Below are 60,948 nucleotides of genomic sequence, written 5' to 3' on the forward strand. Positions count from 1 at the left end.
ACATTTTGTTTTAAAAGATACAAGTGTATTACTTATTTTTACTTCATTTGGTAAACTGTTCCATATTTGAGAACCTGAATATGTAAATGTTTTCTTTAAAAAGTTTGTTTTTGGTTTCGGAAGATTTAATAGTTTTTCATCAGCCGAACGTAAATTATAATTCTGATTACCAATAAAATGAAAGTTTTCTTGTAAATAGTTAGGAACCATATCATTTAATGATTTAAATACAAGTATTGCCTTTTGATATTGAATGCGTTTTTCCACATTTAACCAGTTTAAACTATTAAACAACAAACTGGATGATGTCATTATGTCAGCTTCTACTATAACCCTAGCAGATTTCTTTAATAACTTATTAAGTTTATTTATTCCACTTTCATAGCAACTTCCCCAAATATTGCAACAATAATCAAACAATGGCAGAATATAAGCATTAAAATAAATAATACGTATATGCATAGGTAAATATTTTCTTATCTTTTTTAATAAATTGATTCTATTTGATATTGTACATGACATTTTATCTATTTGCTCATTCCAATTTAGGTTTTTGTCGATATATAAACCGAGAAGTTTTTCACAATCTACATTCTCTATTTGTTCATCTGAAATTTTGATATCTAAACTGTTCCCAGTTGAATAAAGCCTCTGTTTTGAACCAATAATCATTGATTTACACTTTTTGGCATTTAGTTTCATACAATTTTGCGAACACCAGTTTTCAATTACATGAATATCATTTTGAAGGTTAGCAGTTAACTGAAGTACATTATTACCTTTACTATGTAATGTAGAATCATCTGCATATAAATCTATTAATGAATTTTTTATGTTCAGTGGTAAATCATTGATATATAAAATAAATAACAGAGGGCCAAGGATAGAGCCTTGTGGTACACCAGTTTTTATGCATTTAGTATTAGACATGACGTTATTGACCTTAACTTGTTGACTTCGTTCAAACAAGTATGACTTAAACCAGTCTAGTGTACAGTTTGAAACATTATAATATTCAAGCTTTTTTAATAAAATAATATGATTAACCAGATCAAAAGCTTTCTTTAAATCTAAAAATATAACTCCGTTTATTTCTCCATTATCTATATTTGCTAACCATTCATCTACTAATTTAGTAAGTGCAGTTGTGCACGAATGTTTAGGTCTGAAACCTGACTGTGTAGTATTAAGAAGGTCATTACTATTTAAATATATATACAAACTATCAGCTATATGTCGTTCTATGATTTTGGAGAGACAAGGCAATACTGCTGTTGGTCTATAATTATCAGGATTACAAGCATCGCCACTTTTAAAAATTGGGCAAACTCTTGCAGTTTTAAAAATACTTGGAAATTTACCACATTTGATAGAAGTCCCATCTCCAGTTCTCTTTCTTATGTGTATCCATTCTTCGTTTAACCGCCTAAATCGCCAGCCGATATCTGTTTCCGGTATTTGGTATCCTGGTATATTTTATTTAACTCGAGGTGTTCAAAATTTCGAGCGATTTGAACACTGATTGAACATGCAATGTTAATAAAATGAACGGATCATGAAATAAGATAAACATCGACATATTTTTATTACGATATTATCATAACAGGCCTCATTGATATGCATAATTATGTCACTTATAAGTAAAACTAGTATATATAAATAAATAATAAAATAAATTCATAAACTATACATATATGCCAGCTTGGAAGTTTAATATTTCACAATTACTAAAATATTAGCCAAAAATTCACAAGATCATCATCCTGCGTATACATTCATATTTTTTAAAGAATTTCTTTTTGAATTTGCCAATTGGAAGGATAGAAAATCGGACAAACGACTATCTTCTTTTTTAGATCAGAATTTGAACACCGGTGTTCACTGCGTCTGAACACACATGTTAATATTTTTAACACAAACGTTAAAACTTTGAACACGTCTCTAAGCATGAACATATGACGTTAAAATATTGAACATTCGGTGTACAAATTTTGAACGCGTCCGGACGCGTCAGGCGTCAGGTATATTTACAGTGTGTATGTATGTATAAGAATAAAATCTTAGAATTTTTAACTAGATATAAGAAGATGTGGTATGAGTGCCAATGAGACAACTCTCCATCCAAGTCACAATTTGTAAAAGTAAACCATTATAGGTCAAAGTACGGCCTTCAACACGGAGCCTTGGCTCACATCGAACAGCAAGCTATATAAAGGGCCCCAAAAATGTCTAGTGTAAAACCATTCAAACAGGAAAACAGACGGTCTAATGTATATAAAAACGAGAAACGAGAAACACTTATGAACCACATCAACAAACGAGAACCACTGGACACCAGGTTCCTGACTTAGGACAGGTGCAAACAAATGCAGCGGGTGTAAACGTTTTAATAGGCGCCAACCTTCACCCTAACCTGAAACAATAGTGTAACATCAAAACATAGAAAGACACTGTATGTTATAAAGAAATAAAAGCTGAAAATCTCATTGCATCATAAATTTGATAAAACATTATACAATCTAACAAAATCAATCACATAGCTTAAAAAATCAAAAATGTTTAAATTAAATTTGCTTTTGAAATAATAGTCAGTTCTTTAAATTGTATATATGTAAACAAAATAGTTTTTAACTTGGCGTCCGCTTACCTTAAGCCAGCAAAATAGCACGATGTATTTTCTATTTTTCCAGCGCCGGCAACAAATTCACTATAATTATATTGCCGGTGCCGATAAAATAGCCATTTCTTTAGAAATATGCTATGTTTCCGGCTTGAATTAAGATATTTTAATGCTGGGGCGTATGACATTTGCGCCGATTTTATAAATTTTCAATCTTTCATTTGCGCCGATTTGGTTGTTTCATCTGCGCCGATTCAATAATTTCAAGTTTCATTTGCTCCTTTTTGCGTTTTAGTGCTGTGCTTTTTTAATCAGAGCCGGCAAAATAGCATATTTTCTATTTTGCCGGCACCGGCAAAATAGCCGCTGCCTAATAAAAAAAAATATATCGATGTGACTGCATGGTATAAGTATTACCATCCTTGACGACTGATGAAAACCGCTAGCATGGAATTCTATATCATACCACCATACATCGTGCACTGTGTTCATACTCTAGATGTAGCTAACGAGGTAGAATATGCATGACTTGACTAACTCAAGCTATATTTGTATAAAGCATATGTAGTCAAGTAGTATTGGTCGTTGCAAAAGGGGAAGGGGTGCCACTATGTCACAGACGCATGGATTCAAGCCTTGTCTAGAAAAGGAACAAAATTGCGTTAATCTAAAAATATTGCTGGGCTGGATATCATACGAATTTTCTGTTAATTATGGTGTTAGCTCTGTATAACCCTAGAATACCCGATCTATACGATAGATTATGTCTATATAATAGTCAACGATTGCTTCTAAGTCATCTGTTGGTATAAGAATGAGCAACGGTACAGTACTTAAAAAAAGTATACACTTGTGCAAAAGTGCACAACACCAAAAATAATTTAATAAAAGAACGTCAAAAATACAAAATGCAATTAAAAAAAATGCCCGTCATCCAAAGCGAACTCCCGATATAAAATGGCAAATGATATTTTACATTACACAACTAATCGGCACTGACCCTGATAGATATTTGTGTCATGATTTATTTTTTCATGACGCAATTGATAGCGTCTATTTACCACCACAATTACCGTCCACACACAGTTCATTGTTGTTTCCACCTTCAATACAATAGTTCCTTTCCCATGCGCTCTTCTTTGCATAGACTGTCTGAGGCTTAGGCTATATTACAGAGGATTTTTGAGAGGAATAAAAAGAAATAGATACGCATAAAACACTGTCAGAAGTAAAGTTTTGAATGGTTGTCTCTTTGGGATATGTCTTAACAGCATGTGTGTTCCGTTTTTTTTTACAGAATGTCAATGTTCCTTTGGAAACAACTATTCTTACAAACTTTTCTTTTTTTCCTTTTTGAGACAGACTACATGCAGCGAATTCTGTTAATTTACATTAGGATAATCGTCAAATGACGCATGCAGAGATTAGCTCGTGGCTCCCCTTTTATGTATTCGTTATTATTAGACCTTGTAAAATATTGTTTTATAATTTAGAAATGTGAATAAAAAAAGCTATTCTTTTAGAGGCATTTATTTGATAAAAACTATATGGCATTGTTGAAAAAAACCACTCATATGGTGTGGCTGTATTCTAGAATTTTTGTTTAAATAATTGAAATTATAATCATTTCTTAAAAACTAAAAAGGTTGATAGCCAACCATTTTATTTAAGTTAGCCGGGTTATTAAAACAGAAAATTGTCTCAAAATTTATGTATGTACGTCTAAACAAGTGACAACTCTACGACAGATCCATCCATTGGATCACCAGTGAAGGTGATATACGGCTGAAAACACATATTATATGCATAATTACCGTCTAAATATCAGCACAACAATGTTAAATCTGCAAATTTGCGGAAGCAAATTTTTATTCTTCCCTCGCCGGGATTCGAGCTCATGCATGCTATTGTGATATCGTGACAACACCGCCTGCACTGTGTCTAGCGCTCTAGACCACTCGGCCACCTAGACTGAACTAAAAATTCAGCTTTCGGTTGTCTAGTGTTACCTTTCCTCGTCAGTAGAATCTATCTAGTTGTAACACAGTACATGATATATTAGGCATGAAGATGGAATTGATTGCAGACTAGCTAAATTATCTGTCGTAAAGGATCGTAAGATGCAGTCACAGAAATAATTATTTGATAAGTACGTCTAAACAAGTGACAACTCTACGATAGATCAATGCATTGGATCACCAGTGAAGGTGATACACGACTGAAAACACATATTATATATATTCATAATTACTCTAAATATCAGCACAACAATGTTAAATCTTCGGAAGCAAATTATTTTTCTTCCCTGGCCGGGATTCGAGCTCATGCTATTGGGATATCGTGACAACACCGCCTGCACTGTGTCCAGCGCTCTGGACCACTAGGCCACCTAGATGAACTAAAAATGCAGCTATATGTATATAAAAAAATAATCTGAAGAGACATTAATTGTCGAAATCCGGATATGGTGTACAAAAACCTTCGCACCTTTTGTTTGCGGTATACCATCTTTTCCGCAAGTTTATATTTTTCTGTTTAGTATTAAATTTATATTTAAGATCCATTTATTACATCGGTGATCCGTTTATTTGGCAATCGCCAATGACAGTCAGCAGGGTTTAAGAACATTTGTTGTTCGACCTGTTAGTCAAATGCGTTTTGTTAAACAGAAAACAATAAACTTGCGGAAAAGATGGTATACCGCAAAAATGAGGTGCAAAAATTTGTACACCATATCCGGATTTCGATAATTAATGTCTCTTCAGTGATGTTAGGAATCGAAACGGTATTTGGAAGGCCATATAATTTACCTCAATTTAGGATAGACTCTTGAATTTTGAAAGAGTCAAAATAGGATGAACGGGTCATATAAACCCGAAGGCAAATATAATACAAGCCCAAACGAAAAAATGTATATAAGTCTAAATTGAAAATAACGTTCAAACCTATAATTGCGTTGGATAAAAACCGCAATTTTTATACGTGTGCATGCAAAACAAATTTCTTGTTAGAGGGGTCTAAATACAGCACAAACAACATTTTTCAAAAGACCGAAAAAGTGAAAAAGTATATATATGGAAATTTAACGTATTTAATGTTCAAAGAAAAGTCCAAACCGTAACTAGCAACACACTGAAAGCCTATAGCACATTTAAATCTAGTTTAATAGGGTCCTTATTTAAATCTAGTAAATCTTCAGTGAGTGATGGCTCGTCTAGTGGATCCCGCTTTGAAGTGTTAGCAGATATGCACACAGGTCCAGACTAGGACACATCGAGAAGCATCTCCTTTATTAACTTTTTGTATTGGAACATTAATGGTGGTTTACATGATAAACTTAATGAGCCAAATTTTTTATCTTACATTAAAACATATGATATTGCTATTTTGTCTGAGTGTTGGATCGATAAGTCATTTAATGATATTGTAGATGGTTATATTTGTAAGCCAGTCCCATTACTAAAAAGTAAATATAAACAAGGCGGTGGACTATATTTGTTAATAAAAAACTGTTTTGCAAAGTATGTTGAAGTTGTTGATATTCAGAACGATACAATTATATGGCTCAAGTTGTCAAAGGATATATCAACTTGTGGGTTTGATTATTTTATTGGATGTGTATATTTGCCTCCTGCCTATTCAAATTATTATAAAATGTATAATTGTGATTTATTCTATGATTTGTTAAATTCTGTTGAAAAATATTCATCAGAAACGTCAAGAGTATTTTTACTAGGTGATATGAACGCAAGAACTGCTATAGTTAATGATTTTATAATAAATGACAATGTATGTGGCCCAATTTTTGATAGTTTCAACCATATTTTTGGGTATTTAAGTGACACAAATCTACCAGTAAGAAGAAATCCAGATCAAAGTACTAATGAGTTCGGGTTAAAATTGTTAAATCTGTGTAGAAGCACTGGTCTACGTATTTTGAACGGTCGGCATATAGATGGCTTAGCTAATGACTATACATTTTGTGGTTCCCGGGGAATGAGTGTTGTGGACTACTTATTGGCTCAATATGACTTTTTACACATTATAGACCAGTTTATTTTTTGTAACTTCACTTCTTTTAGTGACCACGCGCCTTTACATGTTCGCTTGCGGTGCATATTGCACGATTCACAAGAGCCCGAGCGTAATAGTGATACGTCAAACAACTCATATAATAGTTACCGATGGAAGGAAGAGCTAAAAGATCAGTGTTATGAGTCTTTAACTTTAAACAGTGGTTCACTTAGCCAGATAGTATTTTCTGATATTGAAAAATCCCAAGATGGTATTGACAATTATGTTGAATCGTTTACTTCCAATTTGATGGGCATTATTTCACCATTCTTTTGTAACTCACATAATTCAAATAATACTTGTGATCGTACCCGTAGTAAGACGACCCGATATAAAGATGACAAACCATAGTTTAACTACGAGTGCAAAAGACTTCGATCTATCTATATTAGTTCTTTGTATACATTTAATAGAGACAAAAATGTTGAAAATCATCAAACATTAATTATGTCTAAAAGACAATACAAGCGTTTAGAAAATAAACTAAAACGAAAATATAAGCGTCAAGAGGGTGATATGATAGCTACATTGCGTAAAAGCGACCCAAAGAAATATTATAAACTGTTTCAAAAGAAGAGAGCCAAAACTTCTGATGTGTCACTTTCAGAAATCTTCGAACATTTTAGAATTTTGGTCACAAATGATGGTATTAATGTGACAGTCGATACTCCAGAGACCGTTTCCGACACAACATATGATGAACTTGATCAAACTATTACACAAGATGAAATTTTGAAGTGTATTTCTAACCTTAAACGTGGTAAAAGTCATGGTATTGATGGTACATTTAACGAGTTATTCATTGAATTTAAGGATATTCTGCTACCATTCCTAGAGGAAATATTCAATAAGATATTAGCATCAGGACATTTTCCGAAATCTTGGGCACTCGCAGTGTTAATTCCTGTTTTTAAAAAAGGCGACTCGTCCCATCCAGCGAACTATCGTGTAATCAGTTTAGTCAGTAATTTAGCGAAACTGTTTACATCTATTATAAATTCAAGACTAATAAAATGGTCTGAGAATAATGATATTATTACAGATGCGCAATTTGGATTTCGCCCGGGTAGCAGCACTGTTGATGCAATTTATTCTTTGTTGATACTCGTTCAGAAAGCACTTTTCAAGAAAAAACGTTTGTATTGCTGTTTCGTTGACTACAAACAGGCATTTGACTCCGTAACCAGACTTAACTTATGGTTGAAACTATCAAGAGTTGGTATAACAGGCAAATTACTGTCTGTTTTAAAATCAATGTATTCTACAGTAAAAGTATGTGTGAAAGTTGATGGTTTTTATTCTGAGCAGTTTACAAGTTCAGTTGGTCTTATGCAAGGGGAAGTTCTTTCTCCTATACTATTTTCGTTATATGTAAATGACTTTGAAATGGAATTTCTACGTAATAGTAATATACCATATGAAGTGCAAGACTTGTCATTGTTTTTACTTATGCATGCTGATGATATGATTTTATTTTCTGATTCAGTTATTGGCTTGCAAGATATGTTAGACACATTATTATTATATACTTGTAAATGGGGTTTGACTGTAAATATTGCCAAAACAAAAATTATGGTATTTAGAAACGGAGGTTTTGTAAAAGACGAAGAAATTTGGTATTATGATGGCAATACTATTGACATAGTGGATAAATTTTGTTACCTTGGTGTACTGTTAAATTTTAACGGTAAATTTGTTAAAGCTCAAAAACATTTAGCTGAGCAAAGTAGAAAAGCTGTTTTTGGTTTAAAGTCGAAGGTTTCGTCATTGTATTTGAATGTTTTTACATATTTGAATTTATTTGATACTTACATTAGCAGTATTTTATGTTATGGTTGTGAAATATGGGGCTTCCATAAAGCTCCAAATATTGAAAAAATACAACTTGATTTTTGCAAAAACATATTAGGTGTCAAACAATGTACAACAAATGTTATGGTTTATTTTGAATTGGGTAGATATCCTTTGATATATTTTAGAATGTACAAAATAGTGAAGTACTGGTTAAAATTGTTATCCACAAGCAACTGTATTCTTAAAAACTGCTACAGGGAACAACTGTATAATTTCTGTAATATTAGAAGCAGTTGGATTTATCAACTACAACAATTATTATTTAACTTAGGTTTAAATGAGATCTGGTATAACCAAGACAATTTGATTATTGATACAAATTTATTATTATTTGTAAAAACAAGGATATATGATCAAGCAAAACAGACTTTGAATGATCAACTGAACGTTTCATCTAAGTGTTATTTATATAAATATATTGTCAATAATGTATGTTTACAGAATTATCTAACCAAACATATGAATTTTAGAGTGTATTTAACTCGCCTTAGATTGTCATCTCATAATTTGTTTGTTGAAGTAGGCCGTTATCATGGAGTAAATAGGTTAGATAGAAAGTGTACTCTTTGTACTTTGAATATCACTGAAGATGAGGTGGGGGTAAAATATATATGGTTTAGGGAGACTTAATTACCTACAAAATGTCTAATAATGAACAGTAAATTTCAAACTTCATTTATACAGTCCTACTAGTAAATTTCAAACTTTATATATCCAGTCCTACAGATCTTATCAGGAAACAGAAAATTTTCAAATAAATCTGTCACTCCAATGATTATCATATGCTAAGATATTTCCCAGATCTAATTAATAATGAAAATCATACTTGCAAATCTGAAGGGTTATTTCCCTTTGAACAGAACTATGGTTTAATATAGTACGCTAACATTACATATATAATAATTAATAATGTAATTAACTTCAAAATGTCTAATAATATAGCTTATAATCATCACCACTTAGGAAATAGAAAATTTTCAAATAAATCTGTCACTCCAATTTTTATTGTGAGATAAGACATTTACCATAGGCTTAGTTATGTTAATCATAATATGATAACAAGAGAAAAATATTTAAAAATACCACTTTTGGATATTAAAAATAGTGATAACTCAAAAAGGAGAAATACTAAAATCGTGAAAATTGAACTTGACCTTCATTTAGTCACAAGAAACAACATATCTAAATTTGAAAAAAAATCATCACAGCGTTTTCATGTTATTGAAGAGACACTGTTTGGCAGCCGCCCGTCCGTCCGCCCGCCATACATCTCCAAATCAATAACAAATATTTCCTTCGAAAATCCGGTTAATAAAATGCTACGCAGGATGCAGCTTGATACAACCACAGAGGATGAACTCTGAACAGTTGGGGCAAGTATGGACACAACATTCAAGCTTGATGCAGCTCTGAATTTGGATTATGATTAAATATTTGACACGGCATAGGTTTGTGACACAGAATGAATGTGGTCTAAGAACTTAAAAATTTGAAATTGGACATTTACCTTTTATGGTCTAATATCCAAAATCTAAAAAAAAGTGGTTAGATTCAGCATATCAAAGAACCCCAAGAATTCAATTGTCGATGAAATCAGATAAAGTTTTATTTTCAACCCTTTGGACCTCAATGTGAACCAATTTGAAAACCGGGGCCAAAAATAAAAATACACGGTTATATTCAGCAAATAACTCCATATATTTATTTTATGTTAAAATATTGGGCCCAACTTCCTAAACAGTTTGGGCCATAACCTTGGAACCTTGTGGTACAATTTCATAGAAATCTATACACAAGTTACTGTCCTGAAACAAGACAGATGCTTGTTTTTGGTCCCTAATTCTAGGACAATTACCCCTATGTCAGATGTCTTGGACGACGATGAAGCTGACAACATTGCCATACCATTATACAGCTGCAAAAATTTTACAGTCGTATAAAAATAGAACAAAAACCTGTGACCTCGTTTAGTTCATTAAATCATTTTCTGTTTTGTTCCCTTAACTTTTGCAATTGGTGTTAATTGTTTTACTATAAAAATCCTACCCACCAGTTGAGCTGGACAGAATTTATTGGTTGTTTAATGTGCATTTGCAGTAGAAAATTCAGAAACCACAAAAACGTCCAATTTTGGGGGAAAAAGAGTGCCTAGATAAGTTTACTATAAGTTAGTGAAAATGAAGAAAATCAAGTCCAACTTTTATTTGATTTCTTTTTATTAAGATTTCAGTCCATTTCATTTGGCTCTCAGTTTGTCATCTTTAAACTGCAAAATTTACAAATTTTGGGTGAAATTAAGCACTATTTCTCAGGACCTGTAACCATAATAACTGTATGTTGTCAAAGCAATGCATTTACATTTCAATCCATTTATCCCAGCATTAGCTTTTCATCCAAACTGACAGGTTGTTCCACATGCATGTGTAGTACAATTCAACTCTTTTTGCAACAACAAAAAACCTTTTCCAGGATTTGCAAGGACATTCAAGTATTTTCAAGCAATGTTCAATGCAGGATTTAAGGGTAGAGGGTCCAGTTTTAAAATGAAGGGCACATTAGCACAAGTTCTTGTCAGAAAGGAAAAACTTTATCTATCATGTTTACAGTTAAAAAATTATAATTTTACACAGCTGGCATATGATTATGTGTCCCTGGAGTGTTGAGATGGAGTGGTTTTTCATTGGTGTCATATAAGCTATTTTATTAGTCAACTATATTGGCCATTTTTCTGCTTCATAGATTGTTTCAATGTCATCAAGATTTCCTTATACATGTATCTTTCATTGTGTTTCTGCTTTACCTCTGTTTACTCCACATCCTTTTCTAATGGACCATACATTTACTATGTGGATTACTATTAATAATTCTCTCTTAGGGCTTGAGGAGACATAGAAAAAGATAAATGCATCCACTGCAAAGGGTCCATCGTTTCTGGGTATCCAAACACATTTTCAACATAATTTAGACTAAATACCATTGCATAGAGAGGATGACCTCTATGATCTTTAAATTCAATGGCTATACAGAGCTCCAGATAAGAATTCACAAATTGGGGTTTTTACCCACCATTTTTTTTTATGTAATTGGGTGATAAAGTTTTTAAAGAATTCCAATTCACCCCTCAAGCAAATATCAAATTGGGTTTTTCACCAACAAGCTCCTTAATGTGTTGGGTTTTTTCATCAACACAATATTGAATGTTTAGGCATGTTATAATCACATTATATCAACCCCATGCAGATGTTTTTCCATCTTAAATGTGTTTCTTTCTTTGTATATATGCTAGCTGTTTTATTTGGTTTATTCACTGACGAGCAATTGTACGTTTAATTTGTGTCCGATTTTAAACGTTCTGCCAGTTTTGTATTTTCTCACAACTTATATAAACTGCAGCTGGTGTCACTAGTTGGACAGTTACTAATTACCTTTCTAGATCCCATATGATCACCCTACAGTTTAGTTGGGGTAGGCGTGGCTAAGTGTTTAGATTTTTATGTAATATATGTGAAATTTAGGTGCTGTAAGAAAGTTTTGCCAGTCCTTTCACCTATTTGCCAGATCTACTTTTTAATAAAAATAATAAGTAGTTCCCAGATTTAAGATATACCCCAAAACCTTGACCAGGTTTACAGGTTTAATGACGGAGACCACATTCAAATGACAATGTTAAACTGCACTTGCCAATAAGACAACTATCATAAGCATACAGAACAATAAGACCAAAACAAAGAAAGTGTCAAGATGCATTGACATAAAAAACAGATATGTGTATTCACTCATCAACTAAAATGAAAAAAATAATATATAAACTAAAATTATACTTGAATGTTTTTGTTTAATTTAATTTACATAAATCTGGGTTTAGTTGTCCCAGCTGATTAGAACTTTTGGTTTCTGATGCTTTCCAACTACATATATCATGTCATAATTGATTTGGCCTTTCACTTTTTCCAACTGATTTCGTTCTTGACAAAACCCCGTGTTTATCGTTCTAGCAATGTTCTCGTTAAGGTACGCAAACGGGTCTTGTTATCATCATAATAACTTTCCCTAAAGTATCAAAAAGAAGCTGAAAACATGCTTCTATTCAATATTTTTATCGGATATTTACTTTCGTTTTAATTCATTGTATGTTATGATAAATCCCGAGCAATTTGAAAAAAATATGACAACAAGACAAACGCTAATTGGATAAACGCCGAGAAGATTGAAATGTTTTCATAAACATGAGTACCTTTTGAGCAACGGAAAATTCCAACAGGGACCCATTTCGGCTACTTGATGCAGGGCTCTATTTTTAGAACGAAAGGACATTTCCAATTATAAATATTATAAAAATAGATTTACGCGACGACTGTAATCAGATAAGGGTAAATAACGCAAACGATAGCGAATAAAAGCGTTAAGAACTCATGGTTTTGGCATATAATTGGGTTTTCCTTTGAATGAATTGGGTTTTTGAACCCTGCAATGGGCAATTGCATTGGGTTTTTAATTATTTGTATTGCGTGATCAGTACTGATCACGCAAATACGCAGCTTATCTGGAGCTCTGGGCTATAAAAAAATATATTAGAATTTTGCTTAAATGGTCCAATTTTAATGGTAATCATTTACTAAGCAGGCCTCATGACATCTACATAAATAGTCTTAATTGTTTGGTGTTATATAACATATAATGTTAAAAAGACACTATAACTGCTACATTTTGTAACATACTTCATCCGCATATGCATATGAAAGTCAGATATGGAAATAATTCTAAATAATAATGCTTTAATGTATTTTGCCTGTAGTTTGCAAATCAGTATTTGTACAGTGTACACACAATATGAATGAAAATATCTACAACATATGCACACAATGTAAATAATGTACACAATCAAATCATATTTTATTCTAACCCATATTTTTGATATTATTAACTGTAAGTGTGCACTTTTATGAATTATTGTTAAAACACATGAAAAAATAATTTTAAAGCCGCAAAACTTATGTTAGCCAATCACAAAAATACTTATAGAAATCTACAACTATCCATTTACTTTTTCTTAAAATTAAGTGATTGAACAAAAGTCATTTATTTGTTCATTATTTTTTTTTTGGTTCTAGAGAAACATGTTTTGTACTTAATTTAATTTTATCATTATATAAGAATATGATGTGGTATGACAGATTGCCCAGATTGAGACAACTATCCACCAGAGACCAAATGAAGTAGATGTAAACAACAGTAGGTCACTGTACAGCCTTTACTCTTTTTATGAAAAAGAGCTAAATGATTCAGAAATACAAAATTGTTCCCATTAAAATTACTTTCAGAAAAAAAAAATTTTTTTTGTTGCACTGAAACTGATTATCTGTCTAGTTCTGAATCCAAGCTGATAACAACAATATATTTCAATTGCATCTTGTTTGTAATTTCATATTTATGGTATGATTTTGAAACAACTGGTGAAAAACCTTGTTTCTGTGACATATTTCTCTTATCAAAGCCCTTTTTCACGACCAATTTCTAAACATACTGCTTTCTCTTGTTATCTAAACCAATAGAATACGGTAATCTTATTGACATGTTTGAAATACATGAAAAATTAAAAAGTTTCAACTTAAATATATCAATGATGACTTAACCTTACAATATCACATGACTTATGCTTTAAATACTCCTACAATTGCTGGTCGTATTGTTCTTTCTTTCAACTTGTACCCTATTTTATTGACAACAGCAACATTTGAGTTCGATTCTTTGTTCTCTGTGGGTACTTGAAACATGGCTTCATGTACATAAGGATCAAATTTGTCTCCTACTTTTGGTTCAATTTTCACCAAGCCATGCTTGTTAAACGCTTTCTGTAACTGTGATTCTGTCATTGTTAAACCATCGAATAAGTTTTTCAAATGAACATTTTTAGGTACTTCTTCTTTTGGAACATTGTCAACTGCCATGTTTAAAACATCAGCCACCTCAAGTAAATCCTTACAAAACCCTTGTATTCCAAATGCTTTAGCATCCTCTATTTGTTTGATCATCCTCTGTCTCACATTCTCTGTTTCTGCTAACGACCGTACATATTTGTCCTACAAAAGTAAGATATATAATAAACGTACAATTTTTTTCCATAGCAATTTCAAAGTAAAATTTAACTCGATTTGCCTGAGATCAAATTATTAAAAAAATCATTAATTGCAGAATTAGAGGTTTAAACTTTTCATTCTAGTGTTTCCCACAAACTGTTTTCCAGTCTGCTATACAATTATATAAAAGACAAATAAAACCACATCAAATAAACAATAAAGGAAATAAACATTTGTAATTTACAAATCTTTTAGACAAACTCTTCATATAAAGAAATAATGACAGTCTTGTTTTGAAATTTTATTATTCCTGACAGAAATTTCAATTGATTGTTGTTTGCTTTATGTCAAGTAGAATTCTTTAAACAACATCTATTTTTCATAACTTGTGATCATCCATAACATCTATAATGCAATAGAACAGTTGACTTTGTCCAATGAACCTTTTTTGTTAATCTTGAATTGCTGATAATTTTGTTCAGTTTATCTCGGTCTACTAGATTGTTTGCCAATCACACAAAAATAGGTCGAAATTATCATTCAAGTGCAATAACTTTTATAAGAAGTGGACTGAGAATTTCAGCTTTGATGACCTATTTCGTGTATGCCAAATGATTAGAACAGCTCACTTGACCAATGACCTTAAAAAAAGAAAGCAAATGCTAACAAGAGTGCACACGCTGAAATGTCTCGCCTTCTTTATTAATCATTGATATTATGTTGATAGTCCTTAATATAAAGCTTTACTACAACTAACACATAAACTTAACATGATCCAAGAAAATGAGGTCAAGGTGATATAAACCAAACATGAAATACATGTACACGTTACAATCATTCAATACACTAAATATAGTTGACCTTTTGCTTATAGTTTCTAAGATACAGACTTAACCAAGAAAACTAAACATTGACCAATGAACCATGAAAATGAGGTCAAGGTCAGATGAACCATGCCAGGCAGACATGTATAGCTTGCAATCCTTCCATACAACAATGAACCGTGAAAATGAGGTCAAGGTCAAATAAAACCTGCCAGACTGACATGTACATCATAAAATATTTCCATACACCAAATATAGTTGACTTATTGCATATAGTATTAGAAAAAAAAACCAAAACTCAAAAACTTAACTTTGACCACTGAACCATGAAAATGAGGTCAAGGTCAGAAGACACCTGCCAGCTAGACATGTACACCTTACAATCATTCCATACACCAAATATAGAGACCTATTGCATACAGTATAAGAAAAACAGACCAAAACTAAAAAACTTAACTATAACCACTGAACCATGAAAATGAGGTCAAGGTCAGATGACACCTGCCAGTTGGACATGTACACCTTACAGTCCTTCCATACACCAAATATGCAAGACCTATTGCTTTTAGTATCTGAGATATGGACTTGACCACCAAAACTTAACCTTGTTCACTGATTCCTGAATTGAGGTCGAGGTCAAGTGAAAACTGTCTGATGGGCATGAGGACCTTGCAAGGTATGCACATACCAAATATAGTTATCCTATTATTCATAATAAGAGAGAAATTAACATTACAAAAAATCTTAACTTTTTTTCAAGTAGTCACTCAACCATGAAAATGAGGTCAAGGACAATGGACATATGACAGACGGAAACTTCATAACATAAGGCATCTATATACAAAGTATGAAGCATCCAGGTCTTCCACCTTCTAAAATATAAAGCTTTTAAGAAGTTAGCTAATGCTGCTGGATCACTATCCCTATGTCGAGCTTTCTGCGACAAAAGTTGCAGGCTCGACAAAAATGTATATCTATCCTATAGCTATTATTCCTCTGGATAAGTGGATAATAAACTTACTTTAAATGACTTTAAATCATCTTCTAGTTTTGATTTTTCTTCTTTCCATTTTAACTCTATTTGTGCAATCTCTGATTTAGTCGCATCATTAGATTCAGTATTTTCTGATGTCTTTGGTGTATCATTTGTTTGACTGTTTGTATCTGTTGCAGTTGTTGACCAAAATCTTGACCTGTGTGCACTGTAAATTGAGTATTATACACACTTTATAAACATATTTAGAACAGGGAACAAAACACATAAATATTTCAGATGTTTAATATCATATCAATGAAAAACAAAATCTGTACCTGTAAAAACCTATATAATTGTCTATACAGCTGGTAATTTCAGATCTATATATAAGCCATTTATAGTCCATAGAAAGTGTTGAATGATTTAAATAGTAAAGACCTTGTTGTAAGTGGTTAAAATATTTCTCTTCAGACAATCATGACAATCCTATTGACTTATTTAACTTGAGTATCTAATCAGTTTTAGTGTTCTATAAGGAGTTGACGGATGATTTATAATTAGTCCGTGTTGATTTATTTGTAGATCTTACATTGTATTTTGCAGATCATTTTTACTGTGTTCAATAATGCAATTCTTCAACAGATTGTATTTTGTTTAGGTCCAATTCTTTCAAATATGAATGCAACTAATAGCCCATGTAGAGGTCATATAATATTTATTATTCATGTAATCAAAACTATGTCCGTGTGAGCTTTTGCTTCTGCAGTTTGGCAGCTAGTAAAATTTGTTATTAGGCACTGGCTACGATTACCTGCAAAAAGTAACAATACAAAATAATTATTATTACTTCCAAGACTAATTGCAGAAAAGTATTTACGGACAGGGACCCGGTTTCATACGGAAATTGCAGGTAACAATCATATCATTTTTTATTGTTACCCGCAAATTATATTCAGGATGGCACTAATTTAAAAAAATGTTTCTTTTGCAATCAATCTGTGAAATAAGTTTAAACAATTATAATTTCCAGATGTATTGACAACATGACGTTCACTTTGCCGTAAGGGGTCAATTAAAACAAGTCACCATTCTTAATAGATATAAGAAGATGTGGTACGAGTGCCAATGAGACAACTCTCCATCCAAGTCAAAATTTATAAAAATAAAACCAATATCGGTCAAAGTACCGGTCTTCAACACAGAGCCTTGGCTCACACCAAACAGCAAGCTACAAAGGACCCCAAAAATAACCAGTGTAAAACCATTCAAACAGGAAAACCAACGGTCTAATCTATATAAAAAACGAGAAACACTTATGAACCACATCAACAAAACACAACTACTGAACATCAGATTCCTGACTTAGGACAGGTGCAAACAATTGCAGCGGGTTAACCGTTAAGTATAGATACGAATGAACAAGATGTCCAATTCGTGGTCAGTGAAAAGTTTATATCCTTTTAAGATTCTAATGCAACAGTTCCAAGATGCTAATTATGTGTAGTTATCGCTAAAGAAGGTTATAGTAAAATGGAACTGTTAGGGTATAGAAGTGCATATATGATATATGGCTCTATATAGTTTGCGATGGGTGTCTGGAGTGATATCACCTGAAATGTGTTGGCCTCAAAATGCTACCTAAAAGTTATATACAGGATGTGCAGAAAGTGCAACCATGGGTAAAGAGCTAAAAGAATTCTAAATATGTAGCTTTCATTTTATCATTGCTATGTTCAATTACTAAATTTTATTCAGACATATAAATTTGTTCAAATATGTAAAACAACGTATACAGGGCAATTGTAACAGTAAATTTGGTCCCGTAGTAAAATTTGTCCGCCAGACTTTTTTTCCTAGTTAATCAAGTCCTAATCAAGTCCAATGTCCTGGGACTTAAGTCCCAGGACAAATTTTCCTAGGAAAATAAGTCCATAGCTAGTAATATATGTCTGGCACTTATTTTCCTAGGAAAAATTGTCCTAAGACTTGTAATTCTAGTAATGTTTATTATATTTTAAAAATTATTGAAAATAAAAAAAAACCAACATATTTTCTTAGTAAAGATTGGAAAGTTTCATTAATTCTTCCTAATAAAATAAAGGACATGACCGGACGTTATAACCTAGGCATGTTACGGACCAAGGCTTCCAAAACGGTCATATATGCCAGACATTTGTATAATGTCCGGCTGGGCAAAGCATGAAACGGTCATCTACTTTTTAGTTTTCAAGGCTTTCTTGCTTAAAAGACGGTCATTTTAACATAATTCACGATCTTTTTGACCCAACCTTTTGCCTTTAACAGCCACACATTTCCGGTCATAAAAGTGACATGATCATTAAGTACTATCAAAACAACCCCTACTTTAATACCTTCTCATTTTAATCAAGGCTAATTAGTTGTTGAACAGCTGAAATTTACCTGTTCAGGTGACAGGTAAACTGTTTTGAACCGGATATTGATCGGTCTATTCAAAGTTATTTTCTTATATTTCAGCGTTTTGCTTCTAATTAATTTAGCCAAAAAGATTTAAATTATCAGAAATAGGTTAGCAAATATGATTTGATGAAAAAATTTAAAAGGTGAAAATGAAAAATCCTCATAACCACGTTGTTTGAACCAGAGACATGTCTCTGTTTTAACTAGTACACGTGTGCGCAAGTGTGAAATTTAATTATGCATCCTTATTTCTTCAAAAAATGCTTAAATTGTCATTGAAACCTTTATCTCACTTTTATTTCGAATATTTTCTTGAAGAAATAACGTAGAAAGAGCTACTTACACACATTCATGCTTTGCAAACGTACACGGAATTTACGTATCCGTCTCTGGTCCATGTTTTACCATTGTCAAGATAACATCTGCTTTTAGATTTAAAAACGAAAGTAAAGTTTTTGACAACGTTATTTTGCACAAATAAAGAGTCTAAGGCAGATACAAATGTATAAGTACGCTGATGTTGCACACTTCAAATGATGCACTGCCAATTTAACAGTTTACGTCAGAACTTCAAATTTGAATCAAAGAAAGTTTAATATTGTTTTTTTGTCAATCATTGGGATGGCCAACTCGGCAACTGATTACCATTATTGTCTTTTGTTAATTTTATCTTAAGGGATTAAAATCGGGATAATATATAAAATGTCCGGCTGGCTAAAAATAATTTTGGAAGCCCTGTTAAGGACATGATGTCCTAGGAAAATTAGTCTGGGGACATTCATTTTATTAAAATATTAATACACAACTCTAAAACAATATTTAAACATAACGTTTAAATTAAACTTTCAAAATAAAGGGAATGGACGTTTTTACCTAGGAATATTAATGACATGGACATGATTTCCTAGGAAAATTAGTCTGGGGACATGAATTTTATTAAAAATATAAATACACAACTCTTAAACAATATTAAAACTTAATATTTAAATTTCCAATATTGTTTAAATGTAAATGATTTGATTCATCAATATTTTTCCTATAAAAAAAAAAAGGACATGGACGTTTTTACCTAGGAATATTAATGACATGGACTTGAATTCCTAGGAAAATTAGTCTGGGGACATAAATTACTAACATCGGACTAAAAATACTAGTAAATTCTGTAAACATGGACTTTTAATACTAGTAATATGTGTCCGCCGGGACATATTTTACCAGGACAAATTTATCTCTTACATTTGTATTATAATTAAATAACAAAACAAAAAATTCACTGTACAAATGTCTGGTACAGAACAAAATTTGCAAGTAACAACAAACTGATTTATATTTAAGCAAGTAACTGAGCCGTGAAAGATTCAAGACTCTTGGCCTGGCATTAATATCGTAATATTAGTGGGCAGCTAGGGCATTCCAGTCTTGATATTGATTGAATAGCTGTGATAACATCTACTGGCGTACTGCTTCTAAATGGTTTGTTTTGACGAAGGCAATTATTAATAAGAAAGCTCAAGTTGATCATTGGATGGCTTATGTCACACATTAATATCTTCCTTTTATTCATGAACAACACAAACGGAGATCCTTAATAAAGAAATTATGTAAACGTCAAAAGGGCATTACATCATTTAACTTGTGCATTTTTTTTAATGTCCTATCTTCAAAATGATAGTTCAAATATACGTAAATATTAATATGTCTCTTAAAAAGCTATTTTACCTTCTTAAAACCTGTCTAGTCGCATGAATTTGAGTAATATTCGAAAGTCTTTGAGCTGACCGTATCCACATGTTCGCCATTGTCGCCATCCTCAAAGTAATACAAAAATGATTTCCGGATAGGTAGGTTACAATTTCCGGATTTTATCTCCCTATGAGACAGCGAATAATTTAGTGAGTTTGTTAATGTGATGAAATATTGAACTCAATTTACAAAACCAGAGACTATGGCAATAGTATTGATATAGTAAATTATTTTCATTTAGAAAAACTAAAAAATGAAAACGACAACTTTTAAACTTTTAACGACGATCTTGCGAATCCCAACTATAAATCATCACCATTCATGATATTGCATCAAAATTAAAAAGTAACAACCAGGTAGATATCATCCTACTAGATTTTTCAAAAGCGTTTGATGAAGTGCCACACCATCGCCTTCTACATAAACTTGATTATTACGGAGTAAACCCTAAGACAAACAAGTGGATAAGATCATTCCTACAAAACAGAATGCAAAGCGTTATCCTAGAAAGAGCTGTCTCTGAACAAGTACCAGTACTCTCTGGTGTACCTCAAGGCACAGTTCTTTGACCTCTACTGTTCCTGGCCAACATAAACGACATGCCAGAAACAGCAACATCATCAGAGACCAAACTTTTGCAGACGACAGCCTCCTCTATAGAACCATAAGCAACCAAGCAGAAAGTGGCCTACTGCAGAAAGATCTAACATCATTAGAGGACTGGGAAAATAACTTAATAAGTGGCAAATGAGCTTCAATGCGAAAAAATGCATTGTAATCCGAATACAACCTATAAGAACCGTCCTGTAATACCAACAAATTACAAATTACATGGACACACACTATAGACACCATTGAAGCTAGCAAATACCTGGGAGTAACAATCAGCGATAATCTAACCCGGGACAGACATATTGACAATATAGTGGATAAAGGGAACAAAACACTAGGCTTCATAAGACGTAACCTAAAAGCTTGCACTAAATCGGTTAAAGCAGCAGCATACTGACAACGCCATGGCCAAAAACAAAAAGACAAACAGATAAACAATAGTACAGATGACACAACAAACGTTCATCTAAAAAAATATCACGGTCCCGTTCCCGGAAATATGGGTTGGTTTTAACCTGTGCTAAATTCATTATTACAGAAAGACAAAATGGCGACAGATATTGGCAGCATTCCTTTCACCGAAAATGGTTTTACGTTAGATGAAGAGGTATAATTTGTCATAAACATTAGTTTAAAAGCAAAGTTCAATCGGCATCTGGTCAAATCGGCACCCGATGTAGTCATTTCGGCACATATGTTAAATATGTTGAATATATATCTTTTTAAAAAACATATTAGTACTATTGTTAATAAAGCACAGAGAATTTTATCTCTTATTCATCATTCCTTTGACTACATGGATCAGGATATGTTTCTTACTCTTTATAAGTCAATTGTTCGTCCACTGTTGGAATATGCTACATGTGTTTGGTCTCCGCACCTTAAAAAAGATATTCGTAAATTGGAATCTGTCCAAAGAAGGGCCACTAAACTCGTAAAGAAATTTATATAAATCATTTAAGTTATGAAGATAGATTACGCTCATTGGGATTGTCAACCTTGGAATATCGTAGGGATAGAAATGATATGATACAAGTATATAAAGCGTTGCACGGTATAGATGATATAAACTGGATGAGCTTATTTACTTTAGCACCATCTAATAATACTAGATTTAGAGTAGTGGATCAGTGGAATAACCTGTCAGATTTTACAGTGACGGCAAAGACTTTGAATGAATTTAAGTCAGCGTTAAATGGCGAGAATTGGAACCCATATAAATTTATATGTTCATGTTAATTGTTAAGCTGCGCACACCTAAATAAGTTCTATTTTTATAAGTATAATATATATAAATATATTATTATGCGTTTCTTATGAGAGGAGAAATTGCATTACGACAATCCAAGATGAGGGGTCAGTAAAAGCTTTTGGCTTATTTTAAGGACCCGAAGATAAAGGTATAAAGGTATAAAGTATTTTAAGCAAAAAGATTAAAATGAAGAAGGGGATGTACAGAAATATTGACTTATTAACATTTTTTGGTGGTTTGACCAGATACCGATTTGACTTTTTCTATGGGTGCCGATTTGATCATTATCCTGGTCAAATCGGCACCCATAGAAAAAGTCAAATCGGCACCTGGTCAAACGGCACCCATTTAGAGTCAATTTGGCATCCAATAATATTTTATATAATATACAAGTTTGTTGTTTTAACGCTTTACAGGTAGTTATTGATGTTTTTTTCTTCAAAAACTTAAATAAAAAAACAATGAAGCGATTACCAAAGCTGTTGTTATTAGAAGCAATAAAAGGGAAAACTATCACTAATCAAACTCACCAGCAAAATAATCAGCAATTAAGGTGGTATTTCAGGAAAGTTTAAACAGCATTTAAACCAACAATCATGCAAAATGCTCAACTGGTTAAAACATGCATAACAAATATCAATACCTTGAATACACATAAATTAAGTTGAACGAAAAAAAAAGACATACAGAAACCACCAAAAAATGTTAATAAGTCAATATTTCTGTACATCCCCTTCTTTATTTTAATCTTTTTGCTTAAAATACTTTAAAAAGATATATATTCAACGTATTTAACATATGTGCCGAAATGACTTGATGCCGATTGAACCAGTTGCCGATTTGACTCTACCGGGTGCCGATTTGACCAGATGCAGATTTAACCAGGTGTCGATTTGACTAGAATTCATTGACTTGTCCCTTTAACAGGTTGGGGACAACCCATCAAATGCTTGAAATGGGGAACTATTCCTCTAGTGAGTAACAATCCCTTAATTTAGTAACTATTTGATAGTGCTAAAAAATATTTTTTTCTTTAAAATGGCACAAATTATAGGTTTGAATTTTGGTGGCGTCACTTTAACTGTTCTTGAGTTATGCCCCTTTATAAATGGAAAAATTGCAAAATTTTTAGTTTTCGTTCTTTAAATTAAGTTTGCCTCAACCAAATGTTATGAAACTTACACACAATGTTTATTACCACAAAATAAAGATCAAGTTTGAATTTTGGTGGAGTCACTTTAACCATTCTCGAGTTATGCCCCTTTATAAATGGAAAAAAATGCAGAAATTTTAGTTTCCTTTCTCTAACTTCAGTTGCCTCAACCAAATGTTATGAAACTTATACACAATGCTTTTTACCACAAAACACAGATCAAGTTGAATTTCAATAGCGTCACTTTAATCATTATCGAGTTACGCCCCTTTATAAATCGAAAAATTGCAAAATTTTTAGTTTCCGTTCTGTAACTTAAGTTTGCCCCAACCAAACATTATGAAACCTTTACACAATACTAATTACTACAAATCTCAGATCAAGTACAAATTTTGGTAGCGTCACTTTTATTGTTCTTGAGTTATGTCCCTTTATAATGTTGTATGCAAGCGGGGGCATCATCTGTGTCCATGGGGACACATTCTCCATTTTTTATATTCTTTTACCACTACAGTGCTAGGATTTTTTTTTCTTGTTTCCTCTAGTTGAATTACTTAAATTCATATGTCATGTATTTATACCTTAAATTATACATATACATCCACAAGATATAATTTTTATTGTCTCCAAAGGGAATAACTTGAACAGTCTAACTGAAAGATAACTCACATTTCTGAACTTAATATATGACCGGATGTTATAAAATACGACAGATAGTGGCATGGCGTCTAAAATTTCTACAAAAAATAACTGAGCATCAAGAAATGCTTCAGGACACCATACCCTGCCGATACTTCCTGTAGTAAACATTGAAAATGTAAATGAAAAAATGTTTTTAGAAGCTTTAATGTTAAAGTATTTTCCATTAATTTTTCAGATGGCGATGGCAATGGCAGAGCCAGAATTAAAGATGATGAAGCTATCAGCTCTAGGTAAACTTGGATCTCATAGGGCCAAGTATAACTTGGTCACATATGTTTGTAGTACTTGTACAAAGCAAAAGTGCACAGAAAAACACTTGGCAAAAACACAAATGAACCTTGAACATGTCATTTTTAATGTTATCATGATAAATCTATGTAATTTTCTGATTTGTTTCCCCCCAAATATAAAAATACAAAATCTACATGTATGTATTTATGTGAGACTACATGTAGCTTATATAATCATTATTTTTTAGGTTCATAAGTTTTGTAGGTATAAATATTATTTGTAAATATGTATGTACAAAACATGCAGGTTCTTTAATAAATTTTCTTACATGAAATTACTTTGGCTTTATATATTAATGTGAAATATCTGGTGTGTTTCCAATTGTTAGTTTTGTTTACCAAACTCCTTAAAATTTGATTATAAAATTCGTAAAATCAGTGACATTTTTTGGTATGTAAATGGTTAAATCTGATTTTCAGACATTTCTTTAAATATATCAACAATCTACCTTTGTTAATCGTGCATAGACCTGCAGGTTTTTCATTATAACAACCATGTATGTTTATCAATAGAATAATGTTATTTCTTTTTTCTGTTCTATCTGTTTAAAGCAGGTTTGCAGCAAAAGTTGAAAAGAACAGAGTCAATCTGCCGTAGAAGATGCCTGCAGAAAAGAATAACAAATGGAGTGTTCATTCGTGCATCCAAAAAATATTGTTGCATATTTATATCATAATCATTATTTTCTTGCTAACAATTGCAACACAATAATTTTGAAATATTTAAAATCCATGTTCTTGTAATTCAATACTAATGAAGTTAAATGTTGAAACTTTGTTAAATCGTTACTGCAGGAGACAATGGAATTTTTTTATATTTTCATGTGTAATATATGTGTGAGGAGAAAAAATTAATAAATGTAAGCTATACTGTAACAACGAATAAAAAGATAATGACAAACTGCAGTGTTCTATGTGTAAAAATACATAAAATACCTACATTCTTATGTCGACAGAAGATTTTTATGGACATATACTGACAGAGTTTCTCTTTCTTTCTCTGTATTTGCAGTAACTGACAATTGGAGATGGCCAAAGGAGGCAAGATTTGTCGAAAAGAATGTCCAGATGACCTAAGAATTTTGTGGACCTCTTTTGAAAATGGAAATTGTTGTATGAATGTGATAGGAAATATAAATTGACAAGGGGTTGTAGAAAGGAAAAATTAAGAAAGATTTAGATTAAGGAAACTGTATTTGATTAACATATATTTCAAAACTCCAAGAAACAGACTTTTGTTTTATAGTTACTGCTCTTTTAATCAAATTCTCAAGAATTTCTAATGTGATAGTGCTATACTGAAATTCTATAGTAAGATTGAATTAAAAAAGAAATAAGAATCCATAAAAATAGCTTTAATTGAGTTACTTTTGGAAACTGGTTTGCAAAAAATTTGATTTGGCCCTTACTGACAGTTTTGGGGGATGAAGTTTAAAACATGGTGATTTATTGTTGTGTTTCTCATAGAACTACACCTACATGTATATGAATTTGATTTCTGCTTTCAGGAATGATTAACAGCTGTAACAGTGTCTGCTGAAGACACCTTAGGGCATTTGTTGATGGCTTCACCTTCAGGGCTGTTTTAAAATTATAAAAGTGCAATGAATTCATTTTCATGGATAAAATTTGTCTAGTTTTGTACATTTCGAAACAAATTGCCTGTTTTGAATTAAATATATCACTATGACTAAAAACAATGTGATGACTAAACATTTAAAAGTAATGAACTGTATAAAATAAAATTAATACATTTAAATTTTGGGAAACATGTTAAATATAATTTACAACCTTTTGATCCATGAAAATGAATTCTCTCAATGAATTTGGTTCTTGATAGCTCTTGATGTTATCTGGTACTTTGAAAAATATATAAATGATATCTGGAAAGGCTTTAAAAATGATTTTTTATATAATAACATAAGCTGTAAAAATATGTAGTAGTTTAAACCCTAAAAGAATCAAAGTGATAGATTGATATTGATTTTCAAGTTTCAAGTGCTACTATTATAATATCTGTAAAGAGTATAAGAATAAGATTTATTTTTCATATATTTTTTTTAATGATAAAATTGTAAGGGACAGTTTAGGGAAAAAATCTTCAAATCGATTTCTATCAACTAGTCTATGTTGACATCAGCAAATTTTGCACAAAGTAAACTAATATTTTAGGTTTAGATAGAATTATTTGTATAGCCAAAGTGATAAAGTGATTTGCATCAGCCTCAATAATGTCATACTTTGTGCTATCTGTTTCAATAGTTCAGGGTTTTGAGGATTTTTTCTTTCTAAAGTGTTTCAAATCTTAGCATTGTACTGCATTATAATAACTTAAGTGTTATTTTATTTTGATATTTTAATACTTAACCTTCAGGGAAGATAACTCTCAAGTGATATGATAAAAATAATAAAATGTTCATAGAAATAAAATAAAACAAGTTACAAAAAGATATATAGGGGAATTGTTTAATCCTTAAAAACAATTACTCAATTTTGATCAAATAATTTATTATCATGATCAGTGGTTGATAACTAATAGATGAAAAAATTGTATATTGCCACAATATAAAATGCTTATCTAGGAAAAATTTTCGAAATGTTTCCCAACAGTATTATTTTTAAGCAAAAATTCTTATATTTTACCACTGCTAAGTCAGATGTTTTTATGATTCAAATAATCTCATCTCAGCCAGCAATATACATTGTTCAATTACTTGGAAATGCGTATTTTGTTGATTTTTTTTCGTCCTAAAACATTCAATTAGATTAGTATATACTTGTTCTTATATGATATTTGATTTCACATTTCCCAGTGTAGTTATGTGTTAAGGCAAATGTAAATGCAGTAAAACCCTGTTATTCTATCATAGATTTCATATGACAATTCACCATTGTCTTATTTATTTAAATACATTCACAAGTTTGTAAATATGCAAATCTTCACTCATTGCAGATTCTGTCCAGTAGACAAAGCTTCAATGAAATATGTCTCTTACTTAAACAATGATAATATGGACTATTCACATCATTAGAGGACTGAAAAAAAAAAAGTCATCGTTTTATTGATTAAAACCGCATTTCGTTGCGATTTGTTTCAAGCATACCGGTAGATAAAAAAAATTAAAAGGGGAATACAATCTGAAATTGTAGATCTATGAAATTCATAGATTTTTATGGAATTTTGTTTTATTACAATGCCCTCTGGATCCACCAGTGTGTTTTCTCCTTTTGTCATTTAATTTAATTTGTAGACTTTTGTTCTTCACAAGGGTAACAAGGTTTTATTGTATATTTCTACTTAATAGTTATGTATTAGTCTTTTTTATTCTTTGCAGACGTTAATTACTCCATTTACTAATAAACTTTGTTTTTCTCCATAGATTGATCACAAGATGCTGCAGTTCAGAAGAATATATCTTATCGTTCAGATTTGACAAGACATATTTTCATATTGTTTGTTAATTGACAGACATTGGCTATTAATTAAATTTTCTTTGTAAAACTCATTATTATTTGGTTATGAGCTATTTATAATTTAGTTTTGTATCTATTGAAAATACAAAGTAAATGATAACTTATATATTACATCATTTAAAGTTGAAATATGTCTTGAATTAGGTCATAATAAAATATTAGTTTCTCATAATCTCAAAAATTTTAAAATTAATATAGAAGAAAAATCTCCTTTAAAAAAAATTATATTCAATATTTTCTCATAAGAAATTATTGGATAATTGTTGATTTGTCTTTAAATTCTTTGAGAAACTAAAATTAAATGACCTCATTTTACATAGTCTGCCCCTTATATACATTGTTTATCATAGTATTGAATTAAATATGTGCCACTCACGCTATGGAAAATTTTAGATTGTCATACTCATGTGGTTTCTTTCTTTTTACTTCTGTGTTTTTCATATAAAAGTAGCGAGTGAAAAAACATGCACCACCGACCAAAAATCATTGAAGGCTTGTTGCCATAACATCAGCCTATGTGGAGAACTATCGGTAAAGATTGTGTTAAGATGGGGACAACACTTTTATTTTGTTATTAAGAATTGTATTGCAATTGAATAATGCAAAACAACAACTGAATCCATAATTAATTCAGGTCTTGTAGAAGATAAGTATATGGAAATTCAAATCATAAAGGAATAATGTAAGGAATAGATTGTTTCCCTTAGCATGGTAGAAATAGCTAAATTTACTCAAAAAGATAAATGGAACTCATATATTTATTAAGGGAGATTTATTCATAATTTATTTTCAAGTCTTTTTTTTATTTTGTTTATAATTTGCAGTAACTATAAAAAAATGAAATTGAACTGAATGTATGCAAAACAAAACTAAAATATATCCTCTGAAAAATCAAAAGTATTTGAAATAAGAAATAGAAATGTATGTATTTTTTGTTCCTAAATAAACATGCTTGGGGAAACAGTAAGCAATGAACATATATTGCATTCCTGCTTACTAAGCAGGGGTACCAGGTGAATGATCTTTTGTTATGCACATGTATTTATACAAATAGAGAGGGGTATGCATTCGTGAGCTCAGCTTGCTGGTTATCTTAATCATGTTTTAAATCACCTTTCTGAAAATTGACATAAAATATAAAATAAAAAGTGCATATTAATTTGGCTTATTCAGCATTCTGTATGTTAATCCTAGTGGGGGGTAACAATATCAAGAAATGTTTCTTATTTGGGATTTTTCAATTTTACAGATTTCAATGGCACTATTGGAGGTCCACAAGCTGATCAACTAGGTACTCTGTTGGAAGGTCCAGGGGCGAAGAGAGATGTTAAACCTTTTGTTTTACCTAAGCTTTCTTCATCTCACCAAGAGTCCATACAAAGGGCCAAAAAGTATGCCATGGAACAGAGTATTAAAAGTGTATTAGTGAAACAAACTATAGCCCATCAACATCAGGTATATTGTGTAGTATAAATTAAAAAAAAACAGTTTTTATTACAATTTTTATACGACCGCAAAAAAATTTTTGTGGTCGTATATTGGTATGACGTTGGCGTCGTCGTCGTCGTCGTCCGAAGACACATTAGTTTTCGCACTCTAACTTTAGTTTAAGTGTATGGATCTCAATGAAATTTTACCATAAGGTTCAATACCACAAAAGGAAGGTGGGGATTGATTTTGGGGGTTATGGTACCAACAGTTAAGGAAAAAGGGGCCAAAAATAAGCATTTTTGTAACTTCCAGACATAACTTGTGTGTAAGTGTATGGATCTCTCTGACATTGTACCATAAGGTTCCATATCACAAAGGGAATGCTGGGATTGATTTTGGGGGTAATTGTCTCCAAATTTTAGGAATTAGGGGCAAAAAAGGGGCAAAGAACAAGCATTTTTCTAGTTTCATGACAATAACTTGTGTGTAAGTGTATGGATCTCTCTGACATTGTATCACAAGGTTCCATATCACAAAGGGAATGCTGGGATTGATTTTGGGGTAATTGCCTTCAAATTTTAGGAATTAGGGGCCAAAAAGGGGCCAAAAAACAAGCATTTTTCTAGTTTCATGATAATAACTTGTGTGTAAGTGTATGGATCTTTAGGAAATTGTACTACAAGGTTCCATATCTCAAAGGGAAACCTGGAATTGAGTTTGGGGGTAATTGACCAAAAAGCTTAGGAAGAAGGGGCCAAAAATAAGCATTTTTCTAGTTTCCAGACAATAACTTGTGTTCAAGTGTATGGATCTCTCTGAAATTGTACTGCAAGGTACCATACCACAAAGGGAAGGCTGGGATTGATTTTGGGGGTAATTGACCAAAAAGCTTAGGAAGAAGGGGCCAAAAAGGGCCAAAAATAAGCATTTTTCTAGTTTCAGACAATAACTTGTGTTCAAGTGTATGGATCTCTCTGAAATTGTTCTGCAAGGTACCATACCACAAATGGAAGGCTGGGATTGAGTTTTGGGGTGATGAATCATAAGGGGGTTCAAAAAATTTGGGGGGGGGGGATTATTTTTTTCTTTTTTTTCTTTAAAATTTTCCATTTTAAATTGGTTATTTCTGATTTATATATAAAAGCAATAATAATAATATGGTTTGAATAGGTAAATTAAAATTTTTTAAGTTCTTAGACCACTTTCATTCTGTGTCAGAAACCTATGCTGTGTCAAATATTTAATTACAATCCAAATTCAGTGCTGTATCAAGCTTGAATGTTTTGTCCATACTTGCCCCAACTGTTCAGGGTTCGACCTCTGCGGTCGTATCAAGCTGCGCCCCAGCGGAGCATTTTATTATTATTTAAAAATGCGGCAGGAAAATATTGGTCACTGTAATATTTTGACCAAGATCCATTTGATATTAACCCTAGTAAAACAATTACTTTAAAGTTAAAATTATACTCCTACTCCAGGAGCATTGCAAACACCTTGTCTGTTTTTTCATCCACAAAGTATTTTCATCACTTTTCTCAGAAACTATTTAACTGATTTACTAAACTTTGTTCAGCAGCTTGGAAGTGATGAGTTGTAACATAAACTTATCAGAGATACCAGAATTAAAATTGTGAATGCCAGACACTTGTTTCGTCTACAAAAGACTTGTCATTGACGCTCAAATCAAACAAATTAAAAAGGCCAAATAAAGTATGACGTATGTAAACACCTTAAGGATTTGACAGATACCTACTTTGAATTTTTCAATATGTTGAATGAACATATTTTTTTCACATACTTTTCCTATACAACTGGACAAAATGACTTCATATTTGGTCAACAGCTCTACTGTGATGAGTTGTAAAGTATGTGCACTTTTAGATCAGTCAAGACACCTACTTCTTTTTATACGCCCGTATATGGGACGTATTATGGTATACCGTTGTACGTCCGTCTGTCCGTCCGTCCGTCGCCAACATGTTGGACATTAACTCAAAAACGCTTTCACCAATTTGTTTCAAACTTTGGTGAATTGTTATACGACCGCTAAAATTGAAAATTTTTTGGTCGTATATTGGTATGACGTTGGCGTCGTCGTCGTCTGGCGTCGTCGTCGTCTGGCGTCTGAAGACACATTGGTTTTCGCACTCTAACTTTAGTTTAAGTGAATGGATCTCCATGAAATTTTACCATAAGGTTCAATACCACGAAAGGAAGGTTGGGATTGATTTTGGGGGTTATGGTACTAACAGTTAAGGAATTAGGGGCCAAAAAGGGGCCAAAAATAAGCATTTTTGTAACTTCCAGACAATAACTTGTGTGTAAGTGTATGGATCTCTCTGACATTGTACCACAAGGTTCCATATCACAAAGGGAAGGCTGTAATTGATTTTGGGGGTAATTGCCTCAAAATTTTAGGAATTAGGGGCCAAAAAAGGGGCAAAAAACAAGCATTTTTCTAGTTTCATGACAATAACTTGTGTGTAAGTGTTTGGATATTTCTGAAATTGTACTACAAGGTTCCATATCACAAAGGGAAAGCTGGAATTGAGTTTGTGGGTAATTGCCCGAAACGTTTAGGAATAGGGGGCCAAAAAGGGGCCAAAAATAAGCATTTTTCTAGTTTCCAGACAATAACTTGTGTTCAAGTGTATGGATCTCTCTGAAATTGTACTGCAAGGTACCATACCACAAAGGGAAGGCTGGGATTGAGTTTGGGGGTGATGAATCATAAGGGGGTTCAAAAAATTTGGGGGGGGGGATTTTTTTTTTTTCTTTTTTTTTCTTTTTTTCCTTTTTATACGACCGCAAAAATTGAAAATTTTTTGGTCGTATATTGGTATGACGTTGGCGTCGTCGTCGTCGTCGTCGTCGTCGTCTGGCGTCGTCCGGCGTCGTCCGAAGACACATTGGTTTTCGCACTCTAACTTTAGTTTAAGTGAATGGATCGCCATGAAATTTTACCATAAGGTTCTATACCACGAAAGGAAGGTTGGGATTGATTTTGGGGGTTATGGTACCAACAGTTAAGGAATTAGGGGCCAAAAAGGGGCCAAAAATAAGCATTTTTGTAACTTCCAGACAATAACTTGTGTGTAAGTGTATGGATCTCTCTGACATTGTACCACAAGGTTCCATATCACAAAGGGAGGCTGTAATTGATTTTGGGGGTAATTGCCTCAAAATTTTAGGAATTAGGGGCCAAAAAAGGGGCAAAAAACAAGCATTTTTCTAGTTTCATGACAATAACTTGTGTGTAAGTGTTTGGATATTTCTGAAATTGTACTACAAGGTTCCATATCACAAAGGGAAAGCTGGAATTGAGTTTGGGGGTAATTGCCCGAAACGTTTAGGAATTGGGGGCCAAAAAGGGGCCAAAAATAAGCATTTTTCTAGTTTCCAGACAATAACTTGTGTTCAAGTGTATGGATCTCTCTGAAATTGTACTGCAAGGTACCATACCACAAAGGGAAGGCAGGGATTGAGTTTGGGGGTGATGAATCATAAGGGGGTTCAAAAAATTTGGGGGGGGGATTTTTTTTTTTCTTTTTTTTTCTTTTTTTCCTTTTTTTTTTCTTTTAAAATTTTCCATTTTAAGTTGGTTATTTCTGATTAATATTTAAAAGCAAATAATAATGATATGGTAGGAGATACACACCAAACAGGATGTGTAAATTATTATATAATAAGTATTGTGCAATAGCAAGAAATTTTCAATTGCACAGTATTGCACAATTGCAAGAAATCTTCAATTGCACAGTATTGCGCAATAGCAAGAAATCTTCAATTGCACAGTATTGCGCAATAGCAAGAAATATCCAATAGCACAATATTGCGCAATAGCAAGAAATTGTCAATTGTACAGTATTGCACAATAGCAAGAAATATTCAATTGCACATTATTGTGCAAAAGAAGATACTTCGTATAAATTGCTTATTTCTTGATCAATTTCAATGGGGTTTTATTCTTGAACCTAGGGGTTCTTTAATATGCTGAATCTAACCGTGTATTAAGTTTTTGGATTTTGGGCCCCATTTTTAAATTGGTCCACATTGAGGTCCAAAGGGTCCAAAATTTAACTTTGTTTGATTTCATCAAAAATTGAATTATTGGGGTTCTTTGATATGCCGAATCTAACCGTGTATTTAGATTCTTAATTTTTGGTTCCGTTTTAAAATTGGTCTACATTAAGGTCAAAAGGGTCCAAAATTAAACTTAGTTTGATTTTAACAAAAATTGAATTTTTAGGGTTCTTTGGTATGCTGAATCTAAACATGTATTTAGATTTTTGATTATGGGCCCAGTTTTCAAGTTGGTCCAAATCGGGGTCCAAAATTAAACTTTGTTTGATTTCAACAAAAATTGAATATATGGGGTTCTTTGATATGCTGAATCTAACCATGTATTTAGATTTTTGATTTTTGGGCCCCGTTATCATCTTTGTCCACATTGAGGTCAAAAGGGTCCAAAATTAAACTTTATTTGATTTCATCAAAAATTGAATTCTTGGGGTTCTTTGATATGCTGAATCTAACCATGTATTTAGATTTTTTATTTGTGGACCCGCTATCAAATTGGTTCATATTGAGGTCAAAAGGGTCCAAAATTAAACTTTGTTTGATTTCATCAAAAATTGAATTATTGGGGTTCTTTGATATGCCAAATCTAACCGTGTATTTAGATTTTTAATTTTGGGTCCCGTTTTTAAATTGGTCTACATTAAGGTCCAAAGGGTCCAAAATTAAACTTAGTTTGATTTTAACAAAAATTGAATTCTTGGGGTTCTTTGATATGCTGAATCTAAACATGTGTTTAGATTTTTGATTATGGGCCCAGTTTTCAAGTTGGTCCAAGTTGGGGTCCAAAATTAAACTTTGTTTGATTTCAACAAAAATTGAATATATGGGGTTCTTTGATATGCTGAATCTTACCATGTATTTAGATTTTTTATTTGTGGGCCCGCTATCAAATTGGTTCATATTGAGGTCAAAAGGGTCCAAAATTAAACTTTGTTTGATTTCATCAAAAATTTAATTATTGGGGTTCTTTGATATGCCAAATCTAACCGTGTATTTAGATTTTTAATTTTGGGTCCCATTTTTATACGACCGCAAAAAAATTTTGTGGTCGTATATTGGTATGACGTTGGCGTCGTCGTCGTCGTCGTCGTCCGGCGTCGTCGTCGTCGTCGTCCGGCGTCGTCGTCCGGCGTCGTCGTCCGAATACATATTGGTTTTCGCACTCTAACTTTAGTTTAAGTGAATGGATCTTTTTGAAATTTGACCATAAGGTTAAATACCACAAAAGGAAGGTTGGGATTGATTTTGGGGGTTATGGTACCAACAGTTAAGGAATTAGGGGTCAAAAAGGGGCCAAAAATGAGCATTTTCTAGTTTCCAGACAATAACTGTGGAACGGTGTATGGATCTCTCTAAAATTATACTACAAGTTTCCATACCACAAAGGGATGGTTAGGATTTGCTTTGGGGGGTTATGGCTCAAACCGTTTAGGAATTAGGGGCAAAAAAGGGGGAAAAACAAGGTTGTCCTGGTTAATGGACAAATACTTTAGTACAAAACATAATTTAAAGCAGTGTAAGGGAGATAAATCAAATACATCATTGAAATTATCTCCCTTACACTGCTTTTAAATTATGTATAAAGTAATGGTTAATGAACAATAAAGATAATCTAAAACAGTGTAAGGGAGGTAATCCAAATACAACGTTTTGGTTACTTCCCTTACTCTGCTTTTAAATTATGTTTAAAGAAATGCATATTTATAAAGGAAGACCAGTAAAAATATCTGCAAATGTTTTCATCTTTTTTTTTTACAAAAAAATCCATATGAAAGATTTGACACTATATTTTTATTAATTCTATTATAAAATAGATTAAGTTAGCACTATGGTAAATTTAAATGGGTAATTATGGTTGCCAACTCCATTGGAAATTTGAATTGAGATTATGACCATATCTTGAGGGAAAGAATTTTTTTGGGGGAAAAAGGGGGGGGGGGATAAAAAGAAATTGTGGGGGGCCAATTTTTTCTCATTTCAGATTTCAGAAATTAAAAAGAATTATTCTTCAAATATTATTTTTTTTTCAAATTTCAAATATTGAAAAATTTCAAGAAGTGATCTTTAATTGCACAGTATGGCGCATTAGATTTGTAAAATCTTTGATCACATTTATTTATTTGTTATGCCGAATCTAACAGTGTATTTAGATTTTTAATTTTGGGTCCAGTTTTCAAATTGGTCTACATTAATGTCCAAAGGGTCCAAAATTAAACTTTGTTTGATTTTAGCAAAAATTGAATATATGAGGTTCTTTGATATGCTGAATCTAAACATGTATTTAGATTTTTGATTTTTGGCCCAGTTTTCAAGTTGGTCCAAATTGGGGTCCAAAATTAAACTTTGTTTGATTTCAACAAAAATTGAATATATGGGGTTCTTTGATATGCTGAATCTAAACATGTATTTAGATTTTTTATTTGTGGACCCCGTTATCTAATTGGTTCATATTGAGGTTAAAAGGGTCCAAAATTAAACTTTGTTTGATTTCATCTAAAATTGAATTATTGGGGTTCTTTGATATTCCAAATCTAACCGTGTATTTAGGTTCTTAATTTTGGGTCCTGTTTTTTAAATTGGTCTACATTGAGGTCCAAAGGGTCCAAAATTAAACTTAGTTTGATTTTAACAAAAATTGAATTCTTGGGGTTCTTTGATTTGCTGAATCTAAACATGTATTTAGATTTTTGATTATGGGCCCAGTTTTCAAGTTGGTCCAAGTTGGGGTCCAAAATTAAACTTTTTTTGATTTCAACAAAAATTGAATATATGGGGTTCTTTGATATGCTGAATCTAACCATGAATTTAGAATTTTTATTTGTGGGCCCCGCTATCAAATTGGTTCATATTGAGGTCAAAAGGGTCCAAAATTAAACTATGTTTGATTTCATCAAAAATTGAATTATTGGGGTTCTTTGATATTCCAAATCTAACCGTGTATTTAGATTTTTAATTTTAAGTCCCGTTTTTTAAATTGGTCTACATTAAGGTCCAAAGGGTCCAAAATTAAACTTAGTTTGATTTTAGCAAAAATTGAATTCTTGGGGTTCTTTGATATGCTGAATCTAAACATGTGTTTAGATTTTTGATTATGGGCCCAGTTTTCAAGTTTGTCCAAGTTGGGGTCCAAAATTAAACTTTGTTTGATTTTAACAAAAATTGAATATATGGTGTTCTTTGATATGCTGAATCTAACCATGTATTTTGATTTTGGACATTGGACCATAATAGGTAAATTAAAAAAATTCAAGTTCTTAGACCACATTCTTTCTGTGTCAGAAACCTATGCTGTGTCAAATATTTAATAACAATCCAAATTCAGAGCTGTATCAAGCTTGAATGTTGTGTCCATACTTGCCCCAACTGTTCAGGGTTCGACCTCTGCGGTCGTATCAAGCTGCGCCCCAGCGAAGCATTTTATTTAAATTGGTCTACATTAAGGTCCAAAGGGTCCAAAATTAAACTTAGTTTGATTTTAACAAAAATTGAATTTTTGGGGTTCTTTGATATGCTGAATCTAAACATGTGTTTAGATTTTTATACGACCGCAAAAAAATTTTTGTGGTCGTATATTGGTATGACGTTGGCGTCGTCGTCGTCGTCGTCGTCGTCGTCGTCGTCGTCGTCGTCGTCGTCGTCCGGCGTCGTCCGAAGACACATTGGTTTTCGCACTCTAACTTTAGTTTAAGTGAATGGATCTCTATGAAATTTTACCACAAGGTTTAATACCACAAAAGGAAGGTTGGGATTGATTTTGGGGGTTATGGTACCAACAGTAAAGGAATTGGGGGCCAAAAAGGGGCCAAAAATAAGCATTTTTGTAACTTCCAGACATAACTTGTGTGCTAGTGTATGGATCTCTCTGACATTGTACCACAAGGTTCCATATCACAAAAGGAATGCTGGGATTGATTTTGGGGGTAATTGCCTCAAAATTTTAGGAATTAGGGGCCAAAAAAGGGGCAAAAAACAAGCATTTTTCTAGTTTCAGGACAATAACTTGTGTGTAAGTGTATGGATCTTTCTGAAATTGTACTACAAGGTTCCATATCACAAATGGAAAGCTGGGTTTGAGTTTGGGGGTAATTACCCTAAACATTTAGGAATTTGGGGCCAAAAAGGGGCCAAAAAACACATTTTTCTAGTTTCCAGACAATAACTTGTGTTCAAGTGTATGGATCTTTCTGAAATTGTACTGCAAGGTACCAGACCACAAAGGGAAGGCTGGGATTGAGTTTGGGGGTGATGAATCATAAGGGGGTTCAAAAAATTTGGGAGGGGGGGGATTTTTTTTTTTTTCTTTTTTTTTTCTTTTAAAATTTTCCATTTTAAGTTGGTTATTTCTGATTTATATTTAAAAGCAAGTAATAATGATATGGTAGGAGATACACACCAAACAGGATGTGTAAATTATTATATAATAAGTATTGTGCAATAGCAAGAAATTTTCAATTGCACAGTATTGCACAATAGCAAGAAATCTTCAATTGCACAGTATTGCGCAATAGCAAGAAATCTTCAATTGCACAGTATTGCGCAATAGCAAGAAATATCCAATAGCACAATATTGCGCAATAGCAAGAAATTGTCAATTGTACAGTATTGCGCAATAGCAAGAAATATTTAATTGCACAGTATTGTGCAAAAGAAGATACTTCATATAAATTGCTTATTTCTTGACCAATTTCAATGGGGTTTTATTCTTGAATTCTTGGGGTTCTTTAATATGCTTAATCTAACAGTGTATTTAGTTTTTGGATTTTGGGCCTCGTTTTTAAATTGGTCCACATTGAGGTCCAAAGGGTCCAAAATTAAACTTTGTTTGATTTCATCAAAAATTGAATTATTGGGGTTCTTTGATATGCCGAATCTAACCGTGTATTTAGATTCTTAATTTTTGGTTCCGTTTTCAAATTGGTCTACATTAAGGTCCAAAGGGTCCAAAATTAAACTTAGTTTGATTTTAACAAAAATTGAATTCTTAGGGTTCTTTGATATGCTGAATCTAAACATGTATTTAGATTTTTGATTATGGGCCCAGTTTTCAAGTTGGTCCAAATCGGGGTCCAAAATTAAACTTTGTTTGATTTCAACAAAAATTGAATATATTGGGTTCTTTGATATGCTGAATCTAACCATGTATTTAGATTTTTGATTTTTGGTTCCATTTTCAAATTGGTCTACATTAAGGTCCAAAGGGTCCAAAATTAAACTTAGTTTGATTTTAACAAAAATTGAATTCTTAGGGTTCTTTGATATGCTGAATCTAAACATGTATTTAGATTTTTTATTATGGGCCCAGTTTTCAAGTTGGTCCAAATCGGGGTCCAAAATTTAACTTTGTTTGATTTCAACAAAAATTGAATATATGGGGTTCTTTGATATGCTGAATCTAACCATGTATTTAGATTTTTGATTTTTGGGCCCCGTTATCAACTTTGTCCACATTGAGGTCAAAAGGGTCCAAAATTAAACTTTGTCTGATTTCATCAAAAATTGAATTCTTGGGGTTCTTTGATATGCTGAATCTAACCATGTATTTAGATTTTGGATATTGGACCATAATAGGTGGATGTCCAATTTAAAATTTTTAAGTTCTTAGACCACATTCATTCTGTGTCAGAAACCTATGCTGTGTCAAATATTTAATCACAATCCAAATGCAAAGCTGTATCAAGCTTGAATGTTGTGTCCATACTTGCCCCAACTGTTCAGGGTTCGACCTCTGCGGTCGTATCAAGCTGCGCCCTGCGGAGCATTTTATTGATTATGGGACCAGTTTTCAAGTTGATCCAAGTTGGGGTCCAAAATTAAACTTTGTTTGATTTCAACAAAAATTGAATATATGGGGTTCTTTGATATGCTGAATCTAAACATGTATTTAGATTTTAGATTTTTGGCCCAGTTTTCAAGTTGGTCCAAATTGGGGTCCAAAATTAAACTTTGTTTGATTTCAACAAAAATTGAATATATGGAGTTCTTTGATATGCTGAATCTTACCATGTATTTAGATTTTTTATTTTGTGGGCCCGCTATCAAATTGGTTCATATTGAGGTCAAAAGGGTCCAAAATTAAACTTTGTTTGATTTCATCAAAAATTGAATTATTGGGGTTCTTTGATATGCCAAATCTAACCGTGTTTTTAGATTTTTAATTTTGGGTCCCGTTTTTTAAATTGGTCTACATTAAGGTCCAAAGGGTCCAAAATTAAACTTAGTTTGATTTTAACAAAAATTGAATTCTTGGGGTACTTTGATATGCTGAATCTAAACATGTGTTTAGATTTTTGATTATGGGACCAGTTTTCAAGTTTGTCCAAGTTGGGGTCCAAAATTAAACTTTGTTTGATTTCAACAAAAATTGAATATATGGGGTTCTTTGATATGCTGAATCTAACCATGTATTTTGATTTTGGACATTGGACCATAATAGGTAAATTAAAAAAATTGAAGTTCTTAGACCACATTCTTTCTGTGTCAGAAACCTATGCTGTGTCAAATATTTAATCACAATCCAAATTCAGAGCTGTATCAAGCTTAAATGTTGTGTCCATACTTGCCCCAACTGTTCAGGGTTCGACCTCTGCGGTCGTATCAAGCTGCGCCCAGCGAAGCATTTTATTTTTTTTCTTTTAAAATTTTCCATTTTAAGTTGGTTATTTCTGATTAATATTTAAAAGCAAATAATAATGATATGGTAGGAGATACACACCAAACAGGATGTGTAAATTATTATATAATAAGTATTGTGCAATAGCAAGAAATTTTCAATTGCACAGTATTGCACAATTGCAAGAAATCTTCAATTGCACAGTATTGCGCAATAGCAAGAAATCTTCAATTGCACAGTATTGCGCAATAGCAAGAAATATCCAATAGCACAATAATGCGCAATAGCAAGAAATTGTCAATTGTACAGTATTGCACAATAGCAAGAAATATTCAATTGCACAGTATTGTGCAAAAGAAGATACTTCGTATAAATTGCTTATTTCTTGATCAATTTCAATGGGGTTTTATTCTTGAATTCTTGGGGTTCTTTAATATGCTGAATCTAACCAAGTATTAAGTTTTTGGATTTTGGGCCCCGTTTTTTAATTGGTCCACATTGAGGTTCAAAGTGTCCAAAATTAAACTTTGTTTGATTTCATCAAAAATTGAATTATTGGGGTTCTTTGATATGCCGAATCTAACTGTGTTTTTGATTCTTAATTTTTGGTTCCGTTTTCAAATTGGTCTACATTAAGGTCAAAAGGGTCCAAAATTAAACTTTGTTTGATTTTAACAAAAATTGAATTTTTAGGGTTCTTTGATATGCTGAATCTAAACATGTATTTAGATTTTTGATTATGGGCCCAGTTTTCAAGTTGGTCCAAATCGGGGTCCAAAATTAAACTTTGTTTGATTTCAACAAAAATTGAATATATGGGGTTCTTTGATATGCTGAATCTAACCATGTATTTAGATTTTTGATTTTTGGGCCCCATTATCAACTTTGTCCACATTGAGGTCAAAAGGGTCCAAAATTAAACTTTGTTTGATTTCATCAAAAATTGAATTCTTGGGGTTCTTTGATATGCTGAATCTAACCATGTATTTAGATTTTTTATTTGTGGACCCGCTATCAAATTGGTCTACATTAAGGTCCAAAGGGTCCAAAATTAAACTTAGTTTGATTTTAACAAAAATTGAATTCTTGGGGTTCTTTGATATGCTGAATCTAAACATGTGTTTAGATTTTTGATTATGGGCCCAGTTTTCAAGTTGGTCCAAGTTGGGGTCCAAAATTAAACTTTGTTTGATTTCAACAAAAATTGAATATATGGGGTTCTTTGATATGCTGAATCTAAACATGTATTTAGAATTTAGATTTTTGGCCCAGTTTTCAAGTTGGTCCAAATTGGGGTCCAAAATTAAACTTTGTTTGATTTCAACAAAAATTGAATATATGGGGTTCTTTGATATGCTGAATCTTACCATGTATTTAGATTTTTTATTTGTGGGCCCGCTATCAAATTGGTTCATATTGAGGTAAAAAGGGTCCAAAATTAAACTTTGTTTGATTTCATCAAAAATTTAATTATTGAGGTTCTTTGATATGCCAAATCTAACCGTGTATTTAGATTTTTAATTTTGGGTCCCGTTTTTTAAATTGGTCTACATTAAGGTCCAAAGGGTCCAAAATTAAACTTAGTTTGATTTTAACAAAAATTGAATTTTTGGGGTTCTTTGATATGCTGAATCTAAACATGTGTTTAGATTTTTATACGACCGCAAAAATTAAAAATTTTTTGGTCGTATATTGGTATGACGTTGGCGTCGTCGTCGTCCGGCGTCATCCGAAGACACATTGGTTTTCGCACTCTAACTTTGGTTTAAGTGAATGGATCTCCATGAAATTTTACCATAAGGTTCAATACCACGAAAGGAAGGTTGGGATTGATTTTGGGGGTTATGGTACCAACAGTTAAGGAATAAGGGGCCAAAAAGGGGCCAAAAATAAGCATTTTTGTAACTTCCAGACAATAACTTGTGTGTAAGTGTATGGATCTCTCTGACATTGTACCACAAGGTTCCATATCACAAAGGAAAGGCTGTAATTGATTTTGGGGGTAATTGCCTCAAAATTTTAGGAATTAGGGGCCAAAAAAGGGGCAAAAAACAAGCATTTTTCTAGTTTCATGACAATAACTTGTGTGTACGTGTTTGGATATTTCTGAAATTGTACTACAAGGTTCCATATCACAAAGGGAAAGCTGGAATTGAGTTTGGGGGTAATTGCCCGAAACGTTTAGGAATTGGGGGCCAAAAAGGGGCCAAAAATAAGCATTTTTCTAGTTTCCAGACAATAACTTGTGTTCAAGTGTATGGATCTCTCTGAAATTGTACTGCAAGGTACCATACCACAAAGGGAAGGCTGGGATTGAGTTTGGGGGTGATGAATCATAAGGGGGTTTAAAAAATTTGGGGGGGGATTTTTTTTTTTTCTTTTTTTTTCTTTTTTTCCTTTTTATACGACCGCAAAAAATTTTTGCGGTCGTATATTGGTATGACGTTGGCGTCGTCTTTATTTCCTTTTTTATACGCCCGTTTACGGGACGTATTATGGTATACCGTTGTCCGTCTGTCCGTCCGTCGTCAACATGTCGGACATTTACTCAAAAACGCTTTAACCAATTTGCATAAAACTTTGGTGAATTGTTTATAGCTATTGATGTGAGCTCCCTTTCGTTTTTTATAAATTTTAGATTTTACGTTTCCGAGTTATGGGGTTTTATTCATTAAAAAAAGGGGGATTTTCCAGTTTTCGGGCAATAACTCAAGAATGCTTTCACCAACTTGCAAGAAATTGTGGTGAATTGTTTATATCTATTGACATGAGCTCCCTTTTGATTTTTATATATTTTAGATTTTACGTTTCTGAGTTAAAGGGTTTTATTCCTAAAAAAAGGGGGATTTTCCAGTTTTCCGACAAAAAATCAAAAATGCTTTCAGCAGTTCTTATGAAACTTTAGTGAATTGTTTATATCTATTGATGTAAGCTCCGTTTAGAATTTTGTAAATTTTACATTTTACATTGGAGTTATGGGGTTTTATTCATTAAAAAAGGGGGGATTTTCCAGTTTTCGGACAGTAACTCAAAAATGCTGTCAGCAATTCTCATGAAACTTTGGTGAATTGTTTATATCTATTGATGTAAGCTGCCTTTACATTTTTATAAATTTCTTATATGACATTGAGAATTAATTGAACTTTAATTGTTTATAGTCTGACAACAGATTTACTAAGTATTGCGAAACAGCACAGTGTATTGCACAACAGCAAGAAATCTTAATTAAATATAAATTCAATTCATATAACCAAGTTCAAGTTCTTTGAATTCATTTATCCAGAAACCTATAATATGTCAAATATTTAATACAATCCAAATTCAGACCTGTATCAAGCTTGAATATTGTGTCCATTTTTGACCCAACTGTTCAGGGTTGGACCTCTGCGGGCGTATCCAGCTGCGCTCAGCGAAGCAGTTTATTGTTTCTGTTCCAGTGCAGTCTAGACTAATTTTTTTCCAACAGCCAGGGAAACATCTTGTGGGGAATTTCGTTAATATATTGATTAACTGGCATTGGGGGTCAGACTCACATGGTTAAAAAGAAGACTGCAGTTTAATGAAAAATAAAAAAATATTATATGCATATTCCCTGATTTCTTTATCTTATTGAATGTGGAATGCCAACTGTTTCTATAAAACTTGACTGGACAAAGATATTTTTTCATTCATTTCTGATCTGGTAGCTACATACACTTAGAAATATGATAGTTGGGCTGAAAATCAATCTACTTTTCTGCTGTGACATTATGATAGCTGTAGATTTTTTCTTCTTTCAATGTCCAAGAAAACAAGGGAGGATTAAGTTAACATTAGATCTATTTGGAAATAGTCTAGACAGCTGAATCTTATGCCATTATCTTTTTCTATCTTTTTAGCAAATGCAGAATTTTCAGAATACGGTCCAGAGACAGCAAGCACTGGCACTAATGTGTAGGTAAGTACAAATTGTTCCATTAGAAAGACATGAAAGAAATTATATATGATAGTCACAAATTCACTATATGAACACTTTTCAACTTCAATATTTGACTGTCTTAATGAAGAAAATTGATATTTACCAGACTGAGGGAATTCTTATATAAATATAAAAATAAGAAGATGTGATATGACTGCCAATGAGACAACTCTTAAGAAAACTAACATCCTCATTTAAGAACAAAACAATGAAAGAAAAGCAAATATGATATACAGCAACAAAGGACAACTACAGGCTCCTGACTTAAGACAGGAACATACAGAATGTGTCAATGTGGTGGGGTTAAACATGTTTGCTGGTGCCAAATCATTCAAGTGATTCAAAGCTCAAAAGAAACCTAACAAAAAAAGTAAAGATATGAAGTACAAATCTCTCACCAGCAAAAAGAACTAACCGTGAAATATAAGGACATATACCATAAGCACGTGGACACATTCTAATGCATCCACACAGCACGAGCAACAAACTCTGTATTCAATATAGAATGTAAGAAGATGTGGTATGATTGCCCATGAGACAACTCTCCACCAGCCAAATACCAGTCTATGTTATGACACACAAAGACAGCAAACATGTACTTACTGCTTTAAAAAGCTACCTTTGAGCCAGAATCTCTGATTTTGAAATAAATGATAAGATATTTTATTGTGTTTTTCAGAATATATGTAGGAAGTATTAACTTTGAGATTAAAGAAGACACCATAAAGCAGGCATTCCTACCATTTGGTCCCATCAAATCAGTTAATTTGTCCTGGGATCCATTAACAAACAAACACAAAGGTTTTGCCTTCATAGAATATGACATACCAGAAGCAGCACAGTTATCTTTAGAACAGATGAATGGTGTGATGATAGGAGGAAGGAATATTAAGGTATAAAGTCATTTTTTGTCAACAAAGTTGCATACCCACATACATAAAAGCAGATGTGGGTATATGTCAAAAGACAGTAACCCATTAAAAAAATCAAGATATTATTTGGTACTATTTCAGTGTTCTCCCCAGGATTTTTTGATAGCACCAGGGTAACGCGTGTGGACTTCTTGGTGAAATATTTCATGCAATCAGTTGTGTCGTGTTGCGTCGCGTCGCTTAGCTCTAGTTAATGTAGTTTTTATGTCTCTTGTTTTGTTTTAACACTGTGGTACTGTGTTATGTTGACATTGATTCAGAAAATTATTGGTAAAAAAGAAGTAAATCAAAAAACAGTTTGTATACTTTAATATTTTTTTTTAAATAAATAAATTATGATTCATAATAAAATATTCATCTGAATTTAAAGTAATTAAATCTTTTGTAAAATCCAAAATCAATAAAAATAAAATATCATTCAAAAGAGAACAAAAATGCTCAATTTAAAAAACTTTCTAGTTTCTAGAAAAAAGTTGTTGTATGTGAAAGGATTCCTGTCATAAGAAGACATAAAATTAACAAGAACAATTGCAAATATTGTTTTATTATTTGAACCAGTTTCTATCTTAGATTTTGATGAAAAGAAATTTTTCATAAATTTTAAAACATTTTGCCTTAGAATTCATGTAAATATTAAACTTTCTTGTCTTTGGTGATAATCAAACATAGATACAGACTTTATACTGCCCTAAAATCTTAATCTTTATTTGTCATGAACCATTTAAAAAGAATTCCTAAATCTATAAATTTATCTTTGGTCTATAGATCTATAAGTAACCATATTAAATGTCAACAACTAAGTCTCCCTATTTTCCCACCTAAATGACAGGAAGTAGATATAAATAGATTTAACATGTGCTTATGGATAAAATTGTAAGATTACTTCTGTTATTCATTAATTATGGATATAGATATCCAGTTTGAAGGTACAGTCATGCATTTTATTTATAAAATATAATAGATTGCAATTAATTGTAAATACACTTGAATATTCTACGTGAACTAACTGGGTCATGTGATATGTACAGACAGCTACTACAGTTTGAAACCCGACTATCATGCAATAACTATGTCATAATTAAAGATAATATTGGCCATGGTTTAATCAGAGACATATAATATAAGAATTGGGAAATGTATAGTTGTCCATTATACGTAATGAGCCACCATTATGATGTACAAAAAATGTACCTATCGGGTCAAGACACTGTTTGTGTACAAAGTATTTGCCGACTTGTCACAGGTCAGTGCTTGGGTGGAGAGTGAAGCCATAAAATAGTTATCTGTGATCATAAAGTTATGAACTCTTAATTAAAACACAAAAGAATCATGTTACAAGTGTTAATTACATCGATTAAATCCAATCAACAAGGTTAACTTCATAAGGTAAATCGATCACGTGGTGTAAACAATCTGTGTTGAACTGGTTTGAACTGGCCAAATTTCACCTGGAATTTTATACCGCACGGAAAAGATTTAACAAGTCGTTTAAAACTTTACCGATTTACGATTTTTTAACTGAAAATTTTAGCACCACGGAGAAAAATTATACATCGCGGTAAGAACGATACAACCACGGTAAAAAATTATACATCGCGGGCCCGCGGTCCTTTAAGGGCCTGAGGAGAACACTGCTATTTTGCACTATAAACGTGTCTATATAATATATGGATATGAAATTCAAATTCTACAGATAAAGTTAAACAATACGAGACTGAAAATTGTCCTATGGCATTGTATTATCATTGAATATTCAATAAAGCTACTTTTTTATATGATAATTCAAAATTGTTATTTTCTGTTGTTTTGTTTTGTTTAGTTTTGTTTATCTTTTTACACAATTATTTTATTTCCTTGAGTAATTGTTTCAAAATAGGGAATTCATTTTTTATTATTTATTTTTTTTTTACTCCTGTAGAGTAAAAAAACATTGTTAACAGTTCATGACTTTCTACTGCTTTTTAGAGTATAACAGTATAAAAATATTATAATTTATATCCAAAATTTTCTTCATGGTCGATCACAAGGGAAAAAATTACAGTCCTGTTAAATTACTAAATTAAGCAATGGGAAACTTGCAATACAAACTACACCGTCAGTTCACATGTGTTAAATTTTTACAGAAGAATGTCATATAGCCTTTTCAATTTTTGTCAGGTGGGAAGACCAAGTAATATGCCTCAGGCACAGCCCATTATTGAACAGCTAGCAGAAGAAGCCAAAAACTATAACAGAATTTACATAGCATCAATACATCAAGACTTAACGGAAGATGATATCAAAAGGTATGAACTAGAGACTGTATTTAAAGGAAGATTTTAAAAACAAGCTTCAAAGTTGCATTTCAAATGAGATTGATTTTTTTATGGAACAGTTTCCTACAGTATCTATTCTTAAAGTGGACTGTGAAATAATGTTTGTGGGTTAGAAATAAACTGTAAGCAGATTAACAAAAATCTTTGTTTATAAGTAATGTTTATAATAGCAAAAATGTAAATGTTACTCTTTCCAAGGCAACATATTTGAAAGTTTTAATAATTTGTAACAATTTTTTTTCTCGTACAGATCTGTAAATAGTTATCTCCCTTACAATGACTTTGCCATTGCAATCTGATCTTTAGACTTTTATTAAATTCCTAAAATGAAGCGGTTTCTAATTAAATATTTCTGTGATAATAATGTGTTAGGACTGTTTGAGATATAATTGTAGAGTTAGAGCTTACAATAATATTATTCTATGTCTCCCCTAATCTTATGTCAGGTCTGACATGTTACTTTAATATTTGACCTAAAGATGCAACTATTTTATTTCAGCCAGGTAGATAGTCCTTGAAAGATCTTTTTAAAGATCTATTAATAATTGACCTGATAAATAAATCTTAGTTAAATTCTTTATTATTTTATTTCAGTGTGTTTGAAGCATTTGGAAACATTTTAACTTGTGAAATATGTAAAGATCCAACCAAGCCAGGAAAACACAAGTATGTACTGTTACTATTTAATGCTATTGGGGCATAATCTTTTTATGTTAAGAGGAATAATACTGGAATATTTGAGCTCTAACAAAGTATGGTTGAACATTAAAATTCTGCATATAAAACAATGTCTGTTTACAATTTTTATTATGCCCCCGCTGTAGCAGTTACCGTTCTCTAACTTTAGTTTGCCTCAACAAAATGTTATAAAACTTATACACAATGCTTATTACCACAAAACACAGATATAAGTTTGAAATTGGGTGGTTTCACTTTTACAGTCGAGTTATGTCCTTTATAAATGGAAAAAATTGCTAAATCTGTCGTTTCCGTTCTCTAACTTTTAGTTTGCCTCAACCAAATGTTATTGAACAATGAGAGCACTCAAACCTGCAAGCAATTTCTAATGACAACATGAGGAAATATATGTCATTAACTTTAAAAGAAAAGAAAATGTCAATAATAAGTACATTGACTCATGCATATTTACGGTCTTTGGACATAGAAAGTTCACTTAAGTAATCAGTTTTCAACAGTTTTTATACGACCGCAAAAATTTAAAAATTTTTGGTCGTATATTGGTATGACGTTGGCGTCGTCGTCGTCCGGCGTCGTCGTCGTCGTCGTCGTCTGGCGTCGTCCGGCGTCGTCCGAAGACACATTGGTTTTCGCACTCTAACTTTAGTTTAAGTGAATGGATCTCCATGAAATTTTACCATAAGGTTCAATACCACGAAAGGAAGGTTGGGATTGATTTTGGGGGTTATGGTACCAACAGTTAAGGAATTAGGGGCCAAAAAGGGGCCAAAAATAAGCATTTTTGTAACTTCCAGACAATAACTTGTGTGTAAGTGTATGGATCTCTCTGACATTGTACCACAAGGTTCCATATCACAAAGGAAAGGCTGTAATTGATTTTGGGGGTAATTGCCTCAAAATTTTAGGAATTAGGGGCCAAAAAAGGGGCAAAAAACAAGCATTTTTCTAGTTTCATGACAATAACTTGTGTGTAAGTGTTTGGATATTTCTGAAATTGTACTACAAGGTTCCATATCACAAAGGGAAAGCTGGAATTGAGTTTGGGGGTAATTGCCCGAAACGTTTAGGAATTGGGGGCCAAAAAGGGGCCAAAAATAAGCATTTTTCTAGTTTCCAGACAATAACTTGTGTTCAAGTGTATGGATCTCTCTGAAATTGTACTGCAAGGTACCATACCACAAAGGGAAGGCTGGGATTGAGTTTGGGGGTGATGAATCATAAGGGGGTTCAAAAAATTTGGGGGGGGATTTTTTTTTTTTCTTTTAAAATTTTCCATTTTAAGTTGGTTATTTCTGTTTAATATTTAAAAGCAAATAATAATGATATGGTAGGAGATACACACCAAACAGGATGTGTAAATTATTATCTAATAAGTATTGTGCAATAGCAAGAAATTTTCAATTGCACAGTATTGCACAATAGCAAGAAATCTTCAATTGCACAGTATTGCGCAATAGCAAGAAATCTTCAATTGCACAGTATTGCGCAATAGCAAGAAATATCCAATAGCACAATATTGCGCAATAGCAAGAAATTGTCAATTGTACAGTATTGCGCAATAGCAAGAAATATTCAATTGCACAGTATTGTGCAAAAGAAGATACTTCCTATAAATTGCTTATTTCTTGATCAATTTCAATGGGGTTTTATTCTTGAATTCTTGGGGTTCTTTAATATGCTGAATCTAACCGCGTATTAAGTTTTTGGATTTTGGGCCCCGTTTTTAAATTGGTCCACATTGAGGTCCAAAGGGTCCAAAATTTAACTTTGTTTGATTTCATCAAAAATTGAATTATTGGGGTTCTTTGATATGCTGAATCTAACCGTGTATTTAGATTCTTAATTTTTGGTTCCGTTTTCAAATTGGTCTACATTAAGGTCCAAAGGGTCCAAAATTAAACTTAGTTTGATTTTAACAAAAATTGAATTTTTAGGGTTCTTTGATATGCTGAATCTAACCATGTATTTAGATTTTTGATTATGGGCCCAGTTTTCAAGTTGGTCCAAATCGGGGTCCAAAATTAAACTTTGTTTGATTTCAACAAAAATTGAATATATGGGGTTCTTTGATATGCTGAATCTAACCATGTATTTAGATTTTTGATTTTTGGGCCCCGTTATCAACTTTGTCCACATTGAGGTCAAAAGGGTCCAAAATTTAACTTTGTTTGATTTCATCAAAAATTGAATTATTGGGGTTCTTTGATATGCCGAATCTAACCGTGTATTTAGATTCTTAATTTTTGGTTCCGTTTTCAAATTGGTCTACATTAAGGTCCAAAGGGTCCAAAATTAAACTTAGTTTGATTTTAACAAAAATTGAATTTTTAGGGTTCTTTGATATGCTGAATCTAAACATGTATTTAGATTTTTGATTATGGGCCCAGTTTTCAAGTTGGTCCAAATCGGGGTCCAAAATTAAACTTTGTTTGATTTCATCAAAAATTGAATTCTTAGGGTTCTTTGATATGCTGAATCTAACCATGTATTTGATTTTGGATATTGGACCATAATAGGTGAATGTCCAATTTAAAATTTTTAAGTTCTTAGACCACATTCATTCTGTGTCAGAAACCTATGCTCTATCAAATATTTAATCACAATCCAAATTCAGAGCTGTATCAAGCTTGAATGTTGTGTCCATACTTGCCCCAACTGTTCAGGGTTCGACCTCTGCGGTCGTATCAAGCTGCGCCCTGCGGAGCATTTTATTTTCATCATGCTTGAAGATTTTGACTTGATATTTTTATGTAGTTTACACCATGACAAGTTATAGATCAAGTTAGAATTTCGTTCCAATGAATTTGTAACCGGTAGGGGACTATGTATTGCCATGCAATACTCACAGAATGCTTGTTTAAAGTAATTTTTGTCTTGCCTTGACGGAGTCAAAAAGCGAGACATAGGTATGCTGTTTCTGGCGGCTGCGGCGACTGCAGCGGCGTCAACAATGTATTAGTTTGTGATTAGGTCTAGTTCATGGAGAACCACTAGTGGTAGGTCAATGATATTTGGTATGCAGTTGTATTAGCATTGGCACATCTCATTACCATGGAGATTATTTGGCCCCGCCCCCTCAGTCAAGGTCTATTGACTTTGAAACTTTGCTTAGTTTACATGTATTAGTTTGTGATTAGGTCAGTTTATGGGGAACCACTAGTGGTAGGTCAATGATATTTGGTATGCAGTTGTATAAGCATTGGCATATTTCATTTCCATGGAGATTATTTGGCCCTGCCCCCTCATTCATGGTCTATTGATTTTGAAACTTTTGCTTAGTTTTCATGTATTAGTTTGTGATTAGGTCAGTTTAAGGGTAACTGTTAGTGGTAGGTCAATGATAACTGGTATGCAGTTGTATAAGCATTAGCACATCTCATTTCCATTGAGAATATTTGGTCCTTACCCCTCAGTCATGGTCTATTGACTTTGAAACTTTTGCTTAGTTTACATGTATTGGTTTGTGATTAGGTCAGTTCAAGATGAACCACTAATGTTAAGTCAATGATATTCGGTGTGCAAATGTTTTGGCATTTGCAAGTTTCATTTCCATGGAGATTATATAACCCCACCCCCTAATTATGGTTCATTGACTTTGAAACTTTTACATAGTTTACAAGTTAATGTTTGTGTTTAGGTTTGTTTAAAGGGAACGACTTATGAAAAGTCAATGGTATTTGATTTGCAGTTGTATTAGCATTGGCACATCTCATTTCCATGGAGATTGTTTAGCCCTGTACCTTCAGTCATGGTTCATTGACTTTGAATATTTGCATAACTTACATGCTAAAGTATTGCTTTTTTAATTTCAACATTTGCATAATCAAAATAACAAATAGGCGAGACATATCTCTGTGTTAACAGTTTATTTTGTAAGGCTTAGAATGGGGATACTCAAAAAAATTAGTTGAAAACATTTTGCAATAATCTAAATGAAATAGATGTCAGATGAAACACACATTCAAACTTGTGATTAACTGACAACACAAAGTTTTTATCACAAAAATGTACTCATAGAAGTAAGAATGTTTGATATTTTCAGAGAATATGGTTTTATTGAATATGATTCGTCCCAGGCAGCACAAGATGCAGTAGCTTCCATGAATTTGTTTGATCTTGGTGGACAGTATTTAAGAGTTGGCAAGGTAAGTTTTAATGAAATGTCTTTTTCTGGAAACATTTGTTATATGTAAAAACAGTTTGAAATTCTCAAACATATGGAACAAAATTTTATTGTGAAATCTATTTTTAGTCTTGATTTTTTGTGTTTGTTTAAAATTAATTGTATCATGTTTATTCATTGATTTTAAAATTTGATGTTGCAAAAAAAAATGCATTTAGTGGAATATGGAAGTTCATAGTTTTGATTGATCACTGAATCAACTAAGATGGTACTGTAGGAATAAAAGTACATTCATTTATAACATACAAACACATTTATGTTTCTCTGAGACACATTCTTTGCTTTTATTTCTGATTTGTCAGAATAATAACTTTTATGTTTAAAAAGAATAATTGAAGGAATTTCTCCTTTAATAGTTCCAAGACTGAAATTATTATTCTTCTACTATGCAAATTTATATGCCATCTGCTAATTAACCACAAAGATTTTGATTTGATAGGGAATTTTTGTACATAGCACATAACACTTATCTTGAAATGTAAGAATTTTTTACATGATTGAAAACACCCACCTTTCTTTAATAATAGAATTTGGCTAACCTTTTAATACATAATTATCCATTCATAAAACTGTTTGCATTTCCTTGGTTTCAATGCAAAAACCTTTCTGTCAGGGGTTAAACTGACGCATGGAATGGAAAGTAGCCTTCATATCAATATTGTTGATCTGTACAAAAATTTTGCACTGGATAATTGCAAGCATTTTCATGATTGTGAAATCAGCAGAAATAACTACAGTGCTTACAGTATATTTTCATGATTCAATTTTACATAGTATCTATTCTAAATGGTGTGCATGAATGTTACAAAAATATGTTCAAATCCTCGCATATTGTGTAGTTTTAAATTCTGACAATGACCAATATCAAGGAATTGAAAAGCTTCATATACAGATTAATACATACCCTTTTCCATATCAGCCCTAGTATCATACCGAGACCCCCATATCAGCTTGAGACATTAGTCGAGGTCTGATATGTGTCTAGGGATGATACCCGTGCGGATATGGAAAAAGACATGTATTAATCTTTTTATCATATACTACCTATGTAGGAATGCAACCCCATATCAGTGACGTCGCATCAGGCTGATATTGGTTATCAGCCTAGGTGTGCATTTATGGCTAGTTTACCTCCGCTTGTTACACATTTGCAAAATCTGTCATATTAATGCTAAGTATATGATAAGTTATTGTTAACATTTAGTATTTAATTTTCAGGCCATAACACCACCAGATGCATTACAACCTACAGCAGGACCCAGCACATTACCAACGGCAGCTGCAGTGGCTGCTGCTGCTGTCACAGCTAAAATTACTGCTATGGATGTCCAACAACAGATATCAGGCTTTGTAAGTAGCTTAAAACTAGATTTTAGTGCAACAGATGACAGGCTTTGTAAGTGTTTTGTATAAGGTATTCAAATATAAATCTCTGAATTAGATAGAATGCCCAATAAGTGCTGAGAGCTATTCTAGGAAAAAATGTATCCAAGGGTTGGACACCACATTTTTCTTGGGGTGATAGTGGTGAAAACATACAATTCTGTCACAAATGAAAATAAAAAATATGGATGGTTGGTTATAAAAAAGTGTTACCCCTGCATTTTCCCCTGCAATAGCCCTGAGCTAATGAACAATTACCTATGAATTTGATTAAAATACAGGTGTTATAATCTAAATACCATCATATATTGAAAAAGAAAATTAATACCTAAGCAAAGAAAACATTGAAAAGGAAAATAGATTACTTGGGGTAATACTGATTCTTGGCTGCATTTGTTTAAATAGATTTTCTTTGGATTTACAAACAAGTATGCAGTTAATCTTTTTAGAAGAAAAGTCAGTAGCCAAAGCACATATGACAATAGGTCTTAAGCTATAAATATATTTTTATTATAGGCACCACCAGGAATAGCAGAACCATCAGGACTTGGTTTGAGTGATTCTCCAACCCATGTACCACCTGTAGGAGTAGTTACTCCTGCCTTGGGAGCAGTGGTACCACCACCAATAGTATCACAAGGAATATCACGTAGGAAATTTGTTTTATATGCCCAGAGTTGTTGTGTCTATTAAATAACATGGAAATATTATGAAAATTATATCTGCTAGAAATAGTATTTTGAGAAAACATGTTAATCATGTTAATTAAGGAATATAAGGGATTGTTTAATAGCTTACAACATATGTTATTCTAGAATGTAACTAAAAGTTACCTTGTAATAATATCAATTTGCACTAGTGCATATAAAGCTTCAAATTAGTTTTTAAATATATACATATATAATATATAGCTTTGCTATAAAACAAAAGGGTTATTGCATGATTAGTGGTAGATAATATATTGCACTAACAAGCTCTTGAAATATAAAAATCTACTTTACAAATGGAAAAATTGCTGAATTCTTCATTTCCGTTCTCTAACTTAGGTAAGCCTCAACCAAATTTTATGAAACTTAAACACAATGCTTATTACCACAAAACACAGATCAAGTTTGAATTTCGGTGGCGTCACTTTAACCGTTCTAGAGTTATGCCCCTTTACTAATGAAAAAAATTGCTGAATTTTTCATTTCCATTCTCTAACTTTAGTTTGCCTCAACCAAATGTTATAAAACTTATACACAATGCTTATTACCACAAAATACAGATCGAGTTTGATTTTTTGTGGTGTCACTTTTACTGTTCTAGAGTTATGCCCCTTTTCAAATGGAAAAATTGCTGAATTTTTTGTTTCCGTTCTCCAACTTAAGTTTGCCTCGACCAAATGTTATGAAACTTATACACAATACTTATTACTACAAAACTTAGATCAACAAGAAATTTGGGTAGCGTCACTTTTACTGTTCTTCAGTTATGTCCTGTTATAACTTTATATGATATGTAAGTTGGGGCATCATCTGTGTCCCATGGACACATTCCCCATTTATTTGTATACATGTTGACTTCCAATGTTAAGTCATAATAATATGTCTCCATATATATTTATAAAGTTGGTGGACCGGTAGTATCAGTAGCAGCACTCTCCACAATGCCATCACATATACCACTACCACCAATGGTTACACAAGATAAAAAGAAAGCAGAAGAAAAAGAGAAAGAGGATAAAAAGAAAGCAGCTGACGACGACCAGTCGCAAACATTAGAACAACAAGAAAGCATGAAAATTAGTGGAACAAATGCCCGACATATGGTCATGCAGAAACTTATGAGAAAATCTGATGTACGTACGGTTAATGAGTATATTAGATAACCATTGATTATTCATCTCTTTCTATGGTTCCAGCTTACCAAGATTCTTGTAACATTTTGATTACCTTAATCTGAATTGCATGGTTTACTGGTTAATGTTTAATGTTCAAAATTTGATAATTTTTGTCGAGCCTGCGACTTTTGTCGCAGAAAGCTCGACATAGGGATAGTGATCCGGCCGTGGTTGCAGCGTTAGCTTACTTCTTAAAAGCTTTATATTTTAGAAGGTGGAAGATCTGGATGCTTCATACTTTGTATATGGATGCCTCATGTTACAAATTTTCTGTCAGTCACATGTCCAATGTCCTTGACCTCATTTTCATGGTTCAGTGACTACTTGAAAAAAAAGTTAAGATTTTTTTGTAATGTTAAATTCTCTCTTATAAGTAAAAGGATAACTATATTTGGTATGTGCGTACCATGCAAGGTCCTCATGCCCGTCAGACAGTTTTCACTTGACCTCGACCTCATTTCATGGATCAGTGAACAAGGTTAAGTCTTGGTGGTCATGTCCATATCTCAGATACTATAAGCAATAGGTCTAGTATATTCGGTGTATAGAAGGACTGTAAGGTGTACATGTCCAACTGGCAGGTGTCATCTGACCTTGACCTCATTTCATGGTTCAGTGGTTATAGTTAAGTTTTTGTGTTTTGGTCTGTTTTTCTTATACTGTATGCAATAGGTCTACTATATTTGGTGTATAGAATGATTGTAAGGTGTAAAGAAGGCGGGACATTTCAGCGTGTGCACTCTTGTCTTAGATACAAAATTAAAAACAATAATAATAGAAATCAATCAAATGTATTTTATGCAAAGTAGGATTGTAAGTAAAGTTGTGCATTTCCATCTTACAGAATTGATATAACCTTTACCTTAATATTTCCATGGTTCATTTGTCAGTGTTAAGTTTTAAAGATTTGAATCCATTAAATCATTTCATAATTATCTCTGGCAAAAAGTGTATCACAAACATGATTTTTCAGCATGGTCAAACAATTTAACATGCCATTCTGATTGTTATACAAATAAAATGATTTACTTAGAATTAATAATGGAAACTTATTTTGATGCACAATAAAAATATATAATTTAGAATATTTGAATCAGTATTCTATTTACATAACTGTTTTCTTTTCCTTTCAAATTTACTTGTTATTTCAGTTCTCTAACTTTACTGGGGTTATTTTATATTCATTTGTCTTCAAGTGGACTTCTAATTCATTGAGTTCGACTCATCAGCAGGCCTCGACATAACGCTTGTCCGATTTTCCGGTACCAGAGGAAAAAAAGGTCGGACAAGTAAAAGCTATATCAAGCTTGTCCGACGGGACAAGTAAAATTATTCTGCAGAAAATAAAGTTAATCCAACTTAAGTAATTATAAACAAAAAACAAGAAAAGAAGATAAAAACAAGTATTAATTTGACATGTTTACTTGCAAACCGATAATTTTAAACTGGTTCTTTGTCAGGTACTTTTTAATAGGTAAAAGGCATACTATTCTCGGAAACCAGTTTTACTGATCCGAATCAGCGATGCGCTTTGTAGAAAAGGTAACTTTACAAGACAGTTCTTCACCAGCTCGGAAACGATTCGGCTCCTAAGTTTAATAGACAGTTTGGCACCGTAGTAGACATATTTAATAGATATGATTAATAGACAGTTCGGCAAGGCAGGAGACAATTCGGGTCCAAGACAAATCAGTACCTGGTTTCCCATCTTATTCTGTTGCTTTATAATAAATACCATACCGGTATACAAAAATATTTTTTAAATAAAAATGAAGAAATTTACCATAAAATTCACAAAATCATATTTGATCATATGTAGAAAGAAACAATACTTGCAATACGGTGACCTATAGTTGTTAATTTCTGTGTCATTTGGTCTCTTGCAGAGAGTTGTCTCATTGGCAATCATACATCATCTTCTTTTTTTTATTGATTGCATTTGAATAATCTTTTTTCAACTTAAACAACCAGGATACAAATCCAATGAGTGTACATTGACAGGCCTATCAGACGGTGCCTCATGTGCAGAGTCTGATGAGACTTTGGCATTGATGAAAACTAGAACCTAAGCCCTGTGACATGACTAGATTCAGTTGTTCTCGACTCATATTTTTGAAAAGTATTTCAAAAGATATAAATCAAATTCTGTTCTATTGTTTTAATTCATTTTGTTCCTTGAATCAACTCATAAGGCAAAAAAGGTTATTATTAAGATTTGTTTTGGACAAGTTACAATTTCATTCGGACAAGTAAGTTTTGGGTTGTACTTGTCCTACTGGACAAGTGGACTTCTAATTCATTGAGTTCGACTCATCAGAGTTAGAAATGGATTGAACCAACAGGGAATTTTAGCGAGACTGACAGAATATCTCAGACTTATTTGAGGACACAACAAGGTTCAACTATATTAACCTTTCTTCTCCCATACTTCACAGTCTTTATATCTGATTTTCTTTCAGCAGTATCATGTGATGGTATTAAGGAATATGGTTGGTCCAGAAGATTTAGATGATGAACTTGAGAGTGAGGTTACAGAAGAATGTGGGAAGTTTGGTAACGTCAACCGTGTTATTATTTACCAGGAAAAGCAAGGAGAGGAAGAGGATGCTGAAGTTATTGTCAAAATATTTGTGGAGTTTACAAAACAAATAGGTAAGTTTCCAATTATACATTAGAGTCTGTATTCATAGTAGAAAGAAATATACCAACATCTTTCCTGGAATGAAATAAACGTGTTTAAAAAATTTTGGTTTTGCATTTTTCTTTTTCCATAATCAATATAATAAATGGGTTTCATTTTTAGTCCCTTTGCAAGCAATATAAGCAGAATTTAAAGCTCAAAATGTGACTGTAATATGAAACTATGTGACATTGGTCTTTTTTGTTGGAATTTCACTACTAGTTTACACTGCAATGCAATATAGAGCTCATAATTCAAACAATATCTGTAGAAAATGCCTGAATGATAAAATACTCAGACACAATCGGCCATTCACAAGTAAAAATTTGATTTCACGACTTCCATAATTGAGCTTACATAGATAAACAGCACTATAATGCCTTTTGTCTGTTTTTTCTGATTTGTCAGACACTAACTTTCTGTCTCTGATCATATGAATTATGATTGGGGGTATATGCTTAGCTTGACAATGCCTACATTCTTATTGTAATTTGTTTTAAAAATTTGAGTTACTGGGCGGGCAGACTACATCTTTGGAGTCTTGTTAGTATAACTGACCTTCCTTCAAGTGTTGGATATACCAGAGGATTCCTGAAAGGAAATATTATACTATTCTCTAAATCTTTATTAAATTGCAGTGACTGTTGTCTTCAAAAATATAACATTATGATGTGTTTTCTATTGTAGAAGTAGAAAGAGGATGTTCATCTTTAAATGGTCGATATTTTGGTGGAAGAATAGTGACAGCTGAGAAATATGATCAGGACTTATTTGAAGCCAAAGATTTATCAGGCTGACCAAGTACAGATAGTTTTAAACTACTTTGCAATAATAGTTACAATATGTAATATGTGATGAATGGTGAAATTTATTTGACTGTAATTCACTTGAGAGAATGGAAAAGGTTATAAAGAGTTGGTATTATCAGAGGGAACTATGATTTGAAATCAGCTGTATCACTACAAGGCCACCACCCTATAAGTAGTAAAATAGACATCGCCAACAAAACATGGATAAAATATTCAATTTTGATAGTATCCCTTGTCCTATAACACAGGTGTCAACATTCCAAATATCAATGGATGACTCCTAATTTTTGTTTTTAATTTGCAATCTCCTCTGGAGATCAGTCCTTAAACAGGAAGTCAAATCTCCAATTTTGGAGAGAGAGAGAAAAAATCCTATTTCACACTATCACCATTTATTCACTGTAATTTGTTGTTTGTCTATTAAAGATTGAGAAGTTATAATCAAAGCATTGTTTGTTAATATAATACACAGTATTCAAATTTATAAATCATATATGTTTAGCTAATTCATTCATTAACACAAAGTAGTGAAAATAATATTAAGATAACAATGTGAAGTAGGTTCGATGTAAAATTTCCCTCAGAGGAAGATCTCCCTCTTTGGAGGTTTGAAATGTTGACACCTATGAAATTTTAACAAATTAAATTGATTTTTCAGCTTAATTTATCTACATTTTAATTATCAAATGTATATATTTCCATCCAAAAACATTTTTGATGAGTTCATGATAATTTTAGTTCGTCAAGAAGTTTTTGTTTTCCAGAATTACAAAAACATTTCTATTTTCCTTATATGTTTTTGTCTTCTGTTACATATCTGAATGTGAATTATTCTTTGACATTAAGAGACTTGATTCATGTATTATGTAAATGAATTTGCATTGTTTTTCTAGATCTCTTTTTGAACTGGAATACAACAGTCATAATATTTTCATTCTTATCGACAAGAAGGAATAAATAGAAAGTAGAGTGTTTTTTATCAATGAGTATGATTCACCTGGCTTGGATTTAACAACTGGGAAGAAATTGATTAAGTGTCCCAAAGTTGTATGTTCTACTTAAATTATATATTGATATGGCTCTTAGAAATGATAATTACGACTGTTTGAATATGCAATTCATTCTTAAATCGGCAAAAGCAAAGATTCTGGCTGTAAAGAAAATTTTTAACAGATTAGTATGAGAGTGCTGATCTTAACTCATGAAATCATATTTGATAAAAATTATTGCAAAAATTACTATTTTTAAAAAATATAAAAAACACATAACATTTAAATAATAATATTTAATGTACATTTCCTTAATCAGCATTGAATCCTTTTCATCATTCAGATGTACTGTTAGGTATTACATTTCTGACAATTTTACTTCACTGCATTAGCATGTATGTATTTTATCAATCGCATAAAGAATCAATAGGTTGCTATGTCCATGTCCAATTGTGTTATTTCTTTCTGTTCATTGTTATGAAAGAAATTTTGAAATAAACTTGATGTAATAAATTGTGTTCATTTGTAAGCATATGAATATGGAAATAATGATGGATTAAACAATTATGTTTCTGTTAGACTTAGAAATTAAATATCCAGCATAGAGAAGTACAAATGTTTGAGATACATGTTCATATATAGTACAATAATTCTGATTTTAAATAGCTACTGTTAAAAAAATTGACTTGCTAAAAAAAATATTTCAGGACTTATCTCATCATTTTCCCTTATATTAAAATTCTAGTACATGTATATAGTAAAGCATCGACCATTCATCTAAAACAATTCAAAAATTCTTTCACCAATTGTCATGAAACTTTGGTGAATTGTTTATATGTATTGAGGAAGGCTCCATTTCCATGTTTCTAAATTTTAAATTTTACGTTTTAGAGCTATGGGATTTTAT

At 32.3% G+C, this 60,948-nt stretch overlaps 2 protein-coding genes across 4 annotated transcripts; one reads left to right on the forward strand and one right to left on the reverse strand.

Annotated features, from left to right (window-relative positions):
- Positions 1-12,363: 12,363 nt before the first annotated feature.
- LOC127735636 (grpE protein homolog 1, mitochondrial-like) lies at positions 12,364-20,699 on the reverse strand. The gene is made up of 3 exons (XM_052245866.1): positions 20,584-20,699; positions 16,471-16,651; positions 12,364-14,628 (listed from the first exon to the last, which is right to left on the reverse strand). Exons 1-3 carry the CDS (start codon positions 20,670-20,672, stop codon positions 14,200-14,202), a joined length of 699 nt encoding a protein of 232 aa, XP_052101826.1. The 5' UTR covers positions 20,673-20,699; the 3' UTR covers positions 12,364-14,199.
- A 990-nt stretch (positions 20,700-21,689) lies between these two features.
- On the forward strand, positions 21,690-60,614 carry LOC127735638 (poly(U)-binding-splicing factor PUF60-like). Of its 3 annotated transcripts, XM_052245872.1 has the most exons (14): positions 21,785-21,826; positions 24,502-24,556; positions 28,539-28,621; positions 29,340-29,545; positions 44,090-44,148; positions 44,849-45,062; positions 47,259-47,386; positions 48,011-48,082; positions 52,158-52,260; positions 53,517-53,648; positions 54,198-54,330; positions 55,292-55,521; positions 58,023-58,215; positions 58,931-60,614. In XM_052245872.1, exons 3-14 carry the CDS (start codon positions 28,606-28,608, stop codon positions 59,038-59,040), a joined length of 1,596 nt encoding a protein of 531 aa, XP_052101832.1. In that variant the 5' UTR covers positions 21,785-21,826; positions 24,502-24,556; positions 28,539-28,605; the 3' UTR covers positions 59,041-60,614. The 3 variants fall into 3 exon arrangements, with proteins under 3 accessions (XP_052101830.1, XP_052101831.1, XP_052101832.1); XM_052245870.1 differs by lacking the exon at positions 28,539-28,621 and having other exon boundaries at positions 21,690-21,826; XM_052245871.1 differs by lacking the exon at positions 28,539-28,621 and having other exon boundaries at positions 21,690-21,826; positions 58,026-58,215.
- The last annotated feature ends 334 nt before the right edge of the window (positions 60,615-60,948 follow it).

This window comes from Mytilus californianus, unplaced genomic scaffold, assembly GCF_021869535.1.
Source record: "Mytilus californianus isolate M0D057914Y unplaced genomic scaffold, xbMytCali1.0.p SCAF_3, whole genome shotgun sequence".
Lineage (NCBI taxonomy): Eukaryota > Metazoa > Mollusca > Bivalvia > Mytilida > Mytilidae > Mytilus > Mytilus californianus.

Excerpts from the sequence above, each read along its gene's own strand:
- LOC127735636 (XM_052245866.1), bottom strand. The coding sequence starts at position 20,672 with ATGGCGACAATGGCGAACATGTGGATACGGTCAGCTCAAAGACTTTCG. Across the intron at positions 16,652-20,583 it reads ACTAGACAGGTTTTAAGAAG|TGCACACAGGTCAAGATTTT; the intron begins GTAAAATAGCTT and ends CTCAATTTACAG. Across the intron at positions 14,629-16,470 it reads ATGATTTAAAGTCATTTAAA|GACAAATATGTACGGTCGTT; the intron begins GTAAGTTTATTA and ends TTACTTTTGTAG.
- LOC127735638 (XM_052245870.1), top strand. The coding sequence starts at position 21,767 with ATGGCGACAGATATTGGCAGCATTCCTTTCACCGAAAATGGTTTTACG. Across the intron at positions 24,557-29,339 it reads GATGAAGCTATCAGCTCTAG|ATTTCAATGGCACTATTGGA; the intron begins GTAAACTTGGAT and ends TCAATTTTACAG. Across the intron at positions 47,387-48,010 it reads ACGGAAGATGATATCAAAAG|TGTGTTTGAAGCATTTGGAA; the intron begins GTATGAACTAGA and ends ATTTTATTTCAG.